Below are 72,089 nucleotides of genomic sequence, written 5' to 3' on the forward strand. Positions count from 1 at the left end.
ACTTGAGATCGAACTCTCCCAACTCTATTGCCCACTTAATCAGTCTCCCACTTGCCTTGGGACTGTGAATGATATTTCTCAGTGGCTGATTTGTTAGCACTTCAATTTGGTGAGCTTGAAAATAAGGACGCAGCTTTCTTGAAGCCATTACCAAGGCTAAAGCGAATTTCTCAATGGCTGAATAATTTAACTCAGCACCATGCAAAATTTTGCTGACATAGTATACGGGTTTCTGGACTTTCAGTTCCTCCTTAACCAACACCGCGCTCAAGGCGCTCTCTGAAACAGCCAAGTACAAGAATAAAACTTCACTCAGAACTGGCTTGGCCAACAACGGGGCCTGGCCCATATACTTCTTTAACTCTTCAAATGCCTTCTGATTTTCCTCACTCCATACAAAGTCTTTGATGTTCTTTAGTGACTTGAAAAATGACAAGCACTTGTCTCCTGACTTGGAGATGAATCGTCCTAACGCAGCAACTCTTCCTGTGAGCTTCTGAACATCCTTGACAGTTTTTGGGGGTTCCATGTCCAGGATTGCCTTTATTTTATCGGGGTTAGCCTCAATTCCCCTCTTTGAGACCATCAATCCCAAGAATTTTCCAGATCCTACTCCGAAAGCACACTTCGTAGGATTCAACATCATCTTGTGGTACCTCAGGACCTCAAATGCTTCCCTCAAATGGGTTATGTGATCAGTCTTTACTAGACTCTTGACTAACATGTCATCAACATAGACTTCCATAGTCTTGCCAATGAGATCCTTAAAAATTTTGTTTACCAGCCTTTGATAGGTGGCTCCTGCATTCTTGAGACCAAACGCCACAACAAGATAACAATAAACACCAAAGTCGGTGATAAATGATACCTTTAGAATGTCATCCTTATGCATTTTGATCTGGTTGTATCCGCTAAATCCATCCATGAAACTCAGCATCTCATGTCCAGCAGTGGCATCAATCAAAGTATCAATTCTAGGCAGCGGAAAACAGTCTTTGGGGCATGCATCATTCAGATCGGTGAAGTCTATACACATCCTCCACTTTCCATTAGATTTCTTCACCATTACAGGGTTTGCTAACCACTCCGGAAATTGAATCTCCTCAATGAAACCAGCCTCTAAGAGCTTTTCCACTTCCTGCTTTATAGCCTCTTGTCTTTCCGGGGCAAAATTTCTTTTCTTTTGTTTCACTGTCTTCCGGCTTGGATCTACGTTTAGCTTGTGAGTAATTAACTCCGGGTCTATGCCTGGCATATCAGCTGCTGACCATGCAAACACATCACTATTTTCTTGCAAAAATTTCACTAACTTCCCTCTAAGGGGCTCCTCTAATGTGGCTCCAATGAAAGTCATCCTCTCAGGATTCTTGGGGTCTAAAGGAACCGAAACCAATTCTTCTGCTGGCCTTCCTCTATTCTCATCATTTTCTTGAACATCCATATCTTCAATAGGAAGAACCTGCCCCCCGACTCCATCTGCCCTCAAAGAGGCCACATAACAGCTTCTAGCCATTTTTTGATCTCCTCTCTCTTCTCCAATCCCGTTTCGGGTGGGAAACTTCATGACTGAATGGTAGGAAGAGGGGACTGCCTTGAAGGCATGTATCCCTGTTCTCCCCATGATAGCATTATAAGTTGAACTAGCCTTTACTACCACAAAATCCAGCATCTGCGTTGCTTGCCTCGGCTCCGTACCTATGGTGGTTGGCAATTTGATTATCCCATCCACAGGACATTCTACTCCAGCAAATCCATATATCGGCATGTCGGTTGGTGTTAACTGGGAGTCGTTATACCCCATCCTTAGAAAGGTGTCGTGGAGCAAGATATCCACAGAAGCACCATTATCCACAAGGACCCTCTTAACCGGGCTATTTCCTATTATTGGTGTTATGACCAGCGGGTCGTCATGGGGAAACTTCACACCCTCTAGGTCGGAATCATCAAAAGCCAATGTTACTTCTGTCCTGGCCCTCTTCGGGGCTTCTCCAACAATATGCATAACCTCTCTAGTATATGCCTTTCTGGAATTTTTGGACAATCCAGCAGCAGTTGGACCTCCAAAGATCGTGTTTATCACAGGCCCTCGAGGTCTCGGCCCTCCATAAATGGTGTTTATAACTGGTCCTCTAGGCTGGGGGTTTCGCCCCTGATCGTCTTGGTCCCTCCTACGATCTTCAAAGTTCTTCCTTCCATTATTATTTCTGTCCCCTCCATCTCCAGTATACTTGTTCAATCTTCCTTTTTGAATCAAAAACTCAATTTCATCTTTCAATTGTCTACACTCATCGGTGTCATGGCCAACATCTTTGTGAAACCTGCAATACTTGCCCCTATCTAGCTTGGCGGGATCAGCCTTCAAGGGCTTAGGCCAGCGAATATCTCTGTCTTTCTCAATCTCCATCAAAATCTGACTTCTGGGAGCATTCAGCTTAGCGTATTCAGTGAACTTTTGCCCAGGTCCTCCCTTCTTGGGGGTTGAATCAGGGTTTTGTTCGGTTCTAGGATATTTGTCCTTAGCGATATACTCCAAATCAGTTTTTCGTTTCTTGCCTCCAGTGGGCTCATTACTTACTACGGTCTTCCTCATACTTTCTTCAACCTTGATATACTTCCCTGCCCTCTCTTGGAGCTGCAACATGCTCTCAGGGGGTCGTTTGGCCAAAGACATCTTGAAAAACTCATCCCTAGTTCCTTGTTGTAATGCTATCATGGCTACCTTATCATCAAGGTCTGGGACTTTTAAAGCCTCCTTTGTAAAACGATTCAGGTAATCTCTTAAGGATTCCTTAGCTCCCTGCACAAGACTCATAAGAGATGCTGAACTTTTCTCATGGACTCTTCCACTGATGAATTGCTTAATAAAAGCCTGACTTAGTTCTCTGAATGATCCAATAGAATTTGGGGGTAGGCGACTGTACCATCTTTGAGCCATACCCGACAGGGTTTGAGGGAAGGCCCGACATTTTATAGCATCATTCACGGGTTGCAGCAGCAGTGCATTAGAGAATGTCCTAACATGATTAGCGGGGTCTCCCGTGCCATCATAGGCTTTGATAGTGGGCATCTTGAACTTCCTTGAGATATGGGCATTCATTATCTCTTCTGTGAAGGGTGGAGTTGGATCATCAGGATCTCCAAGGGGAAGGAGATTGCTTGGATCAGTTCTTGGGACAGCAGCCCTTCTTCTTACCGGACCATCCAGGTCTATGATAGGAGGAGGATTTCTCCCCCTAGGAGGCATGTGGGGTCTGGTGGCTTGGTGAGCCTCCAAATCATGCCTCAGCCTTTGGATTTCAGCCTCATGAGCCCTGATCTTTTCCTGCACTTCTTGGGGATTCGCCCCTGGGGTGCTTTGGGGGCGTTGCCTTCCATCGGCCATTGGCTCTTTTCCAGGACGCCTCCTTCTCGGGGCCACTTCATCATCCGAAGATTCGGAGTCTCTCTCAGTGTATGGACCAGAAAATTCCCGATCCTCAGGGATAGGATCCAAACCTCGTATATAGGGGGGCGACCGCCCTCGTGCTTCGCTTCGCCCAGCATATCCGCTTCCTCCAACCTCAGGGTGAAGGGGCATCCCATAAGGGGGGTTAGTAGTAACAATAGTTGAATATTCATACCCGATGGGTCGAGAATTCACAGGTACATGTATTTGTTGAACTTGAGGATTCGTACCTTGAATCGGGGGAGTTGTCCCTTGTAGCTGGGGTTGAGTTGCCCCTGTCTGGGCTTCTTCCTGAGTAGATGCATAAGTTGAATGGGGAGGAACCTCCACGGTTGATGAAATCACCTGGGTTGTCCCTGATGGTGTTCCCTCCTCCAGAGTGCTGGTTGTTCTCCGTGTTCTCGCCATGGTTGTTGTTCAGTTTCCCACAGACGGCGCCAAATGTTATGGATAAGAAATCAAGGTTATTACTTGCTGTATTTAATACTAAGATTCGGGAGCTCAAGGCCTTTAATGGCTGCTCTCGTGTATCGTAGCTTAATTCTGCCTTTACGAGATGCCTACGTATCTCTGTGAATTAAAGAATCAAGCCAAAAAACGTAGTTCTGATTTGTGGGGTGAGGCCCCTTTTATAGATGTGGGAGTCCTTGAATTGGACTTGGTATAGGAGATTTGGTGGACAAGCCTCTGAATTAGGATAGACTTAGGAGTCCTAGGAAGTAGGAAGCTGATTCCTTATCCTTTTAGGTCCCCTTGAGGCTAATCTATAAGGATTTATATCCTTATCGGGACTCTTCTCAATAGCTGATTTTTCCCTTATTAATTAATTTCGTAATTAATTAATAATTAGGGCTTTTGGGCCTTTTTTATTCCATCAGGCCTGATCTGGTCCATCAGGCTTAACCTTTCTGGTCTGAGTGTCATATATCTTTTTATTGGGCCTAGCAGCCCACAGCTTGTACAATTAATGCAGTATTTAATTATACAATCATAATTTATTTATCCCTATCAAACCTATATGGTCACACACTAAGAATGCTTGAAGGATTATTTAATTTAAATTATATTAAAGTAATTTGAATTATTTAATATTAATTAAGTATGACTTAATTAATTAGATAAATATTGATATTCAAATTTAATAATATTAATTATGAAATTTATTTGTTAAATATTTATGTGAGACTTAATTATAATACAAATAGGAATTTCAAATTAATAATAACTCCAAATTAGTTAAGAGTTATAATTCATTTTTCTACTCTCTATATAATATCTCTTGTGTGGCTGATTTTGCAAGCAAGACTTTTACTAAAACCCTAACTACCAAGGGAGAAGATGGAGAGAGCAAAAAGAAACGAGTTTGTGATAGTATACATTCAATCCTTGCGTTCAAGCATTCGCGTGGATACCGATAGAGCGTAGATCGCGAGAGCGAGATGCGTGGTGATTGAACAAGCTTTGGATCTCCATTAGTCAACCAATTTATAAAGCTTCTTAAGGTAAAAAATCTGATCTACGAATTAAATATCTATTTTTCGCATGGATACTGCGGTGGGTTTCGAAAATTCTATTTTTTTCATGTTTTTAAATACTGTTTCCGTTGCTTTTATGTGCTCGAAACCCAACACTTTAATCAAAATTGTTTTGTGAATTGGGTATTGGTTAGCGTAAGAGGCCGAGGCACCGATCCAGCGTGAGCTATTATACGAAAGTGTAATATCTTGATAGGCGAGTATATGCCTTTTTATGGATATCTAATAGGTATGGTATGGCTGCGGGATACTGATACCTATATTTATGGTATGGTTGTGGGATACCGGTGTTGTTTCATGGCTGATCATCAGGAACAGCATAATGCATAATTGTGTTTTGTTAAAATGTCGCTTAAACATTATAGTTTATAACAGCTTCTGGTTTTACTCAGATATTGTTATTGTTGTTCACTTATAAACTTTATACCACTTGCTGAGCATCTCTTCGCTCATACTTGTTTACTATTCTAATCTTTCAGCTAAGTCATAGCAGGCCTGAGTTCCAGGTTTGACCAGGAGGATTGTACTTGTAGATTGTTTGGTGTGTTTCCAGGTAGACTATTTTAGGATGTTTGAATAGTCTAGAGGTTTGTAATAAAATTTGAATAGTCTGTAAAACTAATTAGACATATGATTTGTAATAACAGTTGGTTTGATTTAGTGCATGTTTCATACTATACCTGTGATCGATCCAGTTGCATGCAATGGGTCATATTTATTATCTTATTCTATTGTGCCGATTTTATTTTTGTTTATCGTATAGTGACCCCCAAATCTAGACCCCGGGTTTGGAGGGCGTCACATTTATCATAAATATACGATAAAATAGTTTGTGACAATAACGCTATTATATGCTACTAATTTGAAATTTAAAAATACTCGCAAATTTTTTTATCCATATTCGAAGATTGTAATTTGATATTTAAGTGTTTTATTTTAACCATACGGTGACTATTTAAACTTTCTTGTAAAACTCTCATATACCATTAACTTTATTATTTTTCACTGAATTTTCTTCATGTTAAATAAATATCTCTCGTTGTTGAGATTATTTTCTACCCAGTAATTAGGTTTTCTCTATCTATTTGGTAGGTTTGTTTGTCTCCTTGTAAGAGTTTGATTATTTTTGTTTATTTGAAAGTTTGGTTATTTTGCTAATGTCCTGGATCGTAGATCTCTGGTATGTTAAACACGATTCATAAAGGTTTGTTTGATATTACAGTTATGATCGATTTATCGAATATGTTCCGACAATTCAGGTACATATAATCTCCACGACTACACTAAATTGTTATATTATCTCTACAAAAAATGCATATATCAGCAATGCGAGTAAGAGATGCGCCACCTTGAAAGATCTACTCAACGATGATAGTTTTAATGAAGGAAATATTGATTTGTTCTTCATAATGTATTCGTTGAATTTTGATTATCATTGTAGATGTCGTATGACTTATTATTAATTAATTTACCCTTCAAAAAAATTATATCATTAACTTCAATTATATTATGAGTTTAATTTGAAGCTATAAATAAATTATTAATAATTTTATATTTTTCATATTTGAATTTAAGTATATTTTAATAATTGGTTAGCTGAAAAAATCTTTAGGATAATAGTTTAAGATTAGTTATTGTTAGATATTGGGTGCAATGAAATATAACACAGAATGGGGGATGAATTTGTTTCTTTGGATTTAAATTCTCTTTTGAAAGTATTTGGCTTAATTTGAACAAAACAGATATGAAATTGTAGAGATAAATTGTTTGACAATAAACAAAAAAAACAAGATATCAAAAACTCACTTGATTGTACTAATCAAATTTATTTTTTTACAAATCTGTGTTTTTGAAAATAATAACCCAGCTACAAATCTTGAGAGAGAATACAAGACTTTTCTAGATCTATTTTTTCCTGCAAAACTAAGGACACGTGCATGCTTTATAGACCTACAACACGGGTTTACAAGACTTGCACTAAAATGTACTAACAGAGTTTCTAAAGCTATCTTGTATATTTCCCTTTCTGGTGTTAGCAAATCTGTGCAGAATCCTGTAGGTCCGTGACCATCCTTTGTCCAGTGAATCTTGGCCCTTAATCTTGTATTCTTTAAGCTGCTTTTGTAGACTTTCCAATTCATTGAATGAATTCTTTGTTGACTGATAATCTTGAATCTTTTATTTGTTTGTATTCTGAATTTTGAGATAGGTTGTCGAGGTCTCCTTTTGTTCTGTAGAGAAGTGACATATCAATAATTAAAATGACTTACCGATATCTCGAGTTCTCGGCATCTATAAATGACTTGTCGAGGTCTTTAGTTCTCTATATGTAGAATGACTTATCGACATCTCCAGTTCTCTACATGGGCTTTTGACTTGTCGACATCTTGAGTTCTCTACCTGAAGATTTTTGACTTGTACATATCTCTAGATCTCTACATGAAGAAATGACTTATCGATATCTCTATTTCTCTATATATATATATATATATATTGACTTGTCGATATCTGAGATCTCTACATGCAGGTTGACTTTTAGATATCTCTTGGGACTTCTCTACAAGTCATTTTGGACTTCTCGCCAGACTTTTCGATATCTGACTTGGAACATTTTTCCTAGAACAATATTATTCAAATCCAAAGTGCTATACTTCTCTCTGAGGCATGATCATGGATTGATCTTCTTCCAGAGTTTATTCCTTAGCTTGAAGACTGTTCACTGGAAAAATCCTCCAGTCTAATCTACTTAACATTTTTACGAACTCAAGGAATACAAGTACAAAGTACAAATTTAGATTATCATACAACTTATCCTTAGGGTTATCAATATGACTTAGTCTTGTTATGTTCATGCATGTCTTGCACAACAATATCTTCTAATTTATGAGAAGATTGCTTGTCACAAATTCATGTCTGATAACAAGACTAACCCTAACCTAAAATCAATTACAATAAGGCTGACAAATTAACAAAGTACAATTTTTATACATTTTGCAGTTACATCAGTGCAGAGTTACAAAGCTTATCTAAATTTCTCATAATCAGGTTCTTTTCTAATGAGGTTTGTTGACGTAGGAATTTGGTAGAAACAAAATTCGAGGTTTTTAGATGGAAACAAGATTCGTGACAGTGGTTCTTCGTCAAAAAACATGAACAGTGTTTGGTGGTTATGATTATTAATGGCTGAGATTGCTTAGGGTTAGTGGTGGCTCCTTTGCGCTCTCAACTTCTTACCCCTTGCAATTTGCCTATGTATCCTTATTTATAGGGAATCAAGACAGCGTAGTTCTTGTGGAACAAGAAACCTAATGGGTTTAGATTTCTCATCCCGAATCCCAATAAGAAACCTACTCAGTAGGAAACCTACTGGAAACCGTCTTCTACTAGCTTTAGGAATGTCTGCCAATGAGGCCCAACCACAAAGGCCAAAGGCTCGTCCACAGCTTCAAGACTTCAAGCATAAGGCATCTCCCTGACCAAGGATAACCCTCCACTACCGGCTGTTTCTCTGATTTGTGGACACAAGTATAGACGTGGTTCACCCCAGATGTTGGATACATCCTTGTCCCTCGGATAAATAGTCCCTACCAGATTGCAGGACAAGTGATCCCAATATTTTGGGTGCAAAGTGCAGGATACTCCGAAGTCTCCCAACGAGGACACCCGTTGTCTACAAAACAGAGCTCCCAAAGCGCACACTAAAGTTTACCCCACATCCCCAATGTGGACACCGATTGACTACAGAAGGAGACCTTCCGTCTAGGCATACCCCTGGAGGTCTCTGACCATGGACACCTCCTTTCTGTGGATCCATTATAGAAAAGAGTTCTTCAATAGAATACCTGCAGCAAATATGTTAGTAATAATAGTCTTCTTCCTTCTTGAAGCATCAAAAGAACTCGTCCAATTAATATGTTAAAGTTCACTCATAATCCATTTCCATCATTGAGGGCGCGCCCTAACACTTCTATATGTTAGGGCCATCCCAAGAAATCCGCACAGAGGGTGCGCCCTAATCATTCACGGCATAGTGGGCGCGTCCTTGAGGCCTACATCTGCTGCTTGTATAACCACTCAAGGCGCGCCTTAAGGTTTCAAGGCATCTTCGATTCGTTCATCAAGGAGGGCGCGCCCTACATTCTTGGGGAAATTGGGCTCGCTTTATCTTTTCTTAATCCTGTCATTAATGCCCTAATTTCATTCAGTTGACCCGTTTTTTACCTAGATATTACTAATACCAAATTTTGGGTATAACAACTACCCCCAAATTTCATATTCTATTAAAAATGAAATTGAAATTTTAATCTTCTTTATAATCTATAGAAATTGGTATAAGTTTTTACCCAAATAACAGGGCGCGCCCTTTTAATAAGACGCGACCTTTTAATAAGACGCGGCCTTTTAATAATGCGCGACCTCTAGAGTTAAACAACCCTTTTCTTCTCAGGAATAACAAGCGACGTGATTGACGTGACATGACAACTGTCACACATCTTTTTCAGCTATAAATATAAAATTTTCACTTTATTCTTTACTTTACTCTTTTTACTTTACCCTTTTTATCTTCTTTCTTCAAAAAAGCATCATTGGCACCAATCAGAATTCTATTGCACGGGTTCAGTCCATTCCTCACCATTTTTATCACTTTTTCCGGCTAATTTCTTTACCAAAAAAAAAGGTACATAGTACTCTTCATCTTTTCATATTTCTTTAAGTAGATTATGCACAATATTGTTTATGACTGTTTATCTCCTTTTATCTTACTTTATGTGTTCTTTATAACTCTTTGTATGTATATGTGTATATATCATGTATTTATCAATCTAGATCCATAATTTTAGGATTTCAAATTTCAATTTATGTTTTGGAATTTCAAACGTTACTTTAACTATCATCTGCGCCCAATTTAGCTTTAGGACGAGCCTTAAAATATTTTCACAAGATTTACTTTAAGTTTTAGGCCAAGCATAACTCATTATTTTAATAAGGGTGCACCATCTTCTTAAGGCACACCTCTTTACTATACATTTATTATGTTAGGAGCTCGTTATATGTTAAGCAGGGCACACCATTACTCTTCAAGGCACACCTTCATCTCTTTTCTTTATAACCTTTTTCCTATAATTCATTCTTTCTTATTTCTTCTATGGACGTGCGCTCAATAGATTTTTCCGTTTGTTTTGACAGCTGGAAGATGAATGTGTTTCCTCTCCCTTTTATCCATTCAAAGAATTTCTCGCCAAACTTGGGATATATTTTCCCCCAAATATCTATTTCAAACCACAGTTTCCTGATACTCACAAAACTCTCGAATTCTTAGAACGAGTGGTGCGCCTTATTCAGGATTCTAAATAGGGCAAACTCATGGCAGAATCTTCAAATGACTCTTCCTTAGACAATCTCCCTTTAGCCCAAAGAAAGGGAAAAAAGAAGTAGGTTTCAAAGGAAAAATCTCCAGCCCTTGTTGATATTGATCTAGATGACTTGCTCATCACAAGGCACACCTATTTCTCCTAATGTCGAGGCACACCTGAATGGAACTCTCCACCTCTCCGAAATGAAATGAATTTCTTTGATGAAGACACACTTCAATTCTCTAATTCCCATGCACCCTCACATGCCCCTGTCAAGCATTGGGAGGTTTCTGACAGTGAAGTCAATTTTGATTGGAGCAAGAATGAGCAATGCACTGAAGTAGTGAAGAAACGTTTCAGGAAAGAACAAGGAATGTTATTCTGTGTGGGATTATCTTCAAGCTGCTCTGATGAACAGTTGGAATGGCTAATGGAGTTTTATGATATGGAGGGCATTTGGGCGCGCCCTCTCAGCACGATGCGCCCTTACCTTTTTAATTATGGTAGAAACTTCAAGATTCCTAGAATGGTGACTAGTCCAAAACTAGTCTTATTGGGTGTGGGCGTGCCGTTGCATCCTTATCTGAGAGGGGTAATTGAGTTGTATGATGTGGCACCTCTTCAATTTTCCCCCAAAAGTTACAAGTTTGTTCTTGCTTTGTAAATCTTATGCATGGACTTAGGTTTTCCTCAACCCACCATGGATGAAGTTACCTATTTATTTAGCTTAAGGAAATCTGACCATGGATATTACTATCTAGTTGTGGACAAGTAACACAACAAAAATGGATTTTTCTCGGGCAAAGTTAGTCATGAAAAGGGTTGGAAGGAGAACTTCTTTTACTTATATGATATTCCAAGGATTAGAATTCAGTTTAACACTTCTCCAAGTAAGGGTGCGCCTTCTCTTGCCCTAAACTCTCTCCTTTTTTATTCTTTATATACTTTCTTATTTTTCTTATTTAATTCTATTTTTTAGACAAACCAATAGTGAGAGAACTCGAGGGCGCGCCTAAAAAGCGAGCAGAAGCCCTGCTTATAATGGCTGCTGAAAGATGGAACTTGAAGACGTTAGTCACCAGGACTAATCTGATGCGAGTGGGAATTTTATCTGATCAAGTAGGGACAAAGTGTAAATATATAAAATTCGGGAAGGGTAATCCTATTTCCCGTGTTGTTAATGTAGATAGTGATGAAGAAGTGTTAGAAAAATAGGAGTTAGAGGACAAAATTCTTCAAAGTGAAACTTCTATAGGTTTAAGTCATTTTTCTACATCGTTCTGGTTAAATCAAGAATATTATATTAAGGCGCGCCCCTACTTTTGGGCGCGTTCTTTGTTTATACTTGAATAGAATATAATTATTTCCACGTATCAAATGCCCTTGGACGCTTTTATACTGAGTGTCCTATTGAGGCGCACCTCCATCCTTTGGCGCGTCCTTTGTTTATTCATGCTACGTCACATTTTCCTTCATTTACACATATTTACTTTTCTTTTCATTTTAGCAATTTTCAAGTTAACTGTTTGACTGAGGCATGCCATTTTTCTCTTTACTGTACTAATCATTTTTTCTTGACTTTTGCACATATATGGCTCCTCCAAGAATCCTAAAATCCTTTGGGGCGTGCCCTGGTGAAAAACCAAAAGCTCGCGTGCAAAAGAAGGACGCATAGAAAACTCATTCTTCCATTTTTAATCTTGTTCCCATTTCCCAACCTAATCATGTGCCTAAAAGGACGGTTGTAGACCTTATTGAAATACAGGGCACGCCTAAAAAGGCTAGGAGAGATGGCGCACCTTCCAGCCCGGGTTCTTTGGCGCTCAACCATCTTGAGCCCTTGACTTTTATCTACATTATAGATGATGAAGTTAAGCAGTAGCAGGCTATGGATTTGGAAGAGTCCACCAAGCTTTAGTCAAGGCATCTTGCCAACTGCTTTTCCATTCCACACAAGCTGTGGACAAGCTTTTAAAAGAGAAGGCGTGCCTCGTACGGCTACAGGAAGACAATGACATCCTTCAAAACAATCTTAGGGATAATGATCTCCTCCACTCCAAAGATATTAAAGTAAAAGACTCTCAAATCTCCTTCCTCAAAGGCGAGCTAAAAAATTAAAGATCCCAACTCAACATTGCTACTGAGACTCTTACCTATCTTCGTAATGAGTTGGATGAGATGAAGCTGAGGGTGGAATATCTTTAAGTTCAATAGAAGAATGGATGGCTGGAAGAGAAGAAGGAGGTGAAGCACGACACCTTTGCTCGTGGCTTTCACCATTATAGAATTGATTTTGTGGAGAATAATCCCGATTATTCCTTTGAAAAATTTGGTGAAGAGACTATCGCCGAAATGATTGACGTTAAGAAAGAATATGCTGAGAAGATTAGAGAAAGAAGGATTGAACTTGGACTGGAAGAGGAAGAGGGCGCGCTCACAGATGAAGCTACTCAAGGCGCGCCTGAGGTTGACCATTCAGTCCCTCCTCATACTATTCCTCCTAATGATAGCACTCAGGGCACGCCCTGAGATTATCTTTCTTTAATTAAATTCAACTAATCATATGAATACTTGAGGTGCCATCCCACTTTTGAAGCTGTGCAAATTATAAAACTAAAAACTTTGCTTTACTTTTGTGTATTTTTCCGTTATGACAAATATTTGGATTTATCCTTTCTTGCTTTTGTTCTTACCAATTTCATTCCTCTATTAAACTGATTGTGTTAATAAGCATACAAGGGCTCCCACCTTTAGGGTGCGCCTTCTCATAAAATTGTGTAACTTTTAAGTTCTCAAAATTTTCCAAGTTAATTTTATTAGGGCGCCCCTACTAACAAGGCATGCCTCACTTTAGGGAATCAAGTTAAGTCCTCAATTCCTCTAATCCTTTTATAAAACTTTGAAAGATAAATAGTAAAATTTTGTTAGGGATTTTTCATCATTAAGGCGTGTCTTTTACCCTGTTCCATAACTATTTTTTTAGTCATATTCCTTCTTAGTATCAAATTTTTTGAGATAACAAACATGTTGGGTGCCTCTACCTTCAGGGCGCGCCCTCTTTAACAAGTATTGTTCTTTTATTAATCTTTAGTGATCAAATTTTTTTCTAAGTCATTCTATGGAGGGTGCGCCTGTAGATAAAGCGTGTCTTAAGACTTTTGCTGAACTAGAATGCTTTATTGTTGCTGAACAAATCCATACAAAAATTAATTTTTAAACATTATAAGTTAAGCACCATATGGGAGCGCCCTTATATCTTTATCTACGAGTTTACTGTATGGATTTGTTCAAATAAATTACATGGCGCGCCTTGTGTTAAGGCATGCCTTATGATATTTCCTTATGTTAGAGTCAATTTATCTATATAGCTGACTTAATAAATTTCACAAGTCGATTTTTGTTGAGGCGCTTCCACTATCGGGGTGCTCCCTATTTCATAATTATTATTTCAAGATAGTATTGTGGGCGTGCCTTAAATAATTTAGGACGCGTCCTATAAGACATGTAGTAAGATACTTTTTTCTTTTATTGATATTGTTCTCTTTTATTGATGTAGTCAGATTATGTTTAATGATCTTATTTATGGCCTCGGCCTGGCCATTCCTTTGTGGATGATAGACCGCGGTATTTCTTGATATGTAAATCTTCACAAAGTTTCTTTAACTCCTTGCTATCAAACTACTTTCCATTATCAGATATGATCTTGTACGGAATACCAAACCTGCAGACTGTGGAATTGAAGACAAAATCTTTGATTTTTATGGCTCTGGTCAATGCCAATGGCATAGCTTCTGCCCACTTGGTAAGTAATCCACGGTCACAACAACGTATTTTACTCCCCCTTTTGCCTTGGGGAGTTCTCCAATGAGATCGATTCCCCACATAGCGAAGGGCCAAGGACTTGTCAATAAAGTTAATGATGTTGCAGGAATATTAGAGTAATTAGCAAACCATTGGCAGTGAGCACAAGCCCTGACAAACTTGAAGGCATCCTCCTTCATAGATGGTCAATAATCTCATTGCCTAAGGACTTTTAGTGCCAATGAACCACCCCCCGAGTGATTGTCACAGATTCCTTCATGCACCTCCCTGAGGATATAATGCCCTTTCTCAAGGTCTACACATCATAAAAGTGGTTGATTAAAACCTCTTTTGTATAAAATTCCATCATACTCCATATATTTTGCAGTTTAGTAGTGAAGGAATCGAGCCTGGAGCTTGTCTTTCGTCAAAGTTCCTTTGCGGATATATTTATGAATTGGGGTTATTCAAGTCTCATGCGGGACTTATTGCACTTGGAACACACCTATCTCTGGAATACTTGGAATTTCCTGAATTCCCAAGAGAATCTGTCCTAGCAACACGTCATCCATTTGGGAGCCCATTTTTGCCAAAGCATCTGCATTACCATTCTCTTCTCTTGGCGTATCCTCCAAATTGGCATTACCAAATCTTTGGAGCAAACGTTGCATACATCTCATGTATAGCTCAGTTCAAGGGCCTCGAGTCTAAAATCCTCCATTAACTTGATTCACCACCAACTCTTAATCACTCCGAGCTATCAAATTCATAAGTCCTACTTCCAAAGCTATTTTTAACCCATTAATTAGGGCTTCGTACTCAGGGTCATTGTTCATGACATAAAACTTGAAGTGAATGGCACTCATCAAATGATGCCCTTCCGGGGTAATTAGAACAATCTCGGCACATGTTCCATTATTATTTATAGCCCCATCAACATGTAGAATCCACCAAGGATGCGGGAACTCTACTCTCACTTTTCGGGGTTATTCCTCTGTGAGGAAGGTTCGGCCAACACTATTGCCTTTTCATACACCTCTGAATCGAACTCAAGTAAGAAATCGGCCAAATCTTGTCCTTTAATTACAGTGCAGGGGGAATATTCAAAATCAAATTGCCCCAACTCAACAGCCCACTTTGACATCCTTCCTGACGATTCCAGTTTATGTAAGATGTGCCTCGGAGAATAGGCAGTATGAACTTCAATCCGGTGAGCCTGGAAGTATGGTCTCAACTTCCATGCCGCAAGAACAAGAGCATATACTAATTTCTCCATGCTGGTATATCTAGTCTCAACATCCATTAACCTCTTACTTATATAATATACTGGTGTCTGGCAGCCTTCTTCTTCTCTTACTAATGCCACGCTGATGGAATATTTTGATACTGCCAGGTAGAGAATTAGTGTTTCCCAGTCCTCGAGTTTTGCCAACATAGGAGGATTTCCCAACTGTTCTTTGATCTTCTGAAAAGCTTCTTCGCATTCTGGAGTCCACACAAAATCTTTCCACATACCCTTAATGGCCTTAAAGAATTCCTTGCATCTATCTGAGAACTTCGATACAAAATAATTCAGTGCCGCAATCCTCACTGTCAAACTTTGCACCTGTTTAACACTAGTGGGGGACTTCATATCGAGCAAGGCTTTGATCTTCGTGGGATTCGCCTTAATTTCTTGGTTGTTTACCATGAACCCCAGAAATTTCCCTGACTGCATGCCAAACACACATTTCTGAGGATTCAATTTCATCATATATTTCCTTAGAAGGTGGAACATTTCAGCCAGGTCTTCTATATGATCTTCAGATTCCTTAGACTTTACCAGCATATCATCTACATACACCTCCATCATCTTCCTGATCTGTCTTTTAAACATCTTGTTCACCAACCTTTGATAAGTAGACCCAACGTTGATAAGACCAAATGGCATCCCAATGTAGCAATAAAGGCCTCGATCAGTGATGAATGAAGTATGCTATTGGTCAGGTTCATACACGTGATTTCAATATAACCGGAGTGTGCATCCATAAAACTCAGCAAAGCATGCCCTGTTATGGCATCATCCAATTGATCAATTATTGGTAAAAAAAAACTATCCTTTGGGCAAGCTTTGTTTAGATCAGTAAAATCCACGCAAGTTCTCCACTTTTCATTAGGTTTTTTCACCAATACCGGTATTGCCAACCACTCTTGGTAAAAGGATATCCTGATCAATCCTACTTGCAAGAGTCTATCTACTTCTTCTGCCAAGGTCGCGGCCCTTTCTCCACTCATTGCCCTATGCTTTTGTCGAACCCCTTTGTGTTTAGAGTCAATGTTCAATCAATATCACATGACTTTCGGGTCAATCCCAACCATATCTGAGTGGCTCCATACAAACACATCGAGATTTTCCAAGAGAAAATTTTAAAATCCATCTTTTAATTTCAGGTTTAATTGAGATCCAATCTTTAAAACTTTGATTGGATCATTTTCATTGATTTAGATTGTAATAGTATCCTCAACTGGCCCCATTTTTTCCATGGGCAGTGGAATTCATGGATCCAAGTCAAGCTGATCATGATCTTTGTTATCTAATTTAAAAGGCGCTCCCTCTGAGAGAGGAGCATCAACTTCTTCTAAAACCCTTTTGTAGGAAGGCGCGCCCTATATTGCAGGGGCATCAACTTCTCCTAAACATTTCGGTGTTAAGGGCACTCCCTCAAGAGGAGGGGCATCTCGTACATAACTTGTCCCAAGATTTACAAAATATCAGCTCTCCTTTCAAGTTGTTCCCCATTAAAACTCTATTGGATTATATCATCACTTGGGATCTTTTCCTCATCTAGTAATTCAATCCCGAGTGTATCTTCTAAGTACAACATTGTCGAGGTTGGTTTGGGGAAGTACTCATCCTTATATTCAACATAGTAATGGACACGAATCTCTTTGACTGGTTGTTCGACCATACTTTCTGGTTTATCGTCAGAGGTGTCCCCGAATCGGACGTCCTTTCTTCGAAAGCCCCTCATAGCCTGTCAGTGGAATTCCTGAGAGTCATATTGAGAACCCTTTATGCTGCCAAACCCATTTGGGGTTGGAAATTTAATTGTCATATGATGAATTGAGGTGATGACCCTCATTTCTCTGAGGAAGGGTTGTCTTAATAACACATTGTGAGAAGAATCCTAATTTAGGACTTTGAACTCGAGCATCTTTGTTATGGAGAGGGGACTTCACCCAAGGTACATGGCAATCAGATTGATCCCATAACTCTAACACCTTCACCAGAAAAATCATAGACCCACAAATTTTCTCCTGACATGTCGTGATCTAGCAAACCCATCTTTTTATAAGTGTTATAGTAAAGGATGTTTGCCAAGATTCCATTATCCATAAAGGCTCTATAGACGTTTTTAGTCCCGATTTGGAGAGAAATGACCAGAGCGTCAGTGTGAGGGTGATGTACCCATCTGGCATATACTTCTCTGAAGGTGATATCCATTTACTCTCCTTCAAATACTTTCAATGGTCGAGTCTCCAACATGTGGATGTCAGTCAATGGCCGGTACCGAGCTTCCCCTGCATACCTTGTTAAGGCTCGATTACTACACTCCATGCCAGGATCTCCTCTAAACTGTCATTGTTGGATCCACGAGGAGTGCGACCACCTTTCACTTTTGCTTTGTCGGAACCATTCTTGTGCCTCCTTACTTCCTTAACCACCCATTATCCAAGATAACCCTCTTTAAGAGCTTTAATTTCATATTTTAACTGATTACATTCATGAGTGTTATGCCCGGAGGACTCATGAAATTCGTAATACTTCTTTTTGTCATTGTTTTTCCAAGATGACAGAGCCTCTGACTTCCTGAAAAGTCCCTTATTCTTATTTACCTCAAATATGTGCTCAATCGAAGTGGTTAAAGGGGTATATCCACTGGTTCTGTTGTCATAACTTGAGGGGGGGAATCCATTCCCTTCGCACGGTTACAGCGTTCACCCAATTTAGGCTTTGACTATTTTTTGATATCTAGAGCTCGGGGATTTGTCCCTCTTTCTTGCTCTACCTCTCTTGCTTGCCTGTGAGGTAGGGTAGACTTCCCCCAAAGATTGTTCCACAGCTTTAAACGATTCCGCTTGAGCCAAGACATCTACCATAGTAGTTGGATCCTTCCCTTGCAAGTGCTTCCAGAAATCTGAACCGATTCTCAATCCCGCTATTAAGAAACTTTTCAAAGTTTCGTCATGTACCATGGTCTCAAACCCTTGTCCCTCTTACAGGGGACTGGCACTTGAAGGTTCTTGAATACTTGTCTCCCAATAACTGAATCATTTGCAATTGTACTCCTAGCTTCAATTGACAAAGCAATTTCAGCCAGGGTTGTGAGGGGAGTTGTTTCTGCTTGAGAAACCTCCAATTGAATTGGAGAGGATTTGAGTAGCTCTCCCTCAAGAGTACTACCCTCAAACCTTGCAGTCTGTGAAGACTGTTGTGCACATGAAGGTGCAACTAGAACCTGCACAGGGTCTTCAGTATAAACTAATGAAACCCTGTATTTTTTATGGTGTCATCAAGGTCTACCTCAACATGTAGCCTCTCACCATCTAAAGATTGTATTTGAGTTGTAAGCACGATTTCTTGAACCGTGTCATATAATGTTGGAAAGGCTTGAGAAGATGATTCAAGCTTCTCATTGTAAGATGAACAAATTTGAGAAATAAGATAAGTGAGTTCATGAATTATTTTTGGAAACTCCCCCTGGATGGATGAGGGAGTTTCAAGTGATGTGATCTCACTGTGTGCGCCAACCAAATGACTTCTTTCACCCTCTAGAGAGTGCTCAAGAGGGGGTGCAGACTCTTGATGGGATGCATTGGGGAGAAAGCTTGTTTCAACAGTAACACCTTTTTGAGAATGTGCTACTAGAGTCTTTTGTTGCCCCATTGTTACAACTGTATCTTTTTGAGAAGATGCAGAGGTGGCCATTTGAGTGGTCAACTCAACTTCCTTTGCTTCTTTGGATTTATGACCAAGGGTGACTCAGTTTGTGTTTGGACCTCACCACTCTCAATAACAACTATCATAGGTGTTTGCTTTATCTTCTTTTTACTAACACCATCCTTTTGAGAGGATGAATAAGTTGGATTCCCAGCATCTAATGGTTATGAAGGAAAGGTCTCAGTTGTGGAAGGCCCGTGTGTGCTATCCTATTTGTGTACTTCTACAGATGCAGGAGCCATACCTGTGTTAGAAGTAGTAGGATCTTGTAACACCCCCAAATCCGGGGTCGGGGATCCGGGTTGTCACGAGTTCCATTTCCCTTAATAACACCTAATTCTTAATAAACAATCATTAACTGCGTACTATGACCCCACAATATACACACACCACAAGTTATAGTCTTAGAGATGAATATCCAAAAATAACACAAGTCATTATATTCCACAATTATAAACCATTACACCTTAAAAGGGTTTCTGAATAAATTTACATATTCTTTGCCATTATTATAATTCATAAATATACATAAGTCTCGCACACCAAAAGTTGAAAGCCTAGCCTACTGGTAGTTCCTACCTCAACTACAACGGCATCAACACCTACAGGAAACTGCGGAACGTTTCCTATCCGCTCACGGATTGGGAGCTTGGTCTTGTTCATCTTGTCTATCTGTTGTTGTGTGATGAAAGAAGGAAGCAAGGGTGAGCAACAAGCCCACCGAAATAATATGTATAATAATTAACAATATATGAGCATTTTCATAGTACTCATGAAAGTCTTGGTCAAGAAGAAATGAACCAAGTTGATATCTTAACGCGACAAGTCGCAAAATATTTAGTATATATATACATATATACTACTCAAAATATTTGAAACCCTCTGACATGTATAATGTACACAGAGTTCCAGTTTATAACTGTATAAAAATATCGTTGCAAGGTGATCTCATATATCTAACCTTGTCTCAACATTTTTGTGAAAATCTTTGTCATGCATAAGATAATCATTAACCAGATATAAGTTGAAAAGATGAAGTTACAAGATACTCCAATATACTTATATCTTTTCCAAATACTACTTGAACTACCACCGTTCAAGTTATAATTAGTTTCAAAAGTTCATCACATAGATGAGAATACAAGATAAGACTTGAATAGATTCAATCTTTGAAATATTATTGAATGAAATAAAGTTACGAGATACTTCATTAAGTCCCGATATATATATATATATATATATATATATATATATCCATATATATATCTCTCATACATTTCCTGAAAACCTCTGTCATGTAAAGTATGAACAGAGTTGCAATATCCAATGAATTTTGGAAAGAAAAGAATCTTGGCATAAACCCGATATCTTGTTGATCAGGCAAAGATACCAATAAGTAACCTTTTCTACTAGTAGATGGACGAATTCCCCACTGGTCATCACCCTGGCCACATTAGGACCTATGCTGGACTGTCACTCAGCCACTTACGCATTGATGGACTCCCACTGAGCCACTTACACTTTCATGGACGCCCACTGAGCTCATGTTGCTTATGCCGACTCAAATAGATGGACTTACTTCCCGAACGTTGGGCAAGTAATCAAAATGTTTTCTCAAAACAGCAACCTCGTTGCAAACATAAAATACACCACAGAGCCGGATCCCTCAGGTTTTGGGCGAGTATTTAAATCCCCTTCGAAAGGAAGATCTTAAATCTAAAAATGAGTTTTGGGATCCGCTCTAACTTTTAAAATCATTTTGAAGACTCGAAAATATTTTAAAAAATGTTTAGAGTAATGATGACTTAATAAAATAAGTCATTCCCGATATGTTAGAAAATATCTGAATATTATTATTTAAATAATATTCCCGTAAGGATAATCTTTATAAAAATAATTGAAGTAGAAGTTTTAAAACTCATACTTGAAATGAATAATAAATAACCAAAGATATACTTATACGAAAGTACGATCTTTATTTGAATAATTGAAAATAAGTTTGATTATCGAAAAATTATTCTTTAATAAAATAAAGAAAATTATTTAATAAAATAAGCGGAGTCATAAGTCCTTGAATTAATATTCAAAATAATATTCATTAAATAAAATAAGCGGAGTCATAAGTCCTCGAATGAATATTCAAAATAATATTCATTAAATAAAATAAAGTTATCGAATAAACCTTATTCGATTAATAGTTTTGAAAACTATTTATATATATACATATACTATACTCGGGAACATCGACTCCCGTTTTAGAAAAATGTTCACCTTTGGGTCCCCTATACTAAGGATATACGCAACTACTGCTTATCTATAGCATATGTATTATGCAGTTTATAAGCATTTGAATTGATAATAGAATATCAAGATTACAAAACAGGCATGCATATAAATATCATATCACATGCTCCAATATATCTCAAGACTTTGCTAATAATAATCATGCACTTATCACAAGATAATGCATATACATATATACATCACAACAACAGTTATACGGGTAGAAAACTTGCCTGAGCGACTGGGGGTGGTAAAAGGCCTAGGATGAGTCTGTAACCTATAAACAACATATAAGTTGGAATTAAACCAAAGTCTCTTAAAAATCTAGACTTTAACCAATTAGACTATAACGGTCTCTTATGGTCGCTTATACCCTTAACGATTCACTTAAGTCGCTCGAGTACCCTCGGCTCCACCATTTTTAATAAATTAACCATTAAGAATTTTAAGACGATTCTTTCACGAGTAGCCTACCAACTGCCTAATCCACATTACATAATTTTTTCATACTCCAATTAGTCATTCAAGGGCCTTAACCAAGGTTTCAAAGTAAGGCGAGGGGTAATGGTTTGGTCGCGAAACGCCGTTACTTAAAATGGTTGTTTCTCCTAAACCGTACATCGGATTCAAGTGAACCACATATCAAAACGAAGCTTACGACATAATCTAACAAAACATGGCAAAGTCACAGATTTAATAGTTAGCTCTCTGTCCCGAACAGTAAGATCAAGAAATTGTTTGAAATTGGGCATTACGACGACTATGTTTAAGCGATTACCAAGTTTTAAACCACTCCAAACAACCACCATTCAACTCACAACCAACAATAAAACCAACCCTCATCCAAACCTTACTACATCAGTCCCCAAACCTCAAGATTTTCCAATTTATACAACCCCACACATGAACTACTAGCTATACTTAAGTTTCATTAACTATAAACAAGATTTCAACATCCAAATCACTACAAATCCAATCGAAACATTAAACACACAAGCATCATGCTTTTAATTTACTATATCTATCAAAACCATCATAATACTCAAATAAAGTTAGGGTTTGAAGGTGTTATACCTTCCTTGGAGTGATTAGAGTAGCTAGGAAGTCTTAGGGAGCCTCCTACAAGCTTGATCTTTCCAAAGAAATCAAGAACACAAAGTTAGGTTTTGAAGTTTCTAAAAGTCAGATTGAAAGAACTATCAAAATGAGGGTCTTACCAGGCTTATTTGGACGAGACTTGTGAACAAGAGTTGTAGGCCATCTCAATACATTTCCAAAGAGCTATAGAACATACTATTTGAGTGAGTATTGAAGGAGATATGATAGTTGAAGTTGCTGCTCTGGTTTTGGCCGAGAGCTTTTGTTCTTGGAAAGCAAAAGTCAACTTCTAATTTGTGTTTTGTGATTTGTTTTGCCTTGGATTGGTTATTTTGTTTTTTTTTGATTAATTAACCTTTTAACCATGGTAAATTTTGTGTGGTTTATAATCAACCAACACTTCCTTCCCTTTTTGGTCATGCTTATGTCATCTGCTTATGTCATCTTGTTACACTTGTCTTCCTCTTGTTGGTGTGATGACATCATCATCCATTAACCTCTTTGATTAACCCCTAATTACTTGGCTAATGACCGCTGATCTGTTATACAGTTCGCTTAACTTTCGTTCTCATTTATTGTTTGAGGGATCATACCCGGGATCTAATTACTTGGTTCCCCTAAACCTTTCTCAATATTTTATGTTCCTTTTATGATCCTCTCTTATAATCCTTGAATTAAATCCTTTTAATCATGTTACCTTATACTCAATTCTTTCGGTATCTGGTGGATTTTCGGGAAAAATCAAAGTGTTCGAATTTGGATTCTGACGATCTTTACATACACTTATTTACTTTATGGAATACTAATACGATCTTAGAATTTCCATAACAGTACTCCTATATAGCGTGGTCTGATAATTTTCCTTAATCAGCATCATCAGCAAAAGTTACTATTCATCCGTGTTTCAAAAATTCCAAAAATTGGGGTTATTACAGTCTCCCCTTCTTAAAAGGATTCCGTCCCGAAATCAGATAAAAATGAATAGGGATACTTTCTTAGCATTGCACTTTCTAACTCTCAAGTCAATTTTCCCACATTGTGGTTCTACCATCAAACTCTGACTAGTTTGATAACCCTTCTCCTAAGCACTTGTTCCTTTTCAATCTATAACCTTTCTCGGTTGCTCTATATAGGTTACGTTTGGTTGCATGCCTATGCGCTCATATGTTAACTTCCCAATATGACTTAATATGTCCAAGGGTCCAACAATTTGTGGGCCTAGCTTTCCTTTCTTTCCGGACCACATCCCTCCTTTCCAAGGGAATACCTATAACAACACTACGTCCCCTACTTCGTACTCTTTTTCATTTCGTGTCAAATCAATATACTTCTTATATCCATCTTGGGCTATTACCAGCCTTTCTCTGATTAGATCTATTATACCCTTGGTCCTTTGGACTACTGCGGGTCCGAGCATCTTGCGCTCTACAACTTCATCCTAATATAAGGGAGATCGACATTGTCTTCCCTCAAGGATCTCATAAGGCGATATCTCAATACTGACATATGATCTATTATCGTAAGAAAACTCAATCCGTGTTAAGTGATCGTTCCAATTTCTCTCAAGTCTATTGCACAGACTCTCATCATAGCTTCTAGCATTATAGCTTTTGCTTCTCAATACCCATTCTTTTCCAGTTTTTAGTCATTACTATCTTTCGTACAAAATACTATAATGGTTACACTTTTGCTCGTTAGTATTCTATAACATTTTAATAATTGCGCCAACCTTAGTATCACGAACGCGTTTCCATTCCGAATACCACCATAACTTTACTACTCATTTTTCAGTTGTTTCTATTTTCCAAAGTCTGATCAATCATATAGAAGTAAAGGAATTTGTTGAGAGATCACTATGATCATGAACACTTGTTCTATTGCATAGTTAGTACAGAAGGTGGCCAGCCTTTAGTACTTGACAAGCAATTAAACAATAGCTGGTATCCTACTAGGCTTCTATCACACAGATAGATAGTCATTCGGCAATACCTCCCCTTCTGGAAGGGTTGTTCTTCTCAGCTTATACAAAATGAAAAGAAAAGAACGAATTGAAGAGAATTGTATATATAAAAAAAATACGGCCACAAAAGATCTGGCTTGGAATCTACCTCTGAACTATAGAGGTTTGTCACAAGAGAACAAAACATATATATCTATATCAATATCCAGTATTATCGCATCGCATTTCACATGCTTAAATATTTTTGCTATTTCGTCTATCATTCTATGGACCCATGCTCTTCCTCGAGCTTATACTCAATCACCTTTGAAACTCCCTTGACAGCAAAAATTGAATCTCGGATTTCATTCTAGACATCATAGTTACTAGAATCCATTGTTATTCCGTAACCTTCTTCGTATAGTAATACAACTCTTTATCGATAAGAAGGAATAAATATATTATAGGTAAATGATCGCCTTAGTTAGTCTACCGATGATTACTTATACATCACCATAACCCGATTAGTGGTACCCAATCTCAACATCCATTACACTACAACTCTCATGGTTGTAATCGGCTCATTATTCAAAGAATCGTTGTTGCATTACTATGGTCCACCACTGACCTACTGTCGTCATTCGTTTTCCTTGGAATCTTAATAGCTAACCATACGGAGTCCATACCTATTGTATCGAATTCTTCTAAGGAGGTAACATGATCACCGCTCATGATTCATGAAGAACACTCCTGAACTTGACGCACATATGACATGAAGCAGATAAAATTTCAGAAGAGTTTCAATGAAAGCAACGATAGCAGGTTAATACCATTATTAACCATATGTCTTTATTAGGAGACATGAAGCTCAAAGGTTCATTTAGTCCTCTCGTAACATGGTCCTGGCTTATCTCAAGATAGGACCTTCTAAAATAGATAGCCCGCTCACAGTGCTAACATGAATTAAATCTTTACCAAACTACTATTACGGTTGAGTATCGTATAATCATCAGAAGAAATGTCAATCTTTCAAACCATAATACAACCTTCACGGCTTTAACCATCATCACTGTATTCCCCTGGCACGTGTGCTTATAATTGTCCTCTTACACTTAAAGTGTCGGCCACCTCTTTGACCTTTCCTGATAGTAAAATTTCCTTACAATCAATGTCATTTTTTTAACCACCTCCAAATAAATTTTCTACCTCATTTCAATCACTGCTTATGTGAAAATGCTTTTCTTAAGTCCTGGTGAGAAGAAAAAAATCACCATTTTTTCCATAAGTCATTGCCTTAGTCTTTAGATGTGAACATTGTCACAACTGACTCTCGATCATACTTAGGACATCTCTTATCTTGGGTCCTTCTCGTTTTCACCAATCTCGACCTTCATTGGGTCGATCTATACTTTCTTATGGTTCAACACGTGCCCACCTGGAATTATTATAATTATGTCATAATTCCTTATCAAAATTTCTATTCTTGAGAACTTTGAATATTACCTTTCTCCTTGTAAAACCTCTAAGGTTATCCTTAAATTCTTCATCCGGTACTCCCTAGGTACAGGGCGTATCAAGATACCATTTACTAATACTAGAACCATTGTTTAAGTACTCCTGAAAAATTTCTCTACTGATCTTTAAAGGTTGTTGTTACCTTAGCCCTTCGTTCCATACTACCCAACTCGTAATGTCCCTATTAAGGGTGAAATGCCAACCTTTATGCATTTTTCTATGGTTCATCTCAAGTTATCGAGGATTCATCCTTAATTCTACCTTTTTTAAAAAGGTACTTGCATCCTTCCATAGATAAATCAAGTCATGTATCCCTGATAAGGGTGTCTTATTCAATCATTCCCATCTCGATAGTATATGCCTAATTTCACAATAACATCTGTATTCAAAATGAGTTCAATCAATATGGCCTCCAAAAGATAACAACGGTTATCCGCTTTTCTTGCCTGATTTAGTAATGATAACAGGGATGTTCTAGAAGATATTGGTCATGTTCAACATGAACTTCTTCTTAATAAATCCTTATTTACTTTTGTTGTTTATCTCAACAATCATCTCAATGTTGGGATATCTTTCATACCTGGCGTCTCCCTTTCTAGGTATCATGCCCCCGGTCTTACACTTCACTTTCTTGAAGGTCACTTCCTTCATCCAATTTCCTAATTTCTTACTTTCTTGTCTCTTCCGTCTATCCGCGTCTCATTATTTATCCTTCGAACTATCTCAAGGTTTCCTCGAATCCTCCCAACTTTAAGGGGATAATATATATGTATCTCTTATTCCTCCAATCATCAACTTTAACTCATGGTGAATCACCCTCATCCTGAAGATTATATACTTTTCTATTTCTATTTCTATGAGTCTTTAGGGTTTCCTCATACCCAACTCCCTTATCATTCCTCAAACTTTATTGCCTTTATATTCCTTTCCACTTCAGTTTCTTTTATTTTCGTTTCTATTACAACCATTTCATGAACCAACAAAATATAAGCATTGATTTCAAACATCACGTCATTCTAGGATTCTTGTCCTCCAGACGAATCTTGACAACTTTTACAACTTCGATTCATAACTCATCATACTCATACGCCTTTGTTTTGGCTATAAAGCTTTTACACTATCTCTATAACCTTGGGAATTACTTTCCCGAAAACAATTGACTGAACTTTAATCAGTTTATTATAACCTCTGCCTCTGTGCCTTTCTTGGTCTTTCACCAGCGGGTGGCCTCTCTTTTAGAAAGGTAAGTGACAAAAACAGTCTTTTTCGCTTCATCAATCATTTAGAATCTCAAATGGTTCCTATATTTCCTTTATCCAGGCTCTTGCCTCGACTGGGTCAACTTGTTCCTTGGAACTCTGAAAGCTTAGTGACTTAGAGGTCATGAAAGAATTTCCCACCGTATTGATTCCTCAGGGTGGTGGTTGGGGTAAAAGTATAAGTTTTGTTTAGGCAGGTCCATGAATTGCCCCATAGGAGTACCGTCCTGGTTCTCCCTATCTTGCTCGACTTCTGTTTTCTCAATATGAAATGTTTCATCCTTCTCCCAAACTTGGGGTTATCTTATACGTTAAAATCCTTGTTTTCCACTTCATTATGTTATGGGCTCCTTCTTTCTTAATGGCAACCTCCCTGACTATCACATTCGGGGTTTGTCCTAAATCTTATTCCTCGAGCTATGGATTTCATCTAAGATCCAGTCCTTACGCTCTTAAATGTTTGGAACCCAAATTCTGTAGGAATACCTCGTTATTCCCTTATCATCTTTCTTGGTATTAATCTCTTCTCCAATCATTGACTCTCTGCCTTCATTCATCACTTTTTCTTGGCACAATATGATCTTTTTCGATAATTCGGGCTGTATTGCAATCTCAAACAGCGTTTCGGTACCGGCTCCGGTTACCTTCACTTCTATTTCCATTTTCTCAAAATATCTTATCAACTCTCCCAAAGACATTTTCATCTTGAGTCTCTCTTTTATACTAAGGGCATTAGCCACCATTTTGGCTTTCCCTGGATGATATAGAATCTCATAATCGTAATCCTTGATTAGCTCTAACCACCTCCTCTGGCGCATGTTGAGCTCTTTCTGCGTGAAAATGCACTAGAGCACTTATGGCTTGTGTAAATCTCGCACTTCTCTCCATACAAGTAGTGCCTCCAATCTTTAGGGAAAAACTATTGCCACGAGCCCAAGCTCATGGGTGGGGATATCGAATTTTATATTCCCTTAATTGTCTTGACGCGTACGCGATTACCTTGTTGTGCTGTATAAGAAGCACCCTAATTCCTTATGCGAAGCGTCACTACAAATCACAAAATCTCCTTTTCCATCCGGCAACGCCAACATAGGAGCCGTCACCAACCTTTGCTTCAGGTCTTGAAAGCTGTTCTCGCATTTCTCTGTCCATTCGAACTTCTCAGTCTTATGAGTAAGCCGCGTTAAAGGGGCTACTATCTTTACGAACTGGAACGAACCTCCGGTAGTGACCGACCAATCCTACCTCTGGTAGTTTCCCTAACCATGGTTATCAATTCCTCAGTGGTCCTTTATTCATTCTTTTCAGGATCCCCCACGGGATCCTCCGCAGCAACAATCCCTTCTAGGACAACATCCTCAACCGCTACATCCTCAATATGAACATCATCCGGTCCTGTGTTAGGACGCTCTATCGGATCCACCATCTGATCTCCAATAAATAATAAAACATCATCGTGTTGTTGCTCCTCAACCTCAAGGTTCGGAGTTCCGCTACCATATATGATAACGAACTACGCTTCTATCACGATATTTATAAGGGTTCCCATAAGGGTTTTAACTGTCAGTACTACGTTAGGTAGCCCGACTATGAACTTGGCAAGAGTTCTTATTATCTTAGTGAGCTTATTATCTTAACGCCACATAATTTCTGAGGTTTATAACGCTTCGCTCTGATACCATTTCTGTAACACCCCCAAATCCGGGGTCGGGGATCCGGGTTGTCACGAGTTCCATTTCCCTTAATAACACCTAATTCTTAATAAACAATCATCTACTGCGTACTATGACCCCACAATATACACACACCACAAGTTATAGTCTTAGAGATGAATATCCAAAAATAACACAAGTCATTATATTCCACAATTATAAACCATTACACCTTAAAAGGGTTTCTGAATAAATTTACATATTCTTTGCCATTATTACAATTCATAAATATACATAAGTCTGGCACAACAAAAGTTGAAAGCCTAGCCTACTGGTAGTTCCTACCTCAGCTACAACGGCATCAACGCCTACAGGAAACTGCGGAACGTTTCCTATCCGCTCACGGATTGGGAGCTTGGTCTTGTTCATCTTGTCTATCTGTTGTTGTGTGATGAAAGAAGGAAGCAAGGGTGAGCAACAAGCCCACCGAAATAATATATATAATAATTAACAATATATGAGTATTCTCATAGTACTCATGAAAGTCTTGGTCAAGAAGAAATGAACCAAGTTGATATCTTAACGCGACAAGTCGCAAAATATTTAGTATATATATACATATATACTACTCAAAATCTTTGAAACCCTCTGACATGTATAATGTACACAGAGTTCCCGTTTATAACTGTATAAAAATATCGTTGCAAGGTGATCTCATATATCTAACCCTGTCTCAACATTTTTGTGAAAATCTTTGTCATGCATAAGATAATCATTAACCAGATATAAGTTGAAAAGATGAAGTTACAAGATACTCCAATATACTTATATCTTTTCCGAATACTACTTGAACTACCACCGTTCAAGTTATAATTAGTTTCAAAAGTTCATCACATAGATGAGAATACAAGATAAGACTTGAAAAGATTCAATCTTTGAAATATTATTGAATGAAATGAAGTTATGAGATACTTCATTAAGTCCCGATATATATATATATATATATATATATATATATATATATATATATCCATATATATATCTCATACATTTCCTGAAAACCTCTGTCATGTAAAGTATGAACAGAGTTGCAATATCCAATGAATTTTGGAAAGAAAAGAATTTTGGCATAAACCCGATATCTTGCTGATCAGGCAAAGATACCAATAAGTAACCTTTTCTACTAGTAGATGGACGAATTCCCCACTGGTCATCACCCTGGCCACATTAGGACCTATGCTGGACTGCCACTCAGCCACTTACGCATTGATGGACTCCCACTGAGCCACTTACACTTTCATGGACGCCCACTGAGCCCATGTTTCTTATGTCGACTCAAATAGATGGACTTACTTCCCGAACGTTGGGCAAGTAATCAAAATGTTTTCTCAAAACAGCAACCTCGTTGCGAACATTAAATACACCACAGAGCCGGATCCCTCAGGTTTTGAGCGAGTATTTAAATCCCCTTCGAAAGGAAGATCTTAAATCTAAAAATTAGTTTTGGGATCCACTCTAACTTTTAAATTCATTTTGAAGACTCGAAAATATTTTAAAAAATGTTTAGAGTAATGATGACTTAATAAAATAAGTCATTCCCGATATGTTAGAAAATATCTAAATATTATTATTTAAATAATATTCCCAAAAGGAGAATCTTTATAAAAATAATTGAAGTAGAAGTTTTAAAACTCATACTTGAAATGAATAATAAATAACCAAAGATATACTTATACGAAAGTACGATCTTTATTTGAATAATCGAAAATAAGTTTGATTATCGAAACATTATTCTTTAATAAAATAAAGAAAATTATTTAATAAAATAAGCGGAGTCATAAGTCCTTGAATGAATATTCAAAATAATATTCATTAAATAAAATAAGCGGAGTCATAAGTCCTCGAATGAATATTCAAAATAATATTCATTAAATAAAATAAAGTTATCGAATAAACCTTATTCGATTAATAGTTTTGAAAACTATTTATATATATACATATACTATACTCGGGAACATCGACTCCCATTTTAGAAAAATGTTCACCTTTGGGTCCCCTATACTAAGGGTATACGCAACTACTGCTTATCTCTAGCATATGTATTATGCAGTTTATAAGCATTTGAATTGATAATAGAATATCAAGATTACGAAACAGACATGCATATAAATATCATATCACATGCTCCAATATATCGCAAAACTTTGCTAATAATAATCATGCACTTATCACAAGATAATGCATATACATATATACATCACAACAACAGTTATACGGGTAGAAAACTTGCCTGAGCGACTGGGGGTGGTAAAAGGCCAATGATGAGTCTGGTAACCTATAAACAACATATAAGTTGGAATTAAACCAAAGACTCTGAAGAATCTAGACTTTAACCAATTAGACTCAAACGTTCTCTTATGGTCGCTTATACCCTTAATGATTCACTTAAGTCGCTCGAGTACCCTCGGCTCCACCATTTTTAATAAATTAACCATTAATAATTTTAAGACGATTCTTTCACGAGTAGCCTACCAACTGCCTAATCCACATTACATAATTTTTTCATACTCCAATTAGTCATTTAAGGGCCTTAACCAAGGTTTCAAAGTAAGGCGAGGGGTAATGGTTCGGTCGCGAAACGCCGTTACTTAAAACGGTTGTTTCTCCTAAACCGTACATCGGATTCAGGCGAACCACATATCAAAACGAAGCTTACGACATAATCTAACTAAATATGGCAAAGTCACAGATTCAATAGTTAGCTCTCTATTCCGAACAGTAAGATCAAGAAGTTGTATGAAATTGGGCATTATGACGACTATGTTTACGCGATTACCAAGTTTTAAACCACTCCAAACAACCACCATTCAACTCACAACCAACAATAAAACCAACCCTCATCCAAACCTTACTACATCAGTCCCCAAACCTCAAGATTTTCCAATTTATACATCCCCACACATGAACTACTAGCTATACTTAAGTTTCATTAACTATAAACAAGATTTCAACATCCAAATCACTACAAATCCAATCCAAACTCTAAACACACAAGCATCATGCTTCTAATTTACTATATCCATCAAAACCATCATAATACTCAAAGTAAAGTTAGGGTTTGGAGGTGTTATACCTTCCTTGGAGTGATTAGAGTAGCTAGGAAGTCTTAGGGAGCCTCCTACAAGCTTGATCTTTCCAAAGAAATCATGAACACAAAGTTAGGTTTTGAAGTTTCTAAAAGTCAGATTGAAAGAACTGTCAAAATGAGGGTCTTACCATGCTTATTTGGACGAGACTTATGAACGAGAGTTGTAGGTCATCTCAATACCTTTCCAAAGAGCTATAGAACATACTATTTGAGTGAGTATTGAAGGAGATATGGTAGTTTGGAGTTGTTGCTCTGGTTTTGGCCGAGAGCTTTTGTTCTTGGAAAACAAAAGTCAACTTCTAATTTGTGTTTTGTGATTTGTTTTACCTTGGATTGGTTATTTTGTTTTTATTTTGATTAATTAACCTTTTAACCATGGTAAATTTTGTGTGGTTTATAATCAACCAACACTTCCTTCACTTTTTGGTCATGCTTATGTCATCTGCTTATGTCATCTTGTTACACTTGTCTTCCTCTTGTTGGTGTGATGACATCATCATCCATTAACCTCTTTGATTAACCCCTAATTACTTGGCTAATGACCGCTGATCTGTTATACGGTTCGCTTAACTTTCGTTCTCGTTTATTGTTTGAATGATCATACCCGGGATCTTATTACTTGGGTTCCCCTAAACCTTTCTCAATAATTTATATTCCTTTTATGATCCTCTCTTATAATCCTTGAATTAAATCATTTTAATCATGTTACCTTATACTCAATTCTTTCGGTATCTGGTGGATTTTCGGGAAAAATCAAAGTGTTCGAATTTGGATTCTGACGATCTTTACATACACTTATTTACTTTATGGAATACTAATATGATCTTAGAATTTCCATAACAGTACTCCTATATTGCGTGGTCTAATAATTTTCCTTAATCAGCATCATCAGCAAAAGTTACTATTCATCTGTGTTTCAAAAATTCCAAAAATTGGGGTTATTACAGATCTCATGTCAGGAAAATGGTAAGGATAGGTTCTAAATTTCTCCAACATGAATTCAGTGACATTTGGTCTAACCTGTACCTGGTTCTTTGTAATTAACGAACCAAATAAAATTTTGACACCTATTTACAATTTCCTATTTGATTTTTATCTATTTTTCAAGCATTTGAATGTCAGCTACTTTATAATTTAAAGTGGACATTATAATTCTAGAGAAGAAAATTTCTTTACCTTTACTTACCAAAGGCATGGTCAGCCTTGTGCTGAGTTCTTCCAGGATTAACATGTCAACATTGAGGTGGATGTTGTATGCTATAGAGTGCACCAGCTTCTATACCATACTGGAGATGTTGTCATAGCCACTCTTTTTGCATGTGAATGCTCTAATTATATAATCAAAGATGAAGGACCATTCTCTCCTCAGATTCTTCTTGTTCAGCCTGGCAATATCAATCTTCTCAGTGTAGTTTATGAAATCCATAAACTCAACCAACTCATGTGTTGTTGGAGCCTCCACAATGCTGTCTGTGGGGATTCCCAAGGCCTTGTTGACATCATTAGCATCAAACTACACAGGAGCACCTTGAATTGTGCAGTTAACCACAAAAGAGACTGCTTGATTCTCATGAACAATTATATTTACAACAGCTACATTCCAAAACTCATTGAGCATATCCAAATATAACACATGATTTGCAGTTAATGCTCCTGCAAGATGGGAATCAGAAAGAAATTTGATAAAGCACCTGAAGTTATCATGTGCTTGATTTGCATCCACAAAGGCCAAGTAGTTGGTTCCATTCTTGGGAATAACAGCTCTAACATTGTTGGCAGCCATGGAAAGTGTTTGAGTTTTAGTGGGTAAGTTTCTGGAGAAAGAAAGAGCTTGAAACGACTAAGAGCGATGAAGATTTGGAGAAATTAGGTCAATTGAGATCTCGAAAGTGTAAAGATGGGTTATGTCGAGATGTCTGGGTATTTATAGGCTAGAGATGTGACATGTGGAGAAGTAAGGAATAAACAATTGGTATTTGCTTATCAAAAAGTCACGTGAATTTGAAGACTCATGTTGAGATGTCACTATCCTGACTCTTATCGAGAACTAGTTATTGACTTATCGAGATGTAGAATAAATTCCCAGTTTTTCCTAATTGGACTGAACTATTTCAATTTATATTGAGTAAATCAACATAAAATTAAATTAGATTTTATATCAAAAGTATTTTACTAAAACCATTAACTAAATTAAATTATTCCAATTATGAGTTATCGAGAAGTCTAAAATTTGTATATTGAGATCTCTAAAATGCTTATTGAGAAGTCACCAAGAGACTTATCGAGAAGTCATGGAAAAGACTTGTCGAGAAGTCTTAAAATGACTTGTCGAGAAGTCATTTAGACTTATCGAGAACTAAGTTCTCTATATACTTTTGTTCTTTCTCACTTATGTCTTATATTAATTTCACATATTAAAAATGTAAATTAACAACTAGACAACTTTTCTTAGAATTAGAAAAATTCCAAGTTAAATTTGAATTTTGAAAAATAAATATACAGAGAGTCCTAAAATATTTATAAATCATATTCTAGTTAATTTCTAATTAAATCAAATTAATTTTGATTTGTCAAAAATTAATCTGCTGCAACATAATAGCTGAGTTCTTGCCTTTAAGGATAAAGAATTTAACATTCTAATTTTACTTACAAGTCTAGTGAAAGTTGTTTCATCCAAAGGTTTAGTGAAACATCAGCTAATTGTTTTTATGTTGGAATAAAAATAAGCTTAACAATACCATTTTTAGCATGTTCTCTAATAAAATGGTACCTTACATCAATATGCTTAATTCTATAATGATTAACTGGGCCATAGTCCATTAGTTGAGTTCTAATCCAAAGCACTTGAGCACGATAACTTCCAACCATCTGAAATCCTTATCTTTTTCAATCTCCATCAAGATTTGGCTTCTCAGCGTGTTCAGCCTTGCATACTCAGTGAACCTTGGTGGTTGATTCTTTTTGGAAGAGGATCATATTTCTTGCCAGTTCGAGGATATTTGTACTTGGCGTCATACTCTTGCTTCATCTTCCGCTTCTTGCTGCTAGTGGGTTCATTGTTTACCATTGTGTTCCTCATGCTTTCCTCCATCTTGATGTATTTTTTGGCCCTATCTTGGAGCTGTAACATGCTTTCAGGGGCGCTTAGCTAGGGACATCTTGAAGAATTCGTCTTTAGTCCCTTGCTGCAGTGCTATCATAGCTACTTTATCATCAAGATCCGGGAACTTCAAGGCTTCCTTCGTGAACCTATTCGGGTAATCTCTTAGGGACTCCTTTGCCCCTTGCACAATGTCCATGAGGGAGGCCGAACTTTTCTCGTGTACTCTGCCAATAATAAATTGCTTGATTAAAGCTTGAATCAAATCCTTGAAAGATCTAATCGAGTTTGGGGGTAGACGGCTGTACCACCTTTGAGCCATACCCGATAGGGTTTGAGGAAAGGCCCGACACTTGATAGCGTCGTTGACGGGCTATAACAACGGGGAGTTAGAGAACGTCCTAACAAGGTTAGCTGGGTCGCTAGTATCATCATACGCTTTGATGGTAGGCATCTTAAACTTCCTTGAGATGTGTGCATTCATTATCTCTTCAGTGAACAGTGGTTTTGGATCATCAGGATCTCCTAGAGGCATCAAATCACTTGGATAAGCTATCGGGGCTGCATCCCTTCTTGGTGTTGGACCTTCCAGGTCTATGATAGGAGGAAAATCCCTTTAACTCGCTGCAGATGGAGGTCTTGATATCAAGTGCATCTCCAGGTCATGCTTCAGCCTTTGGAACTAGGCTTCATGAGCCCTGATCCTCTCCTGTACATCTTGGGGAATTGCCTCTTGAGTGCTCCTGGGGCGCTGGTTGCCACTAGGCATCGGCTCTTTATCAGCATGCCTCCTCCTTGGAGCGACCTCGTCGTCCGATGATTCAGAGTCTCTATCAGAGTAGGGTCTAGAAAATTATTGGTCCTCAGGTATAGGAGCCAAACCATGTATGTATTGGGGCGTCTGCGCTTGTCCTTCACTCCGATTAGAGTGTCCACTTCCTCCAGTCTCGAGGTATAGAGGCATCCCGTAAGGGGGGGTTAGTGGTCACGATCGTTGCGTACTCATACCCAACTGGTTGATGATTCACAGGTGCATGCAGCTGCTGAAATTGGGGATTTGTCCCATGATGAGCCGGGGGATTCGTCCCTTGTGGCTGAGCCTCGGTTTCCCCTACAGGGGTCCCCCCACCTTGGGTGGTGGCATATGTCGAGTGTGGGGGTATTTCCACTATTGATGAGATCGTTTGTGATGGGACGGGATCGTCGGTTCCACCAATGTTTATGCTCCGTGTAAGTATCATGATTGTTGTTGTCTTCCCACATACGACGTCAAATGTCGTGGAATAAAAACTAGGGTTATGATTGTAATTAATATTGGGGTTGTTGAGTTTCGAGTTTTAATGGTTGTTCTCGCAGTAGGGACTAAATGTCCTCGCAAGATGCCTACGTATTTTTGTATTGTAGAGAATCAAGCGAAAAAAGTAGTTCTAGGTTGAGAGGTAAAGCACTTTATATAGGTGTTGAGTTTAGGGTTATACTGGGGTAGGGAGACTTGGTGGACAGGTCTCCTACTTAGATGGTAAGTAGGACTCTCTTAGATGGCGAATTCCGGATCCTTCCTAGGAGAGATCGTTTCCATGTTGGATTCAATGTAGGTGCCCTCGTGGATCTCATTATCAGGCCTGCTCAACGGGCTTATCACGTAGCTATTTTTGGGCGGTGGGCTATACAACCGAATTTGGGTCATGGTCGTCATAGTCTACTCGGATTTTTAAAACCCATTTTGGATCGTGACCGTGACGACCCACTTTTGGGCCGTGGCGTCACGGTCGGTCAACTTTAGGACACAATTAATTCAACATTATTTGTATATTTACGGATTACTTTTCATCCATATGACCTAACTAATATACATGATTAGATATAATACATATATTAAAATGTAATATATTTTATTTTTATTTATATAATTAAAATTTAATTTTATTTAATATAAAAAATTCTCTATAAAAAATAAATATTAACTTATATATTAATTAATATCTCTTTAAATTAATTAAAATTTCAAGGTTCCCGATTCTACTAATTTATAGAGGTTTTGGTGTGAATTGTAGTCGTACAAGTAGAAAAAGAAGATTAGAGGATTTGAGTAATTAAGAAATGGGGGGAAAATTAGCGGCAAAAATTTAGAAACATTCAAACATTTGGGCACTTCCCCGCTCAAGCTTTCAATTTATATATAGTTGTAGCTGTATATACAATGTCAGAGTTTCGTCTGTTGAAAAGCTCAGGACATTATTTTTAAGGTATACATAAATTACATTATTTTTATCTTGTGTTGTTGATTTAATTCATGCACAATGTTGTTCTTCTCTTGTACCCCTTTAATTTGATGAATCAGACAAGTTTCAGATTCGGTATTACATTTGTGCTCTGTTATTGGCTGATTTAAAATTTTAGGGCTTTGTTTGTTATGTGTTTGTTTCTCGAATAACATGATAATCTAGGTGAAGAAATTCAAACATAGGAGTTTCTTTAGTTTTACTGTATTGGAATTGATTAATTAGGGTTTTCTCTATTACACAATTTTCATTAGACATCAGGGGTTTACTGTTTCGTGTTTAACCTTTTTTCGAAAGATAGGAACCTGTCGGAAAATTTACTCTTTCTGGTAGTATTCCCGAAAAAGAACTCATATGAGGACTAATTTTTTGAATTAGGTCTTTAATACCAACACCTTTGTTGTCATATGCAACACACAGTGTATTCTTGTAATGTGCTTATTCAAGGTGATTTTTTTTACTCCCGTTGTTGATGTTTTTTAGATTTTGTGATACTCCCTAAATTTACCAACTTGTTCTGTCCACGCTTGTCCAAATTATATAATGATAATTTGGAATGATCTATTTTTGCGATCAGTCTAGACTGATTTCAACTATTTCAGGTGACTAGGAACCATAGATTGAATATATGTTGGGATATATAATTATAAATAGATTGAATATATTCTTTATCTGAATTTTCTGGTGATTTTATTCTTTAGTTTAGTGGCATATTTTGGGCCTTCTAGTATTTATTTTCCAATCCTTTGTCAGTATTGCAGCTGGTTTGATCTGAAAATTCTTTGTTGAAAATAAAATATTGTTTTTTTCTTATCTGAATATTTTGGGACCCTGATTTTTTTTTGATGGAGCAGCTTCTTTTGCTTTATCTCACATGTTAGTATTGTTTAATTTGCTATGTAGCAATTGTTATTACTCTCATATGTCTTCTGGTTCTGAATAAAGTTTGAATATTAATTACTCTATTATTTTCATGCAGGATAGTGTATCATTCTATTGAGAATTTGTACTGGTACTATGGAGTGTGTACCGAAGGCCATCGAGGCTAAAGAAACAGCAGAGAAGAAGATGTTAGTGGATGACTTTCAAGGGGGTCGGATTAGTGCAATGGAGGCAAATAAACTTTTCCCTCAACTACCAAACATTTCTCAGATCTTAGCAGTTTGTGATGTTCATTGTGCTGCACAAAAAAGAATATATATGTCAGAAAAGGACTGGTATGAAATCCTTCAAGTTGAAAGACTAGCTGATGATGCTACCATTAAGAAGCAATACAGGAAACTTGCTCTATTACTTCATCCGGATAAGAACAAATTTCCTGGTGCAGAAGCTGCTTTTAAGCTGATTGGTGAAGCGAACATGGTGCTCTCTAATAAAGAAAGAAGAGCTTCCTTTGATATCAGACTTAGAGCCTCTGTGAATTCTGCTATACCCAAGGCCCCGCCTAGACAAAGGAAAACAAAATCTGCTGTGAAGAAAGCAGAGGAAGTTAAAAACATGAAGCCAAATGTGTCTAGTTACCAATTCAACAAGAATTATCATAAACAACCAACAATCCCCAATATGTTTTCCCATTTAACAAGATTCTTTTGTCATCTCTGCAAGTGTTGGTACCCAATAAACCCTATAGTCAGGGTCACTTCCTGTCCTAATTGCTTTAAGGAAAACGTTTTTTATCACCAAGGTGCACCTTCACAATCTAAAAAGGATAATATTAAGCATCATGATGGCAGTGCATTTCCTCAGAAGATGCAGGTTCCACAGCAGGCCTTTAAAGTTGGTGTACAAAATACAGGAAAGTTTCCTACTTCACTATTTCATTCTGATGTAAATCCTGCAAAGAAGTTTGGGTCTGAACATGTTAAACAAACTGGATGTAATATCAAAGTTGGTGTACAAGGTGCAAAGTTTACTACTACCCATTTGGGAGATAATGCAAATTTTGTTCCATGTTTTGGGGCAGAACACATGGAACATACTATCGGCACTAATGAAACTAATGGCTCGGTCAAGAGCAAAGTTGAAGATGTTAGTTCAGGAGCCACAATGCCGACTTCTGAGTTGGCAAAGGGTAAAGTATCAAGTAGTACCAAAGACAGAAATAGGAAAAGGAGGAAGTCAGAAGCAGACATCACTGAGAACTATGAAAACAGAAGTTCTCAAAAAGAAGAGGCAACTCCTAAAGAAAGTCGTAATGTTGTCCAAGAGAATATCAACTCTACTAGAAAATCATCTCGACAAAGAAAGAATGTATCTTACAATGAAGGTATAAGCGATGATGGTGACTTTATGAGTCCTGATGAGAAAATTTTGCAGGATGCTAAAGACCAAGCTGCTAATGCAACTCCTGTTCCTCCTGGTGCAGTAGTGGATGAGTATCCTGATCCAGAGTTCAGTGATTTTGACAAGATTAGAAACCAAAACTGTGTTACTGTTCATCAAATCTGGGCTTGTTATGATACAGTGGATGGCATGCCAAGGTTTTATGCTAAAATTAAGAAGGTTCATTTGCTTAAATCTAAGTTGTGTATTGCTTGGCTAGAGGCTGATCCTGAGAAGCAAGAGGAGATTGATTGGGTAGATGAAGAGTTACCAGTAAGCTGTGGTAAATATATGTGTGTAGAGACTGAAGAAACTATAGATTATCATACATTGTCTCATCAAGTTGGGGTTGAAAAAGGAAACAATAAAGATACTTATATAATATATCCTAAAAAGGGGGAGATTTGGGCCCTCTTCACAAACTGGGACATTGGATGGAGCTTGGAACCTGATTTACATAGAAAAAACAAATTGGAGTTTGCGGAGGTTCTTTCTGATTTTTGCCTTAATTCTGGGATTAAAGTTCGATATTTAGGAAAAATCAAAGGGTTTGTAAGCCTTTATTATAGGAGTGAAGGAACTGCTTCAATTCTGATACCATCCAGTGAAATGCTAAGATTTTCCCACCATATTCCTTCATTTAAAATGACTGGTTCTGAAGGAGTAGGTGTCCCCCCTGGTTCTTTTGAACTTGATCCTGCAGCTTTACCCGTGGATCCTTAAGGCTATGACAGTTTTAAAGCCCTGAGTTGAAGTCACCGTATATTTGGCAAGGAAGGTGCTATGAGGGTGCCTGCCTAGTTTATTAAATGATCTACCAGACTTTTGTAAGTTAATTTTAAATTTCAGCTCTTTTGGCTTCAGAGTATGTGGAACAATTAAGATTTAGGACTAGGGTTGAATCAGGACCATGCAGATATATGGCCATATTGTATGTTGTACGGAAAATTACGTCCACTATGTTTTGCTTTTTGTTTCTGGTAGTTCTACTATTTGGAGATATTAAAATTATGGAATTTTCTGTTTTCACTATATTTATTCTTGAAATGATTTTCTGACTTGCATCTTCACATTTTAGACTATGCTTATTTTATTTTGGTTCCAGCTGACGCTATATGTGTAGACACATTTTTAGGTGTCTAAGTGACATACTTATACTTTTAAGCAGTGTTCTAAAAATCGGTATATGCGGCCGCCTAGCGCCGCCTAGTGGTGTTAAAACGTCCCGACTCGGGCCTAGGCGGTGATTTAGGCGTTTTCTAAAAAAATCGGGTCAAAATCGGGATTAGGCGGGCTAGACGGTCAAAAATCGGTCCTAGGCGGAAAATAACTAAAAAACAATTTTTTTATGTATTTATAATTTTAAATCATTAATTTCATAATTTCACGCAATATCATGTCAATTTCTAATATAAAGTATTGGTAAGAAGTAAGAAGTAATCTAGTATATTTATTTTCTTACATAAAATATAAAAATGACATATTGTAATTAGTTTAAAAGTGTGAATTAAAATATAGTTAATATCATAAACTCAATAACTAGTACATAACGAATGTCAAATATGTAGACTAGTTATGTACTACATAACTAGTACATAATCTCAATTATAAACTCAATAAAAAGTTGTACTACATAGACTAATAATATTATAAACTCAATAACTAGTACATAATCTGAAGAATATTAATATTATTTTTAATTTTTATAATTATATAATGATCAATATGTCAAATATTTGTTTAAAAAAAGAAATTAAAATGATATTATAATATTAATAACTAATCAGACTAAATTGGTTGAGCTAACGATTTGCGATTTATCGAAAATCGGAGATTTATCGGATTATAAAATCGGATATATTTTAATATTATTTTTAAATATATATATGTTAAATATATGATGGATCAGACTTTAATACATTAAATTACGGTTGGGCCTTTTAGCTATATGGTCCATGGACCTAGTTTGGTGACAACCCATTTAATTGTTCAAAGAGTTGTACTACTACTTGTAGTGTTGTACTACTTCACATGAGTACAAATTAGCACTAGTACCAGTACTGCAGCATGATTACATGTGTACAACAAGTCTTGAATTTCTCCATTTACGTGATCTTTTCCGGTCCCTCCTCCCTTTCTTTTTCATTCATCGTCTTATCATCAGTTTTCGTTTGAAGCTTTTCCTTCTCTACTTCTAAATTTTCCACCTCCCTCCTCCATCTTCCCTTTCTGTCCCTTCCCTCTTACGTATTCATTTTATTTATCGGGAGTTCATGATTTATTGACCGAAGTATTTCCCTTCTCCTCGTTCACAACATAAACAATCAAGTAGAAAGAATCTGTTGTGCTTTGTGAATTTTTTGTATGTATAGTACTTGACCCAATGTCTGACTTTGCCGATTTTTGATCCGAAAATACGTATAGTGCGGCGATTTGGGAGAATAATATCGGCAACTTGAGTTCATCCGATATTTCGGCCAATTTATCGGCTAGTACACTGATTTCTGGAACACTGGTTTACATAGATTTGTGTTTCTGTATGTTAAAACAGATGAACCAAGAAGAATCAAGAAGAAAGGACAAAAGCGAATGTACTATATATTTCAAAAGGACTACACTGTAAATCTAATCTATGTCTGAAATGAAACTAATTGGGGTTTCATATAGAGTCCGATACATACTCAATTATTAAGACTAAATTATTATTATATTTTATTTCTCAATACCCCCACTCAAGTTAATGAGTGAGAATATAATGAAACTCTTAGCTTGAATATATAAAACCTCTACTAACTAGTCCGTGTTCTTCCAACTGTTGGCTAAATAACTCATATCCTGACTTTATTTCTCATATCTAGGCTATACTTGTCAATAAAGGACTTTCTTAACTTCATTTAAGTCCGGACTTTACTTACTATTAAAAGACCCTGACTTTGATCATCATTAGAGCATATGCACCCGTCAAGGGCATCAATTAATCAACGGAGTTAGTTACTATTCACCCTAAAACAACTTTTTTTCTTAATTTTTATACACTTGCAAAAGTTAAAACTCCAACAATTCATCAAATAGTATTCATCAAATAAATCATATATATCCAATATAATACGAGAAATATGGATAATCTAAAAATACTATTAAAAGTCGAGGGTTCGTTACCGCCAATAACATTAATTATAATAACTAAAAGTATATTAATTAATAAAATTTTAAATTTTGAATCATTTCGATTATATATTATATTAATATATAATTTTTGTTAGGTCACGCACACTGTAGAAGGGGGTTGAATACAGTGTTTAGCACAATCACATCGAATATAAGAACTCAAGTAACAGAAAACAGATTTTATTCAACACAATAACCTCTGTTACAATATGGAACTGTCCTCTCTCAGTGATGAACAAATTATCACGAGAGCTGCTAGAGTTACAAAGAATAATAACTTCGATAATCGTAACACTTATAGTGTAAACTCTATGCCTGTGTTTATATACTACACAGTTACAAGATAATCTTCTAATAGATATGGAATATAATTCTGCTTCTTAAAATATATCAACTAGTTATCTTTTCTTCCAAGTTTTCTATTCTTCATAGAATTCCTTCTTCATGCACAATTCTTTCTGTCTTAGTCTCGATCTTCTTTCCTTTCAATCAGCCGCCTGCCTTATCTGAAAGTCATCTTAAGTCCTGATATTATCTCCTGATAAATATCTTCTGAACCTTAAGTTCTGATAACTTAAGTTCTGTCTTCCGTATAAGTGCTGATTTCCAGTTAAGTATTAATTTGTCTTGTAAGGTAAGATCTGAAAATTAAACACAAATTATATTACACATGACATTATCAAATATATCTAACAATCTCTCCCAACTTGTAAATTAGCATAATATACAAGTTCAACAGATATTTGATGATGTCAGCTTTACCATCTTTAACTTTTGATACCCGCTTCAGTCTGTATAAACTTCAGAATTTAAGTAGTTGAAGATCTTTGACTTGGCTTCAACTTCAATTTCTTCTGATCTCTTTGATATCAGGAGTTGTCCTGAGATAGTTCTTCAACAAACATCTCTCTGCATATTCAAGTTCATTGACCATCCTCCTTTTAGCATTTATCAATTCAGCTGTATCTTCTCCAGTTTGAAAAATAGCTGCTCTGAGATCATTTATCTTAGCTTTTCTTATCTCCTGATCTAGTCTAATCAGATATGCCTTGTCAGACTCTAGATTGAATTCCACAGCCTTATAACCCAGATAAGTAGTTATTATCCTAGCAGAGTTAGGCTTCATATCGACAATATCACCCTTGTGATCTCTGTACTTGGGACAATATGTGCTGTCAGACTTTACAGAATAAAGCTTCTTCTGTCTTTGAATTTGAGACTTTAAATATCTTGCAGCACTGTCTGTTAATTTGTCTTTCACTTAAAGTAGGAATAGAACATGTTCCAGTTCTTCAAAATACTTCATTGGTATAGCATTTTTCTTAATCTGGTATACCCTTCCATCTGTCACAAAATATAACAAGATATGTTCTTTCAAGAAGGTATGGTAAACCATTTGTACAGATTCAAGTCAATTCAATCTTTCAGGAGTTGCTCCAACACCTGGTTCACTTAAGGAAGTTGGATCATTGGTAGTGTTACGTACTCTTCTTTCATCAGAACTACCCAACCCAGATTTATCTCTAGCTTCCTTTCTTGTAAGACTCTTGCTTCAAAAGCACCTTTTGCAGTCTTTAAAGATGGAGTCTATTTAGCTTTGGTGAATCCTGGTAGGAGTATATTTGAAAGTTTAACATGAGCAATGTCAGAGGTTTCCTTTTCCTTATCTTTTGATATCAAGCCAACTTGAGCTATGTCAGAGGTTGCTTGCTTCACTGTCATATCAGAACTTACTATATCTTGACTCTGAACAACATGAGCCATGTCAGAGGTTGTTTGAAAAATCTTCTTATGCATCAGAGTAAGATTAGTATCTGCTTCTTCATCAACTATTTCTTCATCCATAACTGGCATATAAACCTTTACAGGTTCATCAACTTTTTCTTTGCCCTTGGACCTTGGATCAATTTCCATTTGTGATTTGGCCTTGGTTGCCTCAGTACTTGTTCTTTCCTTTATCACAATACCCTTTGGTTTTGGAAATTCTTTTCAACAACAGAAGCTTCAGATATTGTCTTGACCCCTTCTGCTTTGAGTCTAGCTTCTTCTTCCTTTAGACTCTTAAAGTCCATTCTTGGATTTTCTTTAAGAAATAACTGCTTTGAAATTTCTTCATCAAGTTCTCGATATCCACCAGAACTTATCCTTTTACCAGTATCAGAACTTATTCTTCTCCCAGTATCAGAACTTATTTCTTAGCTTGTAATTCTAGCTTTACTTGACGAAAGTCCTTTGTCTTGACCTTGACCTCTACCCTTATCAGAGTTTCCCTGGTCATCATTTCCATCATCCTTTCCTTTCAGTGTCTGAATAGATTTGCATTTGGACTTAATCAATTTCTCCCCCTTTTTGGCATCAGCAGGTAATAGAAGAGAGACAAACAATTCCACTGAGGATTGGATCTCATTGAGTTGACTTTGGTGAGAAGCCTGATTCTGCAGAATTTCTTCAATTTGAGCTTGTTGCTTCTCCTGAGTTTTCTCAATGTAGGCAATTCTGTCAAAGGCTAGCTTGAAAAATTTGTTCTTTTCAAGTTTCACATTCATATCTTGCTGGATTAGAGCTTCCTGAATTTTGTTCACCTTGTCATGATTTATTGAGTGTTGACCTTGAAGGTGCCTTGTACTCAATGCAGTAACTCTCAGCTGTGCCTTGAAATCATCATTTATCAGCATTTCATCAGTTTTTGCAAGATGCTCAGCAAGAATCTTTTCAGAAGGAACAAAACTAACTGAGTTCCATTCTTTAATCCACTCATTTCCTCTAGGAGTTTTACTCCAAGGTACTGGTGCTTCCCCTGTAACAAACTTCTTAACTAAATCAACTTTATAAACAGTTTGTTGAGGTGCATGTCCTGATGGACCAGCTGCATCAACATCTAAATTACCAGCAGCTTCACTAGTAGTTTCTTCATTAGCAGCATCAAAACTTGTAGATCCTGAAGTATCAACATCCTCTGATAAAATAGCAGTATGTGAGGCTATAGAGGCTTCAACATTTTCCTCTAAATTCTGATCTGCAGCCAGGTTCTGATCAACATTCAAAAGTGATGTTGTTGGTGGAGTGAGTTGAATTGGTGAAGCTTCCAAGTACAAAACCTCAGGTACAATCAGGTTATGAATATCAATTTCAGCACTTGTACCTGGTTCTTCAGTATGTACTGGATCAACTATAGGTGACATAGAAGGTGTATGTATCTTAGCTTGAGCAGTTTCTGGTTGTGAAGTTTCTGTTTGTGCAAAAGGAAGTAATTCAATAACAACTGGTTCTGTTGAGATCAGAGATTCCTGATCCCCTTCCTTAGCTGCTTCCACTACATCTGAATCTGACTCAACTATGTCCCTATGAGCTCTCTGTTTCTTTAATTTCCTCAAAGGTGGAGACACTGTAGGAGTTTTATCATCAGAATTTAATTTTCTAAGCCTTTTGAGGGGCCTAGAACTCCCAGTTACAGTATCTTTCTGAGAAGAAACCTTCTCAGCTTCTATAATAACAGGTTCTGATATTGGAACCTGTTCCTCAGTTGTTTTCTCAAATCAACAGAATTTAATCAAAACATTTATCACAAAATAAAGTTAAAAGTCGATGAAGTAAAGATTAATAAATTGCAATTCAAAATGCACAGTCACATAATTTGAGAAACAAAGAACAAATCTTGCAATATAAAGAAAATTTCATTAATATATCAGATGATTACATTCGATGAAATTTATCAATTACATGCAAAATTTACAAGATAGTCCTATTCTACGATTCCTAACATCAACAGCCTTAGTCCTAAGCTAAGAAGCCCTAACGACTAATTCCTTCTGCTGCTGACGAAGAGTACTGCAAGACAGATAATCCGTTCTTGCCGACGAAGAGCTTCTCTCCTTTCCTCTTCCAATCTATCAAGATGGAGATGATACTCCATTGATAAGAACAAGAGTTCTGTATGAACCTCTTGTGGAAGTGAGTTCCAAAGTTCGTCTTCATCACAACTCAACTCGATGTGAAAGGTTTCATAGTTCGGGAACATGTTGAAACGGATCATTTTTGTTGGTATGAATGAAAAGAGAGCGAGTTTGTGAAAAAATGAAATATATTTTGGCTGGAATGAATGGTTGGTTTAAATAGCCAATGGAATACTAAGGGACACGATGAATGGTTAAATTTTTCAAGTAAAAAATAATGATCCCTCGACTCCCTAGACTGATGTGTAATAATAACAGTCAGTAAAAGTTCTAAAGCCAGAGTTAATGGGCACGGGATATGATAATAATTACTGTGCGCATGCAGGTTTTCAAGACATACACGCTAACCACTAACCCATAATGATTATGACTGTTTTATCTCACATTAACCAATATTCTGTAAAAATATTATTGTTCAAGTAATGACCAAAAATAAACCAAGTAAACAAATACTGTCACGTAAGCATCAAAACTTGATTATTATCAGGATTTAAAAGTCATCAGAATATGGCTCCTTTACTCGAAAAGTGAATGTGTATTCCTGTAATTCTTCACATGAATACTGATATGGTTTCATCAGAACTTAATCATCATAACTTCCATCATAACTTGTCCTCAGAAATTATGCAATCTGACACATAAAATGTTCATCTAAAATAACATATATCACCACAGTAATTTTCATCATTCATATGGAGTGTAAGTGTGTGCATTAAGCTAAATATCAGACAGAGAGTAAAGTCTGATTCACTTCAGTATATCTAAGAAATAAGGCATAACTAAGAACTTTACTTAAAATCTGTCATTATTCTGAAGTCTACTTTAGAATGAGTTCATGCATGAGTCCACCTCAACTGTTTTGTGCTTATTTTATGCATCTTTTGAAATTCTATTTTACAGTGGCTTCTCAGTGTAAGTGAGTCACGACTGCTTATCAGAATTTATGCTGTTATCAGAGTATTTCTCCAGTAATCATAGAGTGTGAAAAGTCACTAAGAAAATTTTATTTTGCTTTTCTAATGCATATTACTTAATACCAGCAATGCACTTGGGTCTTCCCTTCAACAATTTTTACTCTAGATCTCAAAGGAGTACCTGATTTTTATTTCTTTTCTTTTCTTTTTCTTTTGATAAGTGAGGTTTATCAGCACTTAGTACATTCACCAGATTTACTAACATCAGAACTTAACAAATAAGAAGCACTATTCTAGTTTTTGACTTAGTAGTAAGATATACAAAGTAAACTTAACTAAGCTCAATATCAGAATTTGCTTGTGTTAAAAGATTTCCACATAAATAATTACTTCAAACATAGGATCTTTAGTATATTAAAGATTACTAGGTCAGCATCTAGCACAGTTATCCTCATAGATTGAATAGTCACAGAAATATTCATATCACTATCAGAGTTTAGAAATTCACATCAGACAACAATTAGCACTTAAGCAATTTTCAATTTAAGCACATAATACACAAAGATAGTTGTTAGGTCACACACACTGTAGAGGGGGTGAATACAGTGTATAATACAATCAAATCGAACTTTAATATCTTGAGTAACAGAAAATAAACTTTATTGAAACAATAAACTCTGTTACAGTATGGAACTGTTACCTCTCAGTGATGAACAAATATCACGAGAGCTGTGTTAGTCCCTTAACAATATAGCAAGAATTACAGAAGGGGGGTTGAATGGAATTCTTGAACCTTTTTCTTGAAATAAAAATGTTCAACTCGATTATGGATATATTTGTTTTGATTAGCACAATGCGGAATGTAAACTTGAATGAATCAAAACATAAGTAATTAAAAACAAGAGTCTTTAAAAACTTTCTGGTGGATTTAAACAATTTCACCAGAGATATATTTAATATATCGAGAGGACTCTGTGTGCAGAAATGCTCACAGCTGCTTACACAAAATAGAACTGCTAAGAACACAGGAAAATGCTAAAGATAGTGCTTACAAAGATTTTTCTGTTGTTGTTTCTTAGCTATCTCAGTTGTTTTTCTATTTGCTACTCTCTTGGTTTATATATTACCAAGATTACAAAGTCAAAAGAACTGAACAAATATAAAATCTAACAGTCTTGATCTTTGCTGCTTTTTGTCCTCTATTACCCAGTTAATGGGCTTCCACAGTGTACTTGTATCCAACTCAACGGCCGTGTGTCAGCTTTCACTGTTCAACTGATGTTTGAATCTTGATATGATCATCTGTCGACTTTCAGATCATCCGTCGATGACTTAATTGATCATCCGTCGACTGCTATGTTAAACATCTGTTGGTAGCTATTTTGGTCATCCGTCGAAGCTTTGTTAAGCATCCGTTGGTAGCTATTTTGGCACTTGACTTCATTTCACTTATACAGAATTACAAGACATTGCATATGTACAGTTAATCAACCTATTCTGCATATCTAGTTAAAGTCAACATGACTTATATGCTACTACAGATTCTATACAAAGGTGCATACAACACTGTGCTACAAACTTATTATTACATAAGCTACTCACTCGATGGATAATGAGTTAATCATCCGTCGGGACTATAATGAGTTATCCGTCGAGACTATAATTCTTATCCGTCGAGTGCTACATTATTTCACTAAGTAAAATCTACTTAGATGTTTTGTTTAGGTAATCATCAAGTACACAACATATTCACAACAATCTCCCCCAATTTATGTCTACCGAAATTGTAGCCATAAATTAAGAGATACTTGATGATGACAAAACATCCTAAACATATATCTTTAAAGATAAGTAGATAAAACTGAAAGTGCTTCAATTTAAATAAAAATGTACAAGGTTTGGCTCACAGTCAGTTCAAGATGCTCCTCTAGTCTGAGCAGATTTTTCTAGTTTCTTGAAGGTCTGGATCTTCTTCCAAGCTTTCTGTTGTTTTCTTCAATTTGATTCTGGAGCTGTCTGTGAAATTCTAATTCATCAGATTCTGAGAGATCTAACATTTCTTGCATTTCCAAGAGAGTCTCATTGCTAGAGATACTCAATTGGTCTTCTAATTTGAAGAATCTTCTCACACCCTTGTCATCCATGAATTCCATCAGCCAGTAGGGCCTTAGATGCACTCTTCTCCCCGTGTATGGGATGATAAGAGTTTTGGGTAGTGCGTCTTTGGCTCTAACACTCCTTAGCTCTTCAATCTTCTTCAATACTAATCTTCTTGCAGTTACATTAAACCCAAAGTTTTTCTTGAAGGATGAATAGACTTTGATCAACAAAGCTTGGCTTTCTTGAAGTATCCTGTGAAGAGGCCACTGAATCTCTCTTCTCCCCTTGTACTTGAACACCAACCTTTCAGGTAGGTTTCTGTATGCATCAATTGCCCTTACCTCATCCATCTCCTCCAGATAAAGGTTTAGATCTGAGAATTCTTTGATGTCACACAAGTACAAGTAGTCTCCCCTGTTGACCTTGGGTTGAGCTTTGACTATTGACTTGGATTTGAGAGGTGACAGCTTCACTTTCTTGACTGCCCTTGATTTTGTCCTTCTTGGCTTAGTAAGAATTGGCAAGTTAAAGTCAGGAATTGGTAATTTATCCCACTCTATTGGCTCATCCTTTGGCATAATAGGCTCTCCATGTATGTTCCTGTAGGGGTCCACCACCCTTATGTCTTCAAACACCACAAAGGGCTTTGATGCTTGAGTTTCAGCTTGAGTGGATTTCTTTGGAAATTGATCTTCTAATTCCTTGTCAACAACATCCAACTTTCTTTTTGTTCTTTTAGCCAATTCTTTCTTTCTTGAGGATTTCTTCTGTTCTTCAATCTTCTTCTCTGATTCAGTAGCTTGAGATGGTTGAGAGGGAATTTGTTGAGAAGAATTCACAGCCTGTAGCTTGGCCAAGATAGCAAACTGTTCTTTCTTTTGTTTAGACTTCTTTGCATCTAGAGCAGCTTGCCTTTTTTCTTGCTTCAATCTGGCTTTTCTTCTTCCTTTGCATGAGCAAATTGTTGATGTCCAGCTACCACACAAATTTCCTTCCCATTTCTGAATATCTTTGCAATTCTCTTTCTTGAGGCTGAATCAGCTGGATCTTTATAGAGGAGAATAGATCTTGACAGAAGCTTATTTTCATCAGGCTTGGGTGTCTCATACACAGAATCCATAGGGTTCTTCAAAGATAACTTTGGATAGTTTGCCCTTGGTTTAAGAATTATCTCAGCCTTTGTAGTCTTGATGCAGGAAGATTGTCCTTTCTCCAGATAGTTCATGCTAATCTCATTCACAATGATTGGCTTGACATGAGAGTGATGGATGGCTGACTGATCTGGTTCCTTGACTAATTGAAACTTTTTCTGTATTTCCTCATCAATCTTTTTCCAGTTGATCAGAGTCAACTCTCCTTTATCAGCATCTTTCAAATTTACTGCTGCTGCATTTATAAGATCTATACCATCTGCAACTGGTGGCTTGGAGATAGTAATTGAAGGTACAATTACTTTGCTGATTTGAACTAGAAGTTTCTCCCCCTCAGTTGGTCCTTTCTCCCCCTTACTTGATTCTCTCTCCCCCTTTTTGTTATCATCAAGTGGAGGAGTTAGGCCTTGTGCTTTAGCCAGTTGCATAAGAAGATTTGTCTGAGTCTGTTGATTTTGAAGAAGTAGAGCCACTGAATTCTCAATAACCTGAACTCTGTTCTCCAGCTTGGCTATCTTCTTGTCAGAATCTAATTCTCTCCTTAATCTTAGTAATTGATCATGCATGGTACCATATGGCATTATTGAATCCAGCTTCTCAGAGTTATATGTCTTTAAGTCAGCTATATCCTTTTTCAATTCGTCCACACTGAGATTCTGTCTTGAGTGTTGAATTTTCATTAAATGTAAAGAGTCTAGGTGAGCTTGAAGAACAGCCTTGGTACCAGCATCTGAAGCTTCCTGAAGGGCCTGCTGAATAGCTATTACTTGTTTTACCAAAGACATCTCAAATTGCCTTGGTGAGAATTCCTTTGCCCATGCCCATTTAGGTAAACTGAAAGCAGAACTTGGGCCTTCAGCTCCTCCTAAGTTCATGCTTCCATCCAAAGAACCAGAGTCATCATCATCAAAATTTACTCCAAATTCTTCAGATGGCTCTCCAGCTTGAGAAGGCATTCTGTTCACAGCAGCTTTATCTCTTTGAAGAGATTCTGTGGTGTGCACTAAATTCAAAGTCTGCTCTGCCTCCACATTGCCCTGAGCAGCCAACAGTTGATAGGCTGAAACAGGGTGAGTAAAAGTGTCAGCATCCAAGGAAATGTTATCAATTACAGCTTTGTAATGTTGCTGAAATTGTCTTTCCTTTTCAGCATCATCCACAATCATCGACTCACTAGCAATGGCTGGTTCCATCCTTATTTCTCCAGTACCTGCCTTTCTCTCACATTCTCTCTTTTGTTGCATCAGGGTCTCACCCTGGCTCCCCACCCTCACACCCTCACCTTCACCTACTAAGGTGGGACTCCTCTCACTCACTTTTGCCAATCCTGAATGAATGGATTGCTGAGATTCACTCTTTTCCTCTCCTTTTGCCTGGGAGCAACCCAGCCTCTCACTCAATGCACTCTCCTCTCTCAGTCCTAAGAGTGATTGTATTACCACCAAATCTTCTGCACTCGAAATTATTGAAGTTTGAAGTTGTGCAGAGACACTCGACGGATAAGTGATATCCGTCGGGTGAGTGGTAAAGCTATCCGACGGATAACTGCTGTTAAGCTTATCCGTCGGGATACAATCACTACTCGACGGATGAGCAATATCCATCGAGATAGTAGAAATGAATGAGATGGGAAGAGAAACTATTGTTGACTCTGTGTTGATTGAAGTTATTTGAGGCACAGATGTCACAATAGAATCAGAAAGAATTGGCAAGTGAGCCAACAAATCATCTAAAAGATGATGCTCACTTGCACTAGATTTTGGCTTCCCCAACAGAGTTAAAGAAGGGGAATCAGGAATTGTAGTGTTTATCATGTTCACTTCCAGTGAGTTAGTTGGTGAGTATTGTGTTTCTGTGGCTTCTATTATGAGAGATTTTGGCTGTGACTCCACATTTATTGGAGCCACATCAATCTGAATTTGAGAAGGTGCAGGGACTGTGTCTTTAGCACCAGTTTGCACTAAGTGTGTGCCCTGTGCATCCCCAGTTGTTTTGGATTTCTTCTTTCTAGTGTAAGTTTGGTGTGAGCTTGTGTCCCTAACCCTCTTGGCCTGTGCTCTTGGATGAGAGCTTTGTTCAATAGCCACATCCTTTTGGGAGGATACAGCTAGAAGTGAGCTTTTGTCCTTTTTAAGCACTACAGTTTGTTGGGAAACTGCAGTGTGGCTAGGCTGGGATTCACTCAACTCTCCAACCTTATCCTTGGGGTTTCTTTGATGTTCACCCCTTCCCTCACCTATCTTACCCTCCTTCACACTCCCCTCTTTGGCTTTGGTAGATTTTTCAACTGGTACCTTTTGAGAGATACCAGATGGGGTTTTCTTTAATTTGGATTTAGAAATTGTAGTTGTTTTGGAAGCTTTGGTAGGCAACTGTTTGGTCATTGTCACAGTTGCCATAGCTATGCCTGAAGTCAAAGAAATAGAAGAGATTGGAAAAGTTGAGGGTCTGGATGAACTTACCTCACTTACCTGAGGTGTCAGCATTACAGGAAAATAGAACATTGGCACATCCTTGTGATGGCTGGCTCTGTTCAAGTCTGCAATAATTCTTCTCTCTTGAACCCAACAAGCTAATTTATTATTTGGGTTCTCAAGTTCAATCTCTTGACAAAGATGGTTAGCCAAAAGCATAAAAAATCTAGCATAGTAAATATTCTTTCCTCTTTTGGCTAAGTCACCTAGTTTAAAACCTAACTCATACACAACAAGGTCACTGAAATTATAATATTTGTCTGTAACTAGCATGTATAGCATGTTAAGCATCGAAATGTTCACAGAATCAAAATTACTGATTTTTCCAGAAAAGACTTTAGTTACTACATCACACAAGTAACTCCATTCCTTCCTAAGACCTAGTCTTCTAATTTCACTTAGTTTTGCAGTAGGAAGTGCATAATGAATGGAATTGAGCATATTGACAATATCAGTGTCAGTGTGTGGTGCAGTTACATTATCATCAGGAATCTTGAAACATGCTTTTATTACATCACTATTGATACATAAATCATTACCTTTGATGGTTAGAGTGATGGTTTTGTCAGTAGAGTTGTAGATTGCTGTTGTCCACATCTCCTCAACAACTTTACAATAAATTGTGGGTGATTCCAGCATGGCAAAACTTAACTTGCAGTTGTTCACGAAGTCCATCATCTTATGATAGTCTTCAGATTGCTGAATCCCCTTACTGACCAAGGCAGTGAAGTTGTTCTTCTCATAGATGAACCCAGTCTGTGACATGATCTTAACTACGGGTGCCATTGTTAGAGAAGAAAAGCTTGAAGAGAAAGAGGATTTTTGCTTGAGAGAGAATGAAGTAAAACAGTTGAATTTGAGAATGATAAAAGAAAATGATTAGAATGAAATAAGCTTTTATACTTTACTCAAAATCAACTGATAAAAATAATAAAGAGAAGTAAATTACCCAATAAAAATTGTCTAAAATAGCCGTTTTAAAATAAACTGTAAAAATTCTACCCATTATCCGTCGTGTAATACTTACAAACTGTAAGTATACTCGATGGATAATGTTCAGGGAATTGACTCCAACATCTTTCTTGTTCATCTTGCTGAATTGTTTTGATCTTTAAACTCTTTGTAGATTAAGAGCTTGCCCTGATACCAATTGTTAGTCCCTTAACAATATAGCAAGAATTACAGAAGGGGGGTTGAATGGAATTCTTGAACCTTTTTCTTGAAATAAAAATGTTCAACTCGATTATGGATATATTTGTTTTGATTAGCACAATGCGGAATGTAAACTTGAATGAATCAAAACATAAGTAATTAAAAACAAGAGTTTTTAAAAACTTTCTGGTGGATTTAAACAATTCCACCAGAGATATATTTAATATATCGAGAGGACTCTGTGTGCAGAAATGCTCACAGCTGCTTACACAAAATAGAACTGCTAAGAACACATGAAAATGCTAAAGATAGTGCTTACAAAGATTTTTCTGTTGTTATTTCTTAGCTATCTCAGTTGTTTTTCTATTTTCTACTCTCTTGATTTATATCTTACCAAGATTACAAAGTCAAAAGAACTGAACAAATATAAAATCTAACAGTCTTGATCTTTGCTGCTTTTTGTCCTCTATTACCCAGTTAATGGGCTTTCACAGTGTACTTCTATCCAACTCAACGGCTGTGTGTCAGCTTTCACTGTTCAACTGATGTTTGAATCTTGATATGATCATCTGTCGACTTTCAGATCATCCGTCGATGACTTAATTGATCATCCGTCGACTGCTATGTTAAACATCCATTGGTAGCTATTTTGGTCATCCGTCGAAGCTTTGTTAAGCATCCGTTGGTAGCTATTTTGGCACTTGACTTCATTTCACTTATACAAAATTACAAGACATTGCTTATGTACAGTTAATCAACCTATTCTGCATATCTAATTAAAGTCAACATGACTTATATGCTACTACAGATTCTATACAAAGGTGCATACAACACTGTGCTACAAACTTATTAGTACATAAGCTACTCACTCGATGGATAATGAGTTAATCATTCGTCGGGACTATAATGAGTTATCCGTCGAGACTATAATTCTTATCCGTCGAGTGCTACATTATTTCACTAAGTAAAATCTACTTAGATGTTTTTTTAGGTAATCATCAAGTACACAACATATTCACAACAAGCTGCTAGGGTTACAATGAATAATCTTCTCGAATATGATAACACTTATAGTGTAAACCCTACGTCTGTGTTTATATACTACACAGTTACAAGATAATCGCTAATTGATATGAAATATAATTCTGCTTCCTAAGATATATCAATCAGATATCTTTTCTTCCAAGTATTCCATTCTTCACGGAACTCCTTCTTCATGCATATCTCTTCTTATGTTTATCTCGATCTTCTTTTCTTTAATCAGCTACTTTCCTTATCTAATCGTCCTTCAGCACTTAAGTTCTGATATCCAACTTCTGATGATTATCTCCTGATAATATAAGTACTGATATCCTTAAGTCCTGACTTCCAGTATAAGTACTGACTCCCAGTTAAGTACTAATTTGTCCTGTTAAGTAAGATCTGAAAACTAAACATAAATCATATTAGCCATGACATTATCAAATATATCTAACAATCTCCCCCAACTTGTAAATTAGCATAATATACAAGTTTAACAGATATTTGATGATGTCAAAAATATTAAGTACAAATGCATGAGAATTAGACTAGATAACTACAACTTACAGTCCTTAAAGCTTTACCAATATTTAACTTCTGATAACAACTTCAGTCTGTACAAATATCAGAATTTAAGTAGTTGTAGATCTTTGACTTGGCTTCATCTTCTGATCTCTCTGATGTCAGGAGTTGTTCTGAGATAGTTCTTCAACAAACATCTCTCAGCATATCTAAGTTCATCAATCATTCTCCTTTTGGCATCTTTAAGCTCTGCAGTATCTTCACCAATTTGAAAGATTGCAGCCCTGAGATCATTAATCTTTGCTTTTCTTATATCCTGATCCAGTCTGATCAAATAAGCTTTATCAGACTCAAGATTGAATTCCACAGCCCTGTACCCTAGAAAGGTAGTTATAATTTGAGCAGAATTGGGCTTCATTTCAACTATATCACCCTTGTGATCTCTGTACTTTGGAACATATGTGCTGTCAGACTTAACAGAATAAAGCCTTTTCTGTCTCTGAATCTGATCCTTCAAATAGTTTGCAGCAGTTCCTGTCAATCTGTCATCCACTTGAAGTAAGAATAGTACATGCTCCAATTCTTCAAAAAACTTCAATGGAATGGCATTTTGCCTTATATGATAAACCCTAGCATCTATCATGAAATACAACAAGATGTATTCTTTCAAGTAGGTATGATAAACCATTTGTACAGATTCCAGTTGATTCAATCTCTCAGGAGTTGCTCTAATACCTGGTTCACTCAAGGAAGTTGGATCATTGGTAGTGTTATGTATTCTTCTATCATCAACACTTCCCAATCCAGTTTTATCTCTTGCTTCCTTTCCAGTAACTACTCTAGCTTCAAAACCACTTGCAGTAGTCTTCAAAGGTTGAGTCTGTTTTGCTTTAGTGAAACCTGGTAGGAGTGTCTTTGGTCTATCTTCTGATATCAAGTTAACTTGAGCTATGTCAGAGGTTACTTGCTTCTTCTGAATATCAGAACTTACAGTTTCTTGACTCTGAACAACTTGAGCCATGTTAGAGGTTGTTTTAAGAACTTTTCTTGAAGTCAGAGCAAGATCATCCTTTTCATCAGTAATTTCTTCATCCTTAAGAGGCACATAAACCTTGATAGGTTCACCAACCTTTTCTTTACCCTTGGATCTTGGATTTATCCGTGGTTGTGATTTAGCCAATGTTGCTTCAGTATGTGTCCTTTCTTTGATCATTTGAGTTTTGGAAGTGGCTTTTTACCAGGAGCTTCGGATTTAGATGTGACTTTCTCTGATTTAAGTCTGGCTTCTTCTTCCATTAAACTCTCCAAGTCCATTCCTGGATTTTCTTGAAGAAATAACTGTCTTGACATTTCCTCATCAAGATCTAAAAGTTCATCAGAACTTATCCTTCTACCAGTAGCAGAACTTATTCTTTTCCCAGTATCAGAACTTGTCCTGTGACTTGTGATTTCAGCTTTTCTTGATGTGAAACCTCTACCTTGACTATGACCTCTACCCATTCCAGAGTTTCCTTGATCATCCTTTTCATCATCCTTCCCTTTCAGTGTCTTGTCAGTCTTGCATTTGGACTTAATTACTTTCTTCCCCTTTTTGGCATCAGCAGGTAGAAGAAGAGAAACAAGCAATTCCACTGAGGCTTGGATTTCATTAAGTTGTGATTGCTGAGAAGCTTGATTTTTCAGAATATCATCAATCTGAGCTTGTTGATTATCTTGAGTCTTCTCAATATAAGCAATCCTGTCAAAGGTAGGTTGGAAGAACTTTTTCTTATCAATCTTTTGAACTTGTTCCTGTTTGATAAATTCTTCCTGAATCTTGTGTAGCTCTGCATAAGTAGTTGAATGAAGACCTTGTAGATGTTTAGTACTCAATGCAGTGACTCTAAGCTGGGTTTTGAAATCATCAGAATTTAACATTTCATCAGCTTTAGTCAAGTGCTCAGCAAGATGCTTTTCATTTGGAACACAGGAAACTGAGTTCCATTCCTTAGTCCACTCCTGTCCTGCAGGAGTTTCACTCCAAGGCACTGGTGCTTCTCTGGTAACAAACTTCTTAACAAGTTCAGACTTAAGAATAGTTTGTTGAGAAGCATGTCCTTAAGGACCTGCTTCATCAGCATCTGCAGTTGGAGCAGCATCACCAGTATCTCCAGCATTTGCAGCATCAGAACTTACAGAATCAGTATCCTCTGATAAAACAACAATGTGAGTAGCAATTGAGGCTTCAGCATCCTCTAATTGCTGATCTGGTTCTAAGTTTTGATCAACAGCCATATCCTGATGCTCACCTAAAGTCTGATCATCAGCATCTAGATGCAGAGAAGGTGTTGTAGATAACTCTGGAGTTTGAACAACATCAGTAACAGGTGTTGTTGAAGGATTAGTTGCTGTTGGAGCTTCTAAGAGAATTACTTCAGGCACAACCAAGTTTTGAACATCAATATCAGCACTTGTGCCTGGATCAACAGGAGATACAGATGGTGTGTTGACCTTTTCAGAAACAGCTTCCTGAGATGGAGTTGATGGAGAAGAAGTGACTTTAGCAAATTTCTTTTCTTGTGAGATCAGAGATTCCTGATCCCCTTCCTTAGCTGCTTCCTCTTCATCATCAGAAACTGGCCTATTTGCCCTCTATTTCTTGTATCTCTTTGTAGATTTGGATTCTTTGGGAGTTTCAGGAACTGTCATTCTTCTAAGCCTCTTGAGAAGCCTAGATCCCCCAATTCCAGAATCCTTCTGAGAAGTCTCTTTCTCAGCTTCACTAACAACAGGTTCTGAAGAAGGAACCTGTTCCTCAGTATCAGATTCATCTCTCAAAGCAATCCTCCTTCCCTTTTGAGGTGTTTGAGGAACAGTCTTTGTCCTCTTAGGTTTGGAAGAGGAAGGCTTCACAGTAGGTGCTGAGGATGAGGGTTGAACAGTCTGTGAAGTGGAGAGATATGATTTGATATATTGCCTGAGGGTTGGTTGAGTAGAATGAGTGGGAGGTGCTGATTGTTGTGGTGTTTGGGTGGTTGTTGTTGGTTGGACATCAGAATAAACAGATCTATAAGTATCAGGATCAACATTTACTAAGATCTGTTTTACAGACTGAGGAATCTGTAATGGTCTAACCACTGATTTCTTAGTGTCAGCATTTATCAGGTCATTAAAGTAGCGTTTGGCAACCTTAAAAGGTGGAGTTGAGGAACTGACTAATTGAGGTTCATCAGTACAAAAAGTATATATAAGTTGACAGAATCTAGCAAAGTAAACAACATTCCTATCCTCTGTCATCCTATCCCCAATAAAACCAATTATAGCAGTTGCAAAATCAAAATGAGTTTGGTTTATAACAACATACTCGATGTGCTGACTCATAATTGGGATAACATCAAAATTCGAACACTTGTTTCCAAAAGCTTTAGTGATGCAGTCGAAGAAGAAGCTCCATTCTCTTCTGATATGAGCCCGTTTCAACTGCCCAAGTTTTTCCAAACTCTGTTCATACCCCAAAGTGGCCATTAACTCCTGAAGAGCGGATTCCTCTGGAATTGAAAAAGTACATCCTTCTGGGAGATGTAGAGCCCTGCGTATTATACCAGGAGTAACTGCATATGAAGAATCACCCACTTCGAAAACAATACTAGGAGTGCCATGTGTACCACCATTATCAAAGTGCCCAGTCCGCCAAAATGTCAGAACTTGTTGGCTCGAAAAGACTGAAGGCTGGGTCAATGCATACCCAATCTCACTGTGTGCAAGAAGATCTTGCACAAAATGCAATTCAGATGGAGCTTCAGCATGATCAAGAACTGCAGCATAGTTGTTTGGAACAAATTTAGCTCCATCAATGATTAAATCCTTAGGTGCCATGTGAAAAATTGAGATTTAAGAGTGCCTGTTAGGTGTTTGGTAAAATGTCTGTATGAAAAACCAACGTGAGAAGAAGAAGGAGAGTACAAGCAAGGAGAGAAAAAAAATATGAAGGAAAATTAAAGATTAAAAAAAATCTTCTCTCTTTCTTACTTATACTCTGAAAAAAAATGTTACCGTTGGACACCTGTCAAACATGCAGTAATAACGGATAGTTACTGGGCTCGAGAAAACAGTAATCATTACTTACCCACTTGCCGTTTTTCAAGGAAAAACCGTTCCACTTACCCAGATATTCCATTAATCAAGGTGAAATAGTTTTAATTTAAAATTGAAACCGTTCCCACTTATTTAATTATTTTTCACTGTAATATTAATATTCTGAAAAGAAATCAAGTGAAAATGACCAAAATAAATCATATGAGTAAGTACTGATAAAGTAAAATCAGAACTTAAATTAAAACAGAATTTATATGGTCATCAGAATATGAGTATTTATCAGGATTTATCAATGCATTACAAAATAACTTAGAGACAAAATCTTGAAAGAAAAACAAATTTCATTAATATATCAAGTGAATACATTCATGAAATTGAAATTACATCAGCACTTGTACAAGATTTCCCTAAGCTGCTAAACCTAACGTCAACAGCCTTTGTCCTAGCTCAAGAAGCAGGGCAAGGCTGATGATGAAGAAAAACAGGAAGAAGAAAATAAATCATTTCTTCTTCCTACTCTCGACAAATAGAATGGCGAGTGGAATGATTCGTTCTTGCTGGCGGAGAGCTTCCAGCCTTTCCTCCTCCAATCGCTCCAGATGGCGATGGTAGTCCATATAGAAGAACAGGAGGTGGGTGAGTACCTCCTGTGGGATAGAGTCCCATATCTCATCAGGAATGGCAGTGATGTGCCATTCCTGCTGCCAATCGGCACATCTTAGCTCCATATTGAAGGTTTCGTAGTTCAAAAACATGTTGTATCTGACCATGGTGTTTTTGAAAGAAAAAGTATGAAGGTAAGGTGAGGTTGAGAGAAAAGATTTGATGGGAAGGATGATGTGAAGTGGTTACTTATATAGGCAAGAGAATGCCAGGAGACGCAAAGGAATTTAATGCTGACAGGTAGAATTAATTCTACCTCGTCTCCCCAGACTTGGAGAAAGAAAAACATTCATTGGAAAGAGAAAACATGGTTTAATGCGCACAAGAAGCAAGTAAAAGTTGACTGTTCAAGTACGAATACCATTAACCCTAACCATAGTGACTATTAATCTTCCACTTCAATATATTCTAGTTTGAACCGAGACTGTTATCAAATTTTATCCACAGATAAGTCAAGTAAAGAATTAGACTGTAATATCAGAACTTAGACTTATATCAGAACTTAACAGTCATCAGAACATAATTTCTTAACTCGAAAAAGGAATGCCTATCTTAGTAAGTCCTCATACAAGTTCTGAGTTATATTCTTCAGAACTTAATCATCAGAACATGCAATCAGAACTTGTCCTCAGAGTTTGTGCAAAGTGACACAATGACTATTTATCTAAAACAACATAGACCACCACTGTAATTTTCATCATTCATATGGAGTGGTGTGGGCATTAAGCTAAATGTCAGACAAAGAGTAAAGTCTAATTCACTTCAGTATATCTTAGAAATAAGGCATAACTAAAACTTTGCTAAAGAGCTGTCATTATTCTGTAACCTACTGTTGAATGAGTTCATGCTTGAGTCCACCTCAGCTATTTTGTGCTAATTTTGTGCATCTTTTTAAATTCCATTTCACAGTGGCTTCTCAGTGTAAGTGAGTCACGACAGCTTATCAGAATTTATGTTATTATCAGAGTATTTCTCCAGTAATCATAGAGTGGGAAAAGTCACAAAGAAAATATTTTGCTTTTCTAATGCATATTTACTTAATACCAGCAATGCACTTGGGTCGTCCCTTCCACATTTTTACTCTAGATCTCAAAGGAGTACCTGATTTTATTCTTTGATCCTTTTGATAAGTGAGGTTTATCAGCACTTAGTGCATTCAACAGATTTACTAGTATCAGAACTTAACAGATGAGTAGCATTATTCTAATTTGTGACTTAGTAATAAGATAAACAAAGTAAACTCAACTTAGCTCAATTATCAGAATTTGCTTGTGTCAATAGATTTCCACAGAAATAATTACTTCTTACATGGGATCATTTGTTTATTGAAGACTACTAGGTCAGCATCTAGCACAGTTATCCTCATAGGATTGAATAGTTACTTAAACAGACATATCACTTATCAGAGTTTAGAAACATATATCAGACAACAGTCAGTACTTAAACACATTTGTCAATTAAGCACAGAATACACAAAGAGATTAAATTCTGTAAATACTGATCATAAAGTATGATATAACAGAACAAGACTAAGTAGATTTAGAGAAAGAACCTGAAACCATTCCAAGTTCATTTACCAATCTTGTAAAAGTGGCTTCACACAATGGTTTTGTGAAGATATCTGCTAGTTATTGATCTGTTGGAACAAAGTGCAATTCCACTGTACCTTCATCCACATGTTCCCTTATGAAATGGTACCTGATGCTGATGTGCTTTGTCATAGAGTGTTGAACTGGATTACCTGTCATAGCAATAGCACTTTGATTATCACAGTAAATAGGGATTTTGAAATATGTTAACCCATAATCCAGTAACTGATTCTTCATCCAAAGAATCTGTGCACAACAGCTTCCTGCAGCAATATACTCTGCTTCTGCAGTTGATGTGGAAATTGACTTTTGTTTCTTGCTGAACCAAGAAACCAATCTGCCTCCAAGAAATTGGCAGCTTCCACTTGTGCTTTTCCTGTCAATTTTGCAACCTGCAAAATCTGCATCTGAGTAACCTATTAGTTTAAAATCTGATTCTCTAGGATACCACAATCCCAGATCAGCTGTTCCTTTAAGATACTTAAAAATTCTTTTCACAGCTGTTAAGTGAGGTTCTCTTGGATCTGCTTGAAATCTTGCACAAAGACAGGTAACATACATGATATCAGGTCTACTAGCAGTTAGATAAAGTAGAGAGCCAATCATACCTCTGTAATCAGTAATATCTACTGATTTACCAGTATCCTTATCCAATTTTGTTGCAGTGACCATGGGAGTGGATGCACTTGAACAATCTTGCATTCCAAATTTCTTCAGCAAGTTTCTGGTGTACTTAGTTTGACAAATAAAAGTGCCTTCTTCATTCTGCTTGACTTGAAGGCCCAGAAAATAGCTAAGTTCCCCCATCATACTCATCTAATACCTTAACTGCATCAGTTTGGCAAACTTCTTGCAAAGTCTGTCATTTGTAGACCCAAAAATGATATCATCAACATAAATCTGGACCAGAAGTAAGTCCTTTCCATGGTTGAGGTAGAACAGTGTTTTGTCTATTGTTCCTCTGTTGAATCCACTTTCCAGAAGAAACTGAGCTAAAGTCTCATACCATGCTCTAGGAGCTTGCTTAAGTCCATAAAGTGCTTTATCAAGCCTGTAGACATAATCTGGATGTTTGGAGTCTACAAAGCCTGGAGGTTGTTCAACATATATTTCCTCCTCCAATTCTCCATTGAGAAAAGCACTTTTCACATCCATTTGAAAGATAGTAAACTTTTTGTGAGCAGCATAAGCCAAAAATATCCTTATGGCTTCTAACCTAGCAACTGGTTCAAATGTTTCATCATAATCAATTCCCTCCTGTTGAGAATATCCTTTTGCAACCAGCCTTGCCTTATTCCTTGTAATTATGCCATCACTGTCAGTTTTGTTTCTGAATACCCACTTTGTACCAACAACAGATCTATTCTTTGGTCTTGGCACTAGGGTCCAAACTTTGTTTCTTTCAAATTCATTTAACTCTTCCTGCATTGCTTGCACCCAATCAGCATCTTGAATAGCTTTTTCCACTTTCTTTGGCTCAGTCTGAGAGAGAAAAGAATTGTAAAGACATTCGTTTGAAGTACCTGTTCTAGTTCTGACACCTGTATCAGGATTTCCAATTATTAAATCAGGTGTATGTGATTTTGTCCACTTCCTTGCAGATGAAAGGTTTTCTCTAGAACTGGATGCTCCCCCATGATCCATGCTGTCTTCATTTTCATTTTCTGACGCTCCCCCTGAAACTATGCTCTCTGAGTTGGATTCTTCAGAATTTAGATTTTCAGCACTATCAGTACTTGGCTTATCCGAACTTGACGAATCAGAACTTGAAGATCCAGACGTATGTTCTGATGTTTCTTGAGATGTGGTAAGATCTTGAGTATGCTCCCCCTGCACAGGTGCATCTTCATTTGGCGTAGTCACCACAGTTTCAATAACATCAGAGTTTAATCCATCAGAATTTACAGTATCAGGACTTAGACTGTCAGGATTTTCAGTATCAGAATTTGAGTCTTCATTTTCAAATCTCAGCTGATCATGGTCAATAAAATCTTCAAGACCAGTAATATTCTTTTCATCAAAGGAGACATTGATAGATTCCATGACCACTTTTGTTCTCAAATTATAGACTCTGAAGGCTTTTGTGGAAAGTGGATATCCAACAAAGATTCCTTCATCAGCTTTTAGATCAAACTTGGATAGCTGTTCAGGATGAGTCTTGAGAACAAAACACTTGCATCCAAATACATGAAAGTACTTCAGATTTGGCTTCTTTTTCTTCACCATCTCATAAGGTGTTTTTCCTTGCTTGTTAATGAGAGTTGCATTTTGAGTAAAACAAGCAGTCTGATGAGAGTTGCATTTTGAGTAAAACAAGCAGTCTGCACAGCTTCAGCCCAGAAATAGGTTGGAAGCTTTGCTTCTTCAAGCATTGTACGTGCAGCTTTAATGAGAGTTCTATTCTTCCTTTCAATAACTCCATTTTGTTGTGGAGTTCCAGGAGCAGAAAATTCCTGCTTTATTCCATGGTTTTTGCAGAACTCTTCCATTATCAAATTCTTGAACTCAGTGCCATTATCACTCCTTAAGGTTTTTACAGAATCTTTGACAAATTTATCCAGATGTTTGACATGATCAATCAAGATAGATGCAGTTTCACTTTTTGTGTGCAAGAAATACACCCATGTGTATTTAGTGAACTCATCCACTATGACCAATGCATATTTCTTCTTTGCAATAGACATGACATTTACTGGACCAAATAGATCAACATGTAGTAGATGATAAGGCTCAAGAATTGATGATTCAGTCTTACTCTTGAATGAAGATTTTCTTTGTTTGGACTTCTGACAAGAATCACAAAGGCCATCAGGAGCAAATACTGACTTTGGCAGTCCTCTCACAAGATCTTTCTTGACCAGTTCATTTATATTGTTGAAATTTAAATGAGAGAGTTTCTTGTGCCAATTCCAGCTTTCTTCAATTGATGCTCTACTCATCAGATAGATTGCAGAACCATCAGTACTTGTTGAAAGCTTAGCTTCATAAATGTTACCACGCCTGTATCCTTTCAGAACAACTTTGCCTTTAGATTTACTCACAATTTCACAGTGTTCTTCAAAGAAATCAACATTATAACCTCTGTCACAGATTTGACTTATACTCAGCAGATTGTGTTTAAGTCCTGAGACCAGAGCTACTTCTTTAATGATGACATTCCTAAGATTGATATTGCCATATCCCAATATTTTTCCAATGTTGCCATCTCCATAAGAAACACTTGGGCCAGCTTTCTCCATAAAGTCTAATAGCAGGGCCTTATTTCCAGTCATATGTCCTGAACATCCACTGTCCAGAACTAGAATATTTTTCCTGTTGCCCTACAATCACAAAGACCACTAATGATTAGTTTTAAGGACTCAGACTTGCTTGGATCCTTTGGCCTTATCAAGTTTGTTAACATTTGTAGCGGATTTAGCATCAGAGTTTATGTTAACATTTTTCTTATCAGAATTTACTCTATCAGACTTTGTATCAGAATTTACACTAGAAGGAACAATGGAAACTTTCTTCAAAGAAGGTTTTATTTGATAATAATCATAGTACAAACTATGATATTCCTTACAAGTATAAATGGAATGCCATAAACTGCCACAATGAAAACAAGGATTTTGTGGTTTATATCTAACAGACTGACTCTTAACTCCTGATTTTGAAGGTAAGGAGTTAATATTTTTATTCTTCCTGCAAAAAGAAGCCAGATGGTTAGAACTTCCACAGTTATGACATATTTTCCTAGAAGCATCAGGAACAGGTTTATAATCATTGCTTTTATTCACACCTTCCTTTCCATTCCTATTTTTTATAGGTGATTTTTACCTTGTTTGCATTCTTAACATCTTTCAGCTTATGCTTAAGCTGCTTCTTAGTCATTAAGCCTATATTTACTTTAGCTGTCTTTTCCTGTTTTAGTTTGTCAGAAGTTAATTCCTCTTTAATTTCTGATTTCTCATTATCAGACTTTACAGTTACAAACTTAACAGGTTTTAACTTTGGCTTTTGCTTAACAACAGGCTTAATTTCTACAGTTCATTTATCATTCTTATCCTCTCCATAACCTAAGCCTTCTTTCCAATTTTCACTACTTAGCAAATTTTGAGTTCTTCTGCCAGAGTTAGTTCAAGTCCTGATAATCTCTCTTTCCTTTTCTAACTCAGTTTTTAGAGATTCATTCATTTTTAGCACTTCATCCCTAACATAAAAAGCATCATCTCTATCCTTCTGAGTTTGATGGAACATAACTAACTCTTTTTCTAAGAAATCATTTCTTTTCTTAAAAATAAGATTTTCAGAAGTTAATCTTTCACATGTTAAAGTTTGATCTCTATAACTAACAAACATGGTTTTAAGATATCTTCTCAACTCATTAAAATCATCAGTATGAAAAGCATAAGTAGTCTGAGGTACCTTTGTTTCAAAAGCTTCAGAACTGCTCTCAGCACTTTCTTTATCAGCATTTGCCATTAATGCATAGTTCTCCTCACTTTCAGATTCTGAGGTGTCTGTCCAGCTTTTCTGCTTTGTGACAAGAGCCTTGCCTTTGTCACCCTTTACCTTCTTGCAATCAGGAGATATGTGGCCTTTCTCACCACAATTATAGCATTTGATATTGGTATAATCTCCTCTATCAGACTTTCCTCCTCTGCCTTCAGATCTTCTGAAATTCTTCTTATCAGAACTTATGCCTTTCCTGGAAAACTTCTTTCCCTTCCTGAACTTCCTGTATGCAATCTTTGTGATCCCTTTCACCATAAGAGCACACAGCTTCATCATCTCCTCATCAGCATCAGTCTCAGGCAAGCTTTCAGAATCTGAGTCATCATCACTTTCAGAACTTGATGACTCAGTATCAGACTTTGTGAAAAGAGCTTTACCCTTGTCTTTCCTTGAGGTAGCTGCCTTCGGGGATTCTTGTTCAGCCTTAAGAGCAACTGTTCTTGACTTTCCTCCTTTTCTCTTGCTTCTTTGTTCCATCTCAAGTTCATGAGTCTTGAGCATTCCATAAATTTCATCAAGAGTTGTTTCATCAAGATTGTAATTGTCTCTTATTGTTGTTGCCTTCAAATCCCAACATTCAGGAAGAGCTAACAGGAATTTAAGGTTTGAATCTTCAAGATCATACTCCTTATTAACCAGTGACAGATCATTCAAGATTTTGACAAATCTATCATATAAATCAGTCAATAATTCATTAGCCTTTGAATCAAAGTGTTCATACTCTTGAGTGATATTGTCTTCCTGTTCTTTTTAATCGTATCAGTTCCCTGACACCTTGTTTCTAGAGCATCCCATATCTCTTTAGCAGTCTTGCAGTTAATTACCCTGTTTGACATTACATTATCAATGGCACTATGCAGTAAGTGTCATACCTTAGCATCCTTAGCAATTGATGCGATATCTTCAGCAGTATAATCATTCTTTTCCTTTGGTACGGTTTTTGCTGCTTCACCTACAACTGCAACAGCGAGCTTGGTTGGTTTGTGAGGCCCTTCCTTGATTCTATCAAGATATTCTGGATCTGTAGCTTCCAGAAACATGGTCATCCTCACCTTCCATATGGCATATTCAGATGTTCTCAGTATGGGAACTATGATGATTTCATACCGACTTTGAATTTGTGTCTTTGGAGGTTCTTCAGTTTTGGTAGGCTTAGTTGGAGTTTCTGTGTCAGACATGATTGTGTTTGGATCTTTAACTGTATGTGTGTTAACAGATAGGCTTTGATACCACTTGTTAGGTCACACACACTGTAGAGGGGGTGAATACAGTGTATAATACAATCAAATCGAACTTTAATATCTTGAGTAACAGAAAACAAACTTTATTGAAACAATAAACTTTGTTACAGTATGGAACTGTTACCTCTCAGTGATGAACAAATATCACGAGAGCCGCTAGGGTTACAATGAATAATCTTCTCGAATATGATAACACTTATAGTGTAAACCCTATGTCTGTGTTTATATACTACACAGTTACAAGATAATCGCTAATTGATATGGAATATAATTCTGCTTCCTAAAATATATCAATCAGATATCTTTTCTTCCAAGTATTCCATTCTTCACGAAACTCCTTCTTCATGCATATCTCTTTTTATGTTTATCTCGATCTTCTTTCCTTTAATCAGCTACTCTCCTTATCTAATCGTCCTTCAGCACTTAAGTTCTGATATCCAACTTCTGATGATTATCTCCTGATAATATAAGTACTGATATCCTTAAGTCCTGACTTCCAGTATAAGTACTGACTCCCAGTTAAGTACTGATTTGTCCTGTTAAGTAAGATCTGAAAACTAAACATAAATCATATTAGCCATGACATTATCAAATATATCTAACAATAGTAAAATCTGTAAATACTGATCATAAAATCTGATGTATCTGAACATAAACTAAGCAGATTTAGAGAAAGAACCAGAAACGATTCCAAGTTCATTTACCAATCTTGTAAAAGTAGCTTCACACAGTGGTTTTGTGAAGATATCTGCTAGTTGTTGATCTGGGGGAACAAAATGCAATTCCACTGTACCTTCATCCACATGTTCCCTTATGAAGTGGTACCTAATGCTGATGTGCTTTGTCATTGAATACTGAACTGGATTACCTGTCATAGCAATAACACTTTGATTATCACAGTAAATAGGGATTTTGGAAAATTCTAACCCATAATCCATTAACTGATTCTTCATCCAAAGAATCTGTGCACAACAGCTTCCTGCAACAATGTATTCTGCTTCTGCAGTTGATGTGGAAATTGACTTTTATTTCTTGCTAAACCGAAAAACCAATCTGCCTCCAAAAAATTGGCAGCTTCCACTTGTGCTTGTCATGTCAATTTTGCATCCTGCAAAATCTGCATCTGAGTAACCTATTAGCTTAAAGTCTGATTCTCTAGGATACCACAATCCCAGATCAGCTGTACCCTTAAGATACTTGAAAATTCTTTTCACAGCTGTTAAGTGAGGTTCTCTTGGATCTGCTTGAAATCTTGCACAAAGACAGGTAACATACATAATATCAGGTCTACTTGCAGTTAGATAGAGTAGAGAGCCAATCATACCTCTGTAATCAGTAATATCTACTGATTTACCAGTATCTTTATCCAAATTAGTTGGAGTGGCCATATGAGTGGATGCACTTGAACAATCCTGCATTCCAAATTTCTTCAACAAATTTCTGGTATACTTAGATTGACAAATAAAAGTTCCTTCTTCATTCTGCTTGACTTGAAGGCCCAGAAAATAGAGAGTTCTATTCTTTCTTTCAACAACTCCATTTTGTTGTGGAGTTCGAGGAGCAGAAAATTCCTGCTTTATTCCATGATCTTTGCAGAACTCTTCCATAATCAAATTCTTGAACTCAGTGCCATTATCACTCCTTATGATCTTCACAGAATCTTTGACCAATTTATTTAGTTGCTTGACATGATCAATCAAGATAGATGCAGTTTCACTTTTTGTGTGCAAGAAATACACCCATGTGTATCTGGTGAACTCATCCACTATGACCATAGCATATTTCTTCTTTGCAATAGACATGACATTAACTGGACCAAATAGATCAACATGTAGTAGGTGATAAGGCTCAAGAATTGATGATTCAGTCTTGCTCTTGAATGAAGATTTTCTTTGTTTTGCCTTCTGACATGAATCGCAAAGGCCATCAGGAGCAAATACTGATTTTGACAATCCTCTCACAAGATCTTTCTTGACTAGTTCATTTATATTGTTGAAATTTAAATGACAGAGTTTCTTGTGCCAATCCCAGCTTTCTTCAATTGATGCTCTACTCAACAGACAGATTACAGAACCATCAATACTTGTTGAAAGCTTGGCTTCATAAATGTTACCATGCCTGTATCCTTTCAGAACAACTTTGCCTGTAGATTTGCTTACAACTTCACAGTGTTCTTCAAAGAAATCCACATGATAACCTCTGTCACAGATTTGACTCACACTTAGAAGATTGTGTTTAAGTCCTGAGACCAGAGCTACTTTTTCAATAATGACATTCCCAAGATTGATATTGCCATATCCCATAGTTTTTCCAATGTTTCCATCTCCATAAGAAACACCTGGGCCAGCTTTCTTCACAAAGTATGATAGCAGGGCTTTATTTCCAGTCATATATCCTGAACATCCACTGTCCAGAACTAGGATGTTCTTCCTGCTGCCCTGCAATCACAAAGACCACTAATGATTAGTTTTAAGGACCCATACTTGCTTGGATCCTTTGGCCTTTTTAAGTTTGTTAACATTTGCAGCGGATTTAGCATCAGAGTTTATGTTAACAGTTTTCTTATCAGAATTTGCAATATCTGACTTTGCATCAGAACTTACACTAGAAGGAATAATGCTAACTTTCTTTACAAAAGATTTTGTTTGATAATAATCATAGTACAAACTATGACATTCCTTACAAGTATAAATACAATGCCATAAACTACCACAATGAAAACAAGGATTTTGTGGCTTATATCAAACAGACTGACTATTAACTCCTAATTTTGAAGGTAAGGAGTTTATATTCTTATCCTTCCTGCAAAAAGAAGCCAGATGGTTAGAATTTCCACAGTTATGACATGTTTTTATAGGAGCATTAGGAACAGGCTTATAATTATTACTTTTGTTCACACCTTCCTTTCCATTCCTATATTTCCTAGGTGGCTTTACCTTGTTTACATTCTTAACATCTTTCAGCTTATGCTTAAGCTGCTACTTTGTCATTAAGCCTATGTTAACTTCGGTTGGCTTATCCTGTTTAGGTTTGTCAGAAGTTACTTTCTCCTTAACTTCTGATTTATCAATATCAGACTTTCCAGTTACAAACTTCACAGGATTTACCTTTGGTTTTTGTTTAACAACTATAGGCTTAGTTTCTACAGTTCCCTTACTGTTCTTATCATCTCCATAACCTAAACCCTCTTTCCAGTTTCCACTACTAAGAATATCCTGAGTTGCTTTACCAGAGTTAGTCCAAGTCCTGATAATATCTCTTTCCTTTTCTAACTCAGTTTTTAGAGATTCATTCATTTTTAACACTTCATCCCTAACATAAAAGGCATCATCTCTATCTTTCTGAGTTTGATGGAACATGACTAAGTCTTTTTCTAAATAATCATTCCTCTTTTTATAAGCAAGATTTTCAGAAGTTAATCTTTCACATGTTAAAGTTTGATCTTTATAACTAATGAACATGGTTTTAAGATATCTTCTCAACTCAGTAATATCATCAGTATGAAAGGCATAAGTAGTTTGAGGTACCTTTAAGTCAGCAGTATCAGAACTGCTATCAGCATTTGCCATCAAGACATAGTTTTCCTCATCCTCAGAATCTGAAGTATCTGACCAGCTTTTCTTCTTTGTGACAAGAGCCTTTCCTTTGTCACTTTTCCCTTTTCTTTAATATGGAGATATGTGGCCTTTCTCACCACAATTGTAGCATTTAACATTTGAATAATCTCCTCTGTCAGACTTTCCTCCTTTGCCTTCAGATTTTCTGAAACCTTTCTTTTCAAAACTTGCACCTTTCCTGGAAAACTTCTTTCCTCTCCTGAATTTTCTGTACGCAATCTTTGTGATCCCTTTCACTAT

General features: G+C 36.9%; 1 protein-coding gene across 2 annotated transcripts; it reads left to right on the forward strand.

Moving 5' to 3' along the window:
• Positions 1–37,166: 37,166 nt before the first annotated feature.
• LOC141707986 (uncharacterized) lies at positions 37,167–40,772 on the forward strand. 2 transcript variants are annotated; one of them, XM_074511441.1, is made up of 2 exons: positions 37,167–37,356; positions 38,372–40,772. In XM_074511441.1, the coding sequence occupies exon 2, from the start codon at positions 38,410–38,412 to the stop codon at positions 40,435–40,437; it is 2,028 nt and encodes a 675-aa protein (XP_074367542.1). In that variant the 5' UTR covers positions 37,167–37,356; positions 38,372–38,409; the 3' UTR covers positions 40,438–40,772. The 2 variants fall into 2 exon arrangements, with proteins under 2 accessions (XP_074367542.1, XP_074367543.1); XM_074511442.1 differs by having other exon boundaries at positions 38,377–40,772.
• Positions 40,773–72,089: the final 31,317 nt, after the last annotated feature.

This window comes from Apium graveolens, chromosome 2 (assembly GCF_009905375.1).
Source record: "Apium graveolens cultivar Ventura chromosome 2, ASM990537v1, whole genome shotgun sequence".
NCBI lineage: Eukaryota > Viridiplantae > Streptophyta > Magnoliopsida > Apiales > Apiaceae > Apium > Apium graveolens.

Excerpts from the sequence above, each read along its gene's own strand:
- LOC141707986 (XM_074511441.1), top strand. The coding sequence starts at position 38,410 with ATGGAGTGTGTACCGAAGGCCATCGAGGCTAAAGAAACAGCAGAGAAG.